Raw genomic sequence first — 70,820 nt, forward strand, 5'->3', positions numbered from 1 at the left:
AGGCCGTGGAAATTTGTGATTCAGGGCAAATGATTCTCCGACAGACGCTCGGCTCCGCGTCCCGCCCCGCCCGGCCGGCGCCCCCTCCCCTCGCGGCTCCCCTTCCCCCAAGTCCCGGGCAGTTGGAGAAAGCTTTCTAGGTTTCCACGCCGGAGAGCCCAAGGAGAAAACGCAGGCGGGCCTCTGAGTGTGAGAGCGCGTGTGTGTGTCAGTGCGCACGCGGGGTTTCTCCTCCTCGGGAAGTGTTATCAAACAATAATAACCACCCCGACCCCGAATTACAGCCTTTCCCCCAGAATTCTCGATCAGGAAAACCCAAATCGTTTTCAAGACAAAGAAGCATCAATCAGCGACAAGGACAGATTTAACGTATTAAATCTTTATTAAAGTGAAGTCATTCTTATTGAAATGATGTATTGGGTGTGCAAAAAGATGGGATTTTTTTTTTTTTTTTTAACGATGCTTAAGATGGAGATGGTGGAGGAGATTCATAGCCGCGTCTTGCCCTTATTGTTCTGGGCTGGAGTTGGATTACTGGGGCCCTGCCCTGGGTCCCGCGCCGGGAACCCCGCCTTGGACTACGGGAGAGAGACTGACCCCCTTCCTCCTACCGGTCCTCACTTTGATTTCCCGAAGAACAAGTGTCCCCGGTCCCCTCGGAAACTTCCCGGCTTGGTCCGCGCATTAGGGAAACTGAGGTCTCGCACGCAGTGTGGCTGCCCATAAGTGAGCGGAGTCAACGGCTCCGGAGGCCTAGAGAGGGGAAGGGACGCCCGGGGCGTCCCCTGGTTTTCGGGAACAAGACCCAGTCCTCGCGATGGCCTAAAGAAAGTCCTTGCGCCCCAGGTCTGCAGGGGACAGGGAGCGCGTGTTCGCTCTCCGAGGGCTCTCGGGCCGTCCCCACAGTCCTTCCCTCCTCCCGGCAGGACCGCAGGCAGGGGCTGACCGCCTTCCCGTCTGGAGTGGACTCGCAACTGAATTGGCCCTTTGGACCTCGGGTCCTGCCAGCGGCGAGGAAACCGTGACGAGAGGGAGTTCAGAGAAGAGTCCTTCCCCACCTCACACACCCACCCCCCGCGACGGGCTACCCAGAGTTTTCTGCATTGCATCTTAAATGGCTCAAATTCTTATCTCCCCAGGAGCGGGGAGGGGGCGGAGATCAAAACCTGTGAGCTGCAGCAGTGGCAAACACAACTTCAACAACATGGATTTGTGTCTCCACCTTCAGACACACAGACATCCACCCCGACTGAAAATGAACTGTTGGAATCAATTTCCTTGGAATACCCAACTTTTTTTTTTTTTTCTATCGTATTTCAGCAATGGGCAGAACGCTATAGCCCGTTGATTCAATTTAGTATTTGCATAACCAGGAGAGGAGAGGTGGCTTTGCAGACTCAATGAATAGGTCTCTTGTTTGTTGTGTGTTTGTGTGTGTGTGTGTGTGTGTGTTGTAGGGTTGGATTCTTAAATACATGTAGGGGAGGAGGCCAATAGGAGGGCATTTCTAGGACTGTGGAATTGCCCCACCAGTCAGAAACAGAGAAGTTGCTGCTAGGGTGGTGACAGACCATTGTTTCCTTGATCCTAGCACTCTCTTCTCATAGCCACCCATAGAATCTTCTACATTCGATTATTCACTAATTGGATCTTTTCTTTCATTTGTTCCAGGCAGTTCTGCTTTTAAAGATAAATTGCTCTGGTAAACTGTGAAATAATTCAGTGCCAAGGAAAGATGGCAATGCCGTTTTCCACTCTGCACCCAGGAAAGGAACAAGCAGATTTTCAGGGCAGTCTTCAGAAATAGAGCCAGTTTTAATAGGATCCCAACCAGTGCACTAATTAAATATTTCACAGCTCCCAAAGTTAATGTGCTAACATTGGGATTCTTTTTCCACCAAATCATACAAATTGGCCTCTGTAACACCATCCCACTCCCACCCACATGCACACTCCCTGCCACAAACTCCTACCGACCTGTTTTCTGAATGGCATTACAAAGAATTTTGTTAAGAAAAGTCAGACTAATTGCTGCCAGAAGACCCGTCTCTTAGAGAAGTCTGGTTTTCATAAGCCAGATTCAGTAAGGGTTGTGGTTAAATCTAAGCCTGGTAGAAAGTTCTTAAGGTTTTCTCAGCAAAGGAGGGAAATACAAAGAAACCCTAAGTTCAGCCAAAATATTCAGCAGGGAGAGAGGGAAAGATAGGGAGGGACTGAGGCTTCTCTGAACTCGTTTCCTTCTTGAAGGAACTCTTCTTCTTGTTTCCTTCTTGCTTCCTTTCCTTAGGACTTTCTCCATACTTACTAACACCCACTGAGATAGTTTCCCTAAGTAGCTCTAGCTTTGCACAGTCACAGACCAGTGACTTGATTCTCTTAAAGTGCCACGAACTTCTAAGGGCTGGGAGTCGTATTAGAGGGTATAGCAAGGAATTTTCCAGCCCCACAATTCTCTGAGGCACCTCCCTGCTCCATGCTTCCCCTCAGACCTCTTGATGGAGTTAGTAGCAAAAGGCCCCTTCAGAAACAAGCAGGTGGATTCTCCCCCTTCCAAGCCACGTCACCGAGGAACACATGGTTTCTCTAGAGCCTAAAGGGGCGGTGCCAGCACAGGCATCCCTGTTAGCGCTCTCCGTGGCTTTCCTGAGCCAACCCAGCAAGATGCTTCTCAGCGTTGTAACAGAGTTAGATAGCGGTGGTATCAGTGGTATTTGGAGAGATCAATATCTCTTTCAGTGTTTGAAAAAGAAAAAATCCCTCTAAGTAGGGTCTCCTTATGAAGGGGCTGGTTTAATTGTAGATTTACCTCATCAGAGCTTCCCTCTATTCTCTTGTTCCTGGAACTTCTATAGGCACAGTCCCAGGGATGGTTAGAAGCCCCCTGCAATTCATCATCTCCTCACAATGTCTCCCTCATCCCACCTCGTTTCAGGAGCCACCCGTTTATGTCTCATGATGCGGGAGGAGAAACCCACCCAGTTCCTAACCTCCGAACTTAATGGGAATCTCCAAGACCATTTTGACTTGGAGAAATATCCTCAGGGTTAGAACTCATCACTTCTGTGCTCCCTGATATTCCAGAAAACAGATTCCTTTCTTGGAACTCATTTTCCCTGGTCCTTCCATTCAACTGACCATGGAGGGTGTGACGAAAACTTGAGGGAATGTGTAACAACTATGTTTACTGAGCACGGTCTCCCCCACTAGAGGGTTCTTGCAATCCTTGCCATCCAGATCTTTAACTTCTTTCTCCTTCCCAAGATTCCTGCTTCCTTCTGAATTCCCCTCCTGTTCCCCCTCCCCCCCCCCCCCCCCACCTGACTGCAGGGATGAAAAGAGGGTTAGAGGAGGTCTTCGGGTTACTATGTCTTTCTTTTGTTCAATAATTACAAAAAGATCATAATATCAGCAAATGAATAAAAACTTAAAAATCACTCTCCTTTTCCCTCTGATGATCCTCGTGGTTTAAATTTTGAACGATTTTAACCCTTCTTTAGTGTTTCATAATCATAACAAATTAATTTCTAGTTCTCAAGATATGAAGCTACTTAGCTAAGAAATGTGTCTTATTTTCCAGTTTCCAGGATGAATTGGGACAGCCTTCCCCCAAAAGTCTTATCCCTTCTCATGCCACGCCGGCCTGAACATTTTTAGAGGACTTCAGGCATTACATTTCCAATCACCTATTTAAACTGCGGTCATGAAGGTCTGATTTAAACACCTGGACCTTGACATTCACAGCAAACTTGATTCAACCACTTGGTTAATGGAAGGGACTTCAAGGATTTCATCTGACTTTGAAGGTGGACCGTGGCTCCTGGGGTTGGCATTGTAGGGTCTATGTGAGCAGGGGAGAACTTCTCACTTTCATGCCTTTCAGACTCTTCCTTAGCTTGGACATGTGAGGAGTAAGGGGAGTCACCAAAAAGCCCCATGGTGTTTCATACCATAAAGACCAGCTGTGTTCCAAGACTGCAGAACAAGTGGTCATGTCCATTCACATTGCCTTTCTCCTCCTCGATCATCAGGAAATAAATTGTTGCAGAAGGAAAACTACCCAAGTCCCTGAAATCGGTCTCAATATGGGGTGATTTGGGATTTGAAGGAAACTGTTCATTATTCTGACGTTCTCATTTTATAAACAAGCAGCAAAGCTGTGTTCCTATAATAGAACTACAATCTCTTCTGTTTGTGTGTATTTGCATAATAATTGCTACACAAAATCAAACCTCGTGTTTTGTCTTTTGCATTTGGCTTCATTACTTTTTTCTACAGCGTCAAAAATATTAAGATCTGCTTCTAAGGTCTTGTCCAAAGTTCATCTTTTCAATCTCTTGTTCTCCCTTTCTTTTTTCTCCTAATCAGTGAAAGCTTTTTCTCCTGAAGCTGGGAATCCAGTCAAAATATTAAATCAGGAGTGTGTAAGACTTCCATATTTACCAAGAGGGTATTATCATAAGGCAGAGATCTTCGGATTCAACTTTCATTTATCCCTGTCACTGGTCACAAGAGAAAGAGATTGGATACTACAGGGGACTCAGCGCTGGGGATTTTTTGTGAGAGCTTTTAGAGAAAGAGACTACCAATAACATCCTTCAGACATGGTTCTTCCCTCTTCTCTGCCCATTTTCCTAAGCTTGCTTCTGCCTGTCTTTTTAACCCATTGGACTGCCCAAGTACTCCACAGAGGCACTTGATTTCTGTAATTTCAAAGAAAAAAATAACTGAGATGAAACATGTGTTCACTTTGAGGGTGACCTCTGACCTTTCCTTTCCAATACACCTGACACCAAGGGCTTTAGAAAAAGACCCGTTTGGATCTAGGATGCTGATATTGCTTTTTTGTTGTTCTCTTCTCTCTCTCTCTCTCTCTCTTTCTCTCTCCCCCCCCCCCGTGTGTGTGTGTGTGTGTGTGTGTGTGTGTGTGTGTGTGTGTGGTGTGTGTGTGTGTCCCTCTGCCTTCTCAGAGGCTGAACTCAATGAAAAGTTGTTGCAATAATCTCAGCTCCCTGCTCCGCCAGGGCCGAAGGAGGCGGGCGGAACACCGAGTATGTTTTGTTAAATGCTCCGGTCGTTCGCAGGGGCTGGGACTTGATAAAAGGAGACAGTTTTCTGAAAAGATTTGATTGAAATGGCGTGTGCCAGGGCTGATGGGAGCCAGCGAGGGACAAAGCGCCGCGAATCCATGGACACTCGAGCAATTATGCCTCCACGCTGAAGGTGGATTAGCGCGCTGGAAAGAAGCATATGTTTGGCCCGGGGCGACACTTCCCCCCGGCTGAGCTTAGAGAATGGGAGCGCGGAGAGCGGCTGGACCCGGAATATCAACTATCTGCGAAGCCCCCCCTTCCCAGCCCAGCCCAGGCGCCCCCGCCCCAAAAGTCAGAGCGCATTTTTACAAAGAGAGGAGGGGGGTTGGCGGGGGGAGGAGAAGGATGGGGGGAGGAGGAGGAGTGTTGGGAGAAGGGAGCGGGGAGGCTGGGAGGCAGGGGGGTAGGGAGAGGGAAAACCCAGAGGTGCAAATGGGCCTGGGATTGGCGAGGATCACCGCCCACGGCCTTCATCTCGGGTCATCCTAACGGGAGATCCATGTTGGGTGTGGAGACCCAGAGTGGGTCACATAAATGGTCCTCCACCGAATCTCCCACTGCTAGGGTAGTTCTTCCGTCTGGGATGCTCGCCCAAACGGGTACTGGAAGGTCAACCGAATCGTTGCAATAAAACCAGGTCTTAATGAGTTTGTAAAGATTCAAGTGGCTAATGGTCATTGCCTGCGGTGGGCAGGAGGCGCTGGGCGGGAGGCGCGGGTCCAGGCCGTGCCTTGGGTCTCGGTGAAGGGAACCCTCGGGGGAGACGTCGGACAGTTCGATATCTGGTGAAATGGGTTGAGAGTGAAAAGCTCGAGGAGGCCTGGTCGGAGAGTAAGGATGCGGGTGCCGGGAGTGGAAGCCCCACGCAGCTCTATCTGCTTGGAGACCCTGGCCAGGGATGCTGAAACTTCGCGCCGCCTTGGGGGTCAGGGAGCAAGAAAGTTTCCCCACTCCCGCCTCCAGTCATTAATTAAAGCGCCATTCCCGTGAAAAGGGCCCGGAAAACTCTGACCTGGAGCCTCCCAGCTCTCGCTCCCTGCACCGGCGAGCGCGCCGAGGGAAGGAGGCGAGTCCCAAACCTCGATCTCAGGCTTTTACTGCAGCTTAATTGGGTCTAACCCGGAGGGATGCCGCCGGCCGCCTCCCGGACCGCCCGCACCCACCCCCGCCGCCGTCCCACCCCAGGCTGGGCTCGAACCTCCCGACCCCCATCCCACCTTCACCGCCTCGCCTCCCACCTCCTACTCCAGACCATCAAAATCAAGCTGCAAGTTGCTTCCAATCCAAAGGGGCGCGCGGCGGGATGTTTTAGGGAAACTGAGCCAGGAAGGCTCCCGGGCCGGCGCCGAGGGGCTACTGACTGTGCTGTCCCCTCCCGGGCGGGGTCCTGGGACCCCGGAGCCCAGGATCAAGCGCTGGAGGCAGACTCCATGCTGCGGACAAAGGCGCAGCCCAGACCCGGGGGCTCCAGAAAAGACAGGGTGGTGGTGGTGGGGGGATCCTGAAATAGGATTTGGTAGCTGACAAGGCAAACGGAAATTTGATCCTAGCATTAACTCAGTGCCTCAGGAAAAATTCTTTCAAGCTATGTTAGTTAAATTTAGTTTGACCAAACACCTCAGATATAAATGTAAATAAATTTATCTACATATGTGTGTACATTTCCCGAAGATAGGCTGGATTTTAGAAGGGTGATGAGCGAGAACCACTCAAGAGAGAGATTGGAGAGGTGTGGGTCCAGAAGAAATCAAGGGCCCCGGGCCTTTCAACTTGCCAAAGTTGAGAGTTGTGATGGACACCCAACAGCGGGGCCATGAGTGGACAGGGGGTGGACCACGCGATTCCAACTTCAGTTTGAGGGGTTGTGCTTAAGATTGTTATTGAAATTTAGCAGATATAATCTTTGTTTCCACAGAAAAATCACGTGCAAAAAAAGCATAGCATGGAATTGGGCCACTCTGAGAAAAATCCCTGCCCTGCTGTTGAAAATATTCCCACTTCTAAATGGGTGTTAGTGTGGAGAATCAAACTAATGCTACCAAGCTTCCCCAAAGACATTAAACTTATTCTTGGGTTAGAAAGAGACAGACAGACAGAGACAGAGAGAAAAAGAAGAAAGGGGGGTGGAAAGAGAGGAAGGAAGGGAGGGAGGGAGGGAGAGAGGGAGGATGGAGAGAAATATATGTATCCATAAGTATCTACTGTGGAAAGGTCATCTTCCCCTGAGCTTCCTTCTTCTCTAACATAGATTTCTCTAGCAGTATGCTGCGTTGCTCTTTTGTTAAAAAATAAATCTCTCCGTGAAAGCAAAGTTGGTTCAACACTGCCCTTTTAGGCATCAAAGTTGAAAAAATACAGTTTTACACATGAATAACACTTAAAACTTAGAGGGCTCCCGGGTTCAGCCCCAAATCTCTTTTATTCCCTCCTTTCCTTTTCTCAGTCACGATCCTAAGGAGCAGAACATCTTTTAAACACAAGACCTTCCCATATACACGAATTACACAGTTTTCCATTCCAACATCCTTTTCTCTCCCCACTCTGATGGCCACCCTGCTGTCTTCCATGGGAAACAGCAATTACTTCTTTGGGGAAGGACTTACGTTCATTGTTTGATTGAGAATCTTTCTCATCTATGTCCGTAGGGGCAAAGATGAGTTTGGGCTACTGCTTTCATAGACAGAAATCATAGTTTTCTTCAATCATACAATTGCTCTCTGTTAATAAATACTCCACCTTGGACTAATTCATTCCTGCCTTCAGAAAAACAGTTGAGTAAACTCTGATCGTTAATGGAGCCTTTAGTTCTTAACTCATGGTTAACTTGGCAAATAATGTTATTAAAGACAAGCTTCTAGGAGAAACACATCACAGGGTCAAATTTTTCAGTTTCTCTCCCGTGGTGCGTCACAAGGAGGACAGTATCATCGTAGCAATAACAATGGAAAGCTGAGATGGCATACCTGTGCAGCAACCTAGTTTAATATGAAAAAGAATTGTTCGTTGAAATTCACAAGGAAAAATACCCCTAAGCATCCTAAGAGGTGTGAGAACTACTGTTACCTGGTGTGTTCTGTGGTTTCATTCTTCTGACATGGACGGTTGGGTGGTACTGGGAGTTGACTTGGGTTTGTCTGTGGCGTGTATGGGTTACTTCTTCTCTCCTCGCATTTTAGATGTCTTTTTACCACATAGCGCTAAGCCATAGGGAAACATAGATGTGTTTCTTCAAATGCCCAACTTGGATAATCAAACAAATTAAAGAACAAATTTCTGTACTCTTGCCTCAGGACCACTGCCATCTCTGCACCTGTAACTCAGAGAATGAAAGTGCTGGTTATTTATGTTGTACTTTCCGCCTCTTGGATCTCTTGTTTCTATAGCCCTTTTACCCAAGCAATGAGGATTCTTCCCCTCACTTCACCTCCCGCCCCACCCCCGACCCCCGACCCCAGAACTGAGTGGCTTAGGAGGAGATCTGTAGCTAGGATGAAGCAGCTGTTGGCTTCATGCCGTCCTCTAACTTGATTATTCTTTGGACACGTTAGGCAAGCATTAGTGATTGATAATGACGCTAATTAACCCCTTTCCTTTCCAAACAGTAAACTGCTGCCAGCAGGATGCTACAAACAATAAATATAAAACACTGCATACATCAATATCTGTTTAAAGCACAACTTCATTTGGGCACGTTTAACCGCACTGCTTTCAGTTAACAATTTGCTATTTATTCAAGCACTTCTCCAAAAGCCAGAGGGGGGAAGCAGAGGAAGAGAGAGGGTTAAGAAAAGGGGCCTGCAGCTTTAAGACCACAAAATGCTGTCATACCTGTCAGCTGCAGCAAAGTTAAGCTCTAATGGAAACCATGCGTAATTTTTTTTTTTTTTAATTTCAGGTCAATACTTTTTTAAAAACTTAATTAATCCAGTTCTGTTCTTAACCTATTTAAACTTAACACAAGGCTGATGACCACATATGAGATTTTTTTTCTTTGTGGGGAGAAAGCAGCTCTCCTGCCTGACCTGGAATTATTATGAATTTACTTTTGATTGAGAAAGGAATGGGGAGACATTGTTTTGTAAAGAGTGGTGAAATTTAGATTTTAAGCAGCATTTGGGGAAACCAGGGCAAATTTGATCTGATTGTGCAATCCAACATAACCTGAGTTGTAAAGAAATGTACATTAAATTTGAAATTTTGATAAATGAATATTCCTAGCAAGTGAATAAAATGTATTCAATTAACTAAAACCCTGTGCACTTCTGAACTGAAGTGGAATCGACTGTAATTGATTTATTTGAAACCAGAGGTTAAGGACTGAATTAGCTAAGTACAACTGGGTATTTCAAGCCACTGACTTCTCAAATGTCAAATCCCTTCTATTTTAAATATTATTTCAGCTGCGGGGCATTGCAGTCCTGATGGTAGTTCCATCAAGAACTCAAATTATATTAATATTCGATTTTGGGGAGGAATGGATTGGATTGTGATTTTTAAAGGGTGTTGGAGAATAGAAGGGGTAATGATGACTGCCAAACTGGAAGGAACATTGTGTTTCCATAAAAATTGGGCGTGGTAATTAGCACAGCCTAGCAAACATCCTCATAATTCAACTGTGTATCCTAACTTGAGTTAATCCAAAGAGAATCACTATTATTAGTATATAAGCACCTGACCTGTCAAGTAATCACCATGTGTTTTAGAAAATACACATTGGTCACAACAGAGAAAGCCAAAATCCGTATAGCCATAAAAGTCATTTTTAATAACACCCCCTCCAATTGCCCCACCCCTTAAAAATATGCATAGTTTCTTTAAATGTTTTGTTTAAAAAAAAAGAAAAAGAAAAAGAAAATGACAATATCATGATCCTCCGCATGTCCTACTACAGAATAAAAACAACGAATTCTGTGCATTTGGAAACTGTTGTTTATTGTGACCTTGTAATGTTCTAACACACTATTTCCCTTCTATCTTTCTCAGGATGCAAGGATTATACTGGGTTCAGGTCTTCCAACATAACAAGCATCTGTAAATCCAGATATGAATGAATGGTATTTAATACGATTGTTTTCGTTTTAAAATGAGTATTTATGTGTCATTGGAGAAAGAGAAGCAATGTATGGCTGTTTATGAATGCTATTGTGCCTGAGGTCAGGATCCTCACACAATCTGAGATGCAGCCAAGAAAAACAGCCTTGATAGACAATGCTTCACTTCACCTGCTACGATGCTGTGTGCATTTCATTTCTGTCAAGAGTATGTACAGTTAGGGTTCATTCGCCTCATTATTTTGTTACATCTACGTTACAGTTAACCAGTCTCTCTAGGAAATAATAAATAACCGCTTTAAAAAACAATTGCCGCATCGCGTTCTGAGAGTACACTTTCCATCTGAAATTTTTTTTAAAAACCCACCATTGTTATGAATTCTCTGGCTTCGGAAAATAGAATTTAGACTCCACCAACTCTCATTCGTCTGTCGAGATTGATTTTACACTGCCTTCCATAAGGAGATTAGAAAGCAAAAGGCTGCAAAATGGACACTGTCTAATGCTTTGCTTCTTTAGTCCTTCAGAATGTCAAACCGGAAGAACAAATGTTGACTCTCCTCCAGTATGTATACCTAGATACTTTTCCTATGACCTTTCCTGTGAACCTTCCAGTTTACCACCTCCACTTTCTTCTTTTAAACCATTAAAAGTCCTCCTCACTTCCAAAGCAAGGACTTTCCAAATCAGTTTACAAAAGCTCTGAATTCGCCATTTTTATGTACAGGAAGTCCTTCCTTCTGTGAGGGCTAAGCGCTGGGATGGGCCTGCAGGGGCAGGATACGAAGCCCTCCCCGCCCCACCTCACAGAAGGTTTTGTATTTCTAAAAGGTCCTAGGAGGAGCCCCCGTGGTGAGGGAAAGGGGTGGGTGGGCATTTAGGGGGCAGGCAGAAAAGATTCTGGGAATCAACAGAGTTTCCCAGTCCCCTCTGCTACCTCAAGAGCTACTAAGAACAGCACAGTAATGAATTCATCTCTAAATGAAATATTAAAATAAATGGGAGACGATGTGCCCTCTCTGTCCCTGCTCCATGTCCATTTCTGCCACTCTTCCCAGAAAACTAGAGCTAGTTTTCACTCACTTGCATGGCTTAGCCACTGAGAAGCCAGAGCAAGTAAGTGAATTTTGAAGTGGGTATTTCCTTTGTGTTAATGAACTAACAGTTCAAATTTCAGTTATCCTCCGAGACAGATCCCAAAGTAGCTATGGAGGGTGAGACAGAGGTTCTTCTGCCTGCTCTCCATCTTCCTTGTCATTCTTAATGTGTGGCTCTGAAGGTTTTATATTTTGGTTTTCAAAACACAAATGAAAACCTAAAGGATCAACATAAATAAAACTTTATTTTTAATAATAAAATTAATGTTTCTAGTAAGGAAAAGATAGTATGTCATTCCTTTAGCAGTACAAACAATCTTTTATCCAAAAGAATACATTGGGTTTTATTGTGTCATTTGTCTGAATACAGACTCAGTGGAATATCTAAATGATACCCTGCTCTGAACTCCAAGTTGAAAGTAAGTTTTTATTATACTTGAGGGAAACAATGGGTTCAGCTGCTTATTGCAAGGAGCAATTGCCAAGGGAGAGTTAAACTCAATTACTGTAACCATACTGAATAAAAAATACTGCCAAGAACAAAAATACGCCTGGGTAAAGACAGCCACTGAATAAAAAAAATCGACATAAAGCGTATCAAATATTTATTTATCTGGGCAACAAAGGACTATGATACATTGACAGGCATGGAAACTACTGCCAGCACAACTCAGTACAATACAGCTAGAACTGCTTCCAAAATGGCCAGTGAAAATACAGAATACCAGGTGGTCCCAAATGTTTGAAGTTCTTTGAACAAAAAGAGGAGGGGGGGAAATCCCTAACCCTTGGTTTAAAGACAATACTCATTTATTGCTCAAATGATGCTTTTAAGGGAGGACAGTGGAATAAAATAAACTTTTTTTTTTCTCCCCACAATACATAGAACGGTTATCAAACCACTCAAGTTAAAAATCTTTCCAGGGTCCAATAGCACTTTTTTCTTTCAGTTCAATGAAAAGCTAAATGTAATACTAATTATTTATAAAATTTTATTTTACTTTTTTTATTTGTTCAGCTGTTTCATTGTCATTTTTAACATGCTACAACAGGGCTAAATTCATGAATACCAGAGGAAAAAAAATCCCCCAAACCTTGGATTCCTAAATAAGTACCATGAACCACATGAAGAACTAATAGGGAAGATTCAAAACCCACTAAACAAGAGGTAAACGAGATCACCAGATAAATTAAAAAAAAAAAAAAAAAGGCTTAAAACAGACTCACCATATTTACAATTCCCATTAAATTACACATAAATAAATATATACAGAGACGTGAACACTGATTCCCTTATAGAACTGTGAATCGTGTTGCCAGAGAGAGTTCAAGTTGGTCGCTTTACCTTGAAGAGGGAAAACTTCTAGAACTGAAGACAAGACATGGAACTTCGAGTATCTGTGTTCAAGTTTATTCACAATACTGATAAAAATGTCATTAGCCTTTTTTGCCTTGTTTTTTCTTTTTCTTTTTTTTTAGTATGGCTACAATCTGAAGTATGTAAGAGAAGGTGGTGATTCCGTCCCATGAAGCTCATATAATTTTTTTTTAATTTTTACGTTCTTTTTTCTAAAAAAAAAAGTTTTAAATTTTTTTTGTTGTCGTTGTTGATTTGTTAGTTTTAAAAAAAAAAAAGGTTCACAAACTCCGACAGAACTTTTCTTTGCTGGCTTCACGGCCTGTTCTGTTCTCTTAGGCTCCACACGAGGGCAAAGGGGAGTTGGTGCTGATGGAGGAAGTCGGGGCCGGGGCCTGAGACTGCGGGGTCGCCCCGCTCACAGTGGAGCGCCGTCCCCGGGACCCCGAGACTCCGGACCGAAGGCGGTGGCGGCAGCGGCGGCAGCAGCAGCAGCAGTAGCAGCAGTGGGGGGTTGCTGATCCCGGAGCTGTCACCTGCCGGTGGTGATCGGTGGGGGGTGATGGAGATGGAGATGGAGATGGAGATGATGCAGATGGAAATGGAGATGAAGATGATGCAGATGGAGATGGAGATGATGCAGATGGAGATGATGGAGATGATGCAGATGGAGATGATGGAGATGGAGATGGAGTGGGTGGGCGCGCTGGGGCCGGGGAGGCGGCGCGGGCAGGGGGCGGGGCAGGAGGAGCGCCTCACTTTCTGTGTTTCTCCTCTTTGTCACTGCTTTTGGCGCTGCTGTCCGTGTGGCTGTTCGGGTTGTTGCTGAGGTACATTTTGTCCATGGCCTTGAGGGCCTCGGTGAGATAGTTCTGCAGGGCCGTGACCGCGGCGCACACCGCCGGGCTGCCGAAGCCGTGGGAGATGAGGTTGAAGTGGGTCAAGCAGCTCTGGATGCCGGGCTCCAGGATGGGGTTGGGCCTCGAGTTCCCCAGGGGAGATCGGTCCTGAGCCAGCAGGTCGGTGAACTCCTTGCATATCTGTCTGCAGCACAAGTGGAGCGGAGAGAGAGAGAGAGAGAGAGAGACATGAGGCTCGGCAGCTAGCAGCATCGGCAGCAGAGAAAACCTCGCTCCCTGCCGTTACCTCTCTCTGCCTGGATCACGCCGACACCTGACCTGACCCAAAGCCCCAGAGACAGACTGGGCGGGGAGGGGCGCATGTGGGGAGACCCAGCCACCTCTGAGTCCACCTGAACATCTCCTGCTCCTTAAACACGTCCACAAATGCCTCTCTCTTGTCTTTCTGTGTGTGTGTGTGTCTCTCTCACCTCTCAGCTGCACCAAACTTCTAACCCCCTCCTCTCTCGCTCACACCAAAAGCATCCTAGACGCAAGAAAACATTTTACACGTTAGGAGAGAAACAAAGGTGAGTCAGAGGGGCAAGGAGTCAGAAACGCAAGCATCTCTTCCACAGCCAATAGCATGCACCCATCAGCTGTTCTGCTCAAAATACTATAGAGCCCCCTCTTCCCTAATCTTCTAGAGACCTCGGCAGCAGTTTGGGGGGATGAACTCTCCACTCATTCACCTTCAGATCAGGGTGGATGTGGACAAGAAAGGCAAAACTTTTCTTGGGATTATTTTGCCTTTAAAAATAAAAGTCACCAAAAAAAAAAAAATGTTACTTGGGGATAATTCAGAGTGGTTTGCGGAAGAAGAAATAGACATTTCAATCACCCATTCCACCTCTTTTCCCACACACCAGAAAAAAATTGTCTAGGGAAATTGTGAATATGGGTGTGTTTAGGAAGCTAAGAGAAAAGTTGGAATACGGGCGATGTGGCCTGCACAGGGGAAGCTCAGTCTCTGAATCTGGGAAGCAAGGACTAGCTGGGCCTTCCTGAGGCAGCAGCAGCCTTTGGGTGGGGGGCTGTGAAGGCAGGATGGAGAATGGGGAGCACTGACAGACTACCTCCTCCAAGGCCAGCTGGTGTCCCCAGGCCAGAAACTGCCCTGCCTGAGGCCGCTGCCTCTGCCCTCTGGTTCCATGCCCTCCTGTGACATCGACTTTGATAATTAAGGGCTTCCAAACAAGCCTTTTAATTTCCAGAAAACATATCAAAACAGTCATTTTCTTTTCACACACCACCTGCAGAAGCCTATTCAGCCCAGGCACCGATGGGAATATAACTTGGGCCATTTGGAAACCTATTTGACATCTCGCCTGTAGGCTAGAACTTGTGGGATGTGTGTGGATGTGTGTGTGTGTGTGTGTACACAGCACTTTTGAGGAGGATGAGAAAGGAAGGCAAGAAATGGGAGAAGGAATTAGGGTTGAAACTAGGACAGCTTCTGGCTTGAACGTTTTGCAGGCCACTGCTTAATCCTTGCCCTTGGAGAACATATTGATAAGAGACAAAAACTGATACAGGCAAGTCTGTCACTCCTTTAAGAACTTGGTTCTGAGAATTTGAAAAAGAATAGATACATGTATGTGTATATCTGAATCACTTTGCTGTACACCTGAAACTATCACAACATTGTTAACCAACTATACTCCAATATAAAATAAAAAGTTAAAAAAAAAAAAAAAGAACCTGATTCTGGTCTTTCTGACCAGAAAGAGTCGCAAATCCACACTCAGCTTCCATCAAATCCCTACTATACCCCACCCCCATACACGTTAATTTTTTTTAAAAAATGAGAAGGTGGGGTGAAAGAGAGGGGAAAGAGGGAAATACGCGCTCACAATCTTCCTTGTATTGCCCCTTTAAAATCAATTATGGTTTATTAGATTGTGTTGTAACTTCAATATTTACAACAGAGCTGATTAACACAAAAGGAAAAGAGGCCAAAAGTGAGAGCAAAAACGATTTTGATTTTTGTTTCTCTTGACAGTGAGACACAGAGACCCCGAAGAGGTAATGTCTTACTTTGTAGCCAGGAGCATGTTTTTTCTTGTCACTTGCTCATTGGGATCGGAATGTTGTCGGTTGAGAAATTCAGCTACTGCTTTGGCAGGAAATTCAGTTTCGCACACATACCCAAAGTCCCTGGCGAGGTGGACGGCCTCTCCTGGCAAGAGGTGAGAGGAGGGAGGCGAGGGCAAGAGAATGAAAAAAGTTGGGATCAAAACTGCCTCCCAACTCCCTTATTTTCTTAACCCAGATGTTGTAGGAAACACAAACTACTTGTTTTCCCATTTCAGGCATTTTCTTTCCTTCTCTGTAGGATCTGGCGGCTGCACTTCCCAGGGAAAACGGCCACTTAGCCTAGAAGGCCGAGGCGATTGGAAAATGTAAAATCCCATCAACTCCCTTCCAGCCTCATCCCCCACCCCGATGACATTCCCCCACCTTCTTTTTTAAAATGTTTCTTGTATTCCAACCTCACACCTATCAACACATTCATAAATGATATTCATAATTACTCCTTGAGCTTTTCTGCAAGGGAACGACTAAGGGTTTACATTTTAACTTTATCGCATATAATTATCTGTTCATCCAAACCGATTAACCAAGAGGATTTGAGGGTCACTCCACTGAGTCTGCCTGTGTTGTTGATTTTCGAATCTTTGGTTTTAATTTCCTGAACCAGTTGGTTTTTACTGCAGGGCTTCCTGCCATTAGCTCCAGCTCCGGAAGAACGCATGCGCCAATTAGAGCATCAAAGCCCTCTCCGCTGAGCTTGTTTCCATAAAATGGAGCAGATCACAAACAATAACAGTTCTCCAGAAACTGCTTCCCTGCTACAGGACTCAACCCCAAAACCACGCACACTCTCACACTACCCCCAAAGCCGCTACTACCATTTTCTCTGCGTGTAATTGTTTCGGGGTCAGAACGGTGGGTTCCCAATGTACTGGTATTATTTTTAATATAATGCTACTGTAGCTGAGTTTCTGGCACTGAACAATTGCTTATGACTTAACAGTCACATTAGTATCATTTTTGACACCATTAACGAATGGTTCATAGGGTTTCTCCTCAATTTTATGTTTTTAAATATTTTTAAAATTATTTACAAAGCTAGAACTTGAATTCGATTATACTATGTCTCCTCAAATACAAGATATAAATAAGATTAAGTGCCTTCTTTAAATATAAATGGTAGTTTTGAAATCTGCGCCATAACTTAAGTGCCTCTTTTTTTCCTGTTGGCATAAGACATTTCCAACGGAACACAAAGGAAAATGCAAAAGAACTATACATTCATTCCAACACACCCAAACTTAAGCCAATTTAGTATCGGACAAACTTAAGAGGGATCTAGAGGAAGTAGGGATGTGACTGTTGTGACTGGATTCTGATGTATCTAGAACAGCGAGTGAGGACAGGGTGAGCTTTTGTTTTGAGGGGTTTAGAAGCGAGTGTGTGTGTGTGTGTGTGTGTGTGTGTGTAAAAAGCTGACATGAGACACTTTCTGCAATGCTTATATTTCTTTTTTCTTTTCCTATCCAAATAACTCAAAGTCTAAAATTGCTCACTTTTCTTCCTCTCCAGTAGAGAAGCACAATTAAATGAGAGATAAGGGAGCATGTGTTTGGAAAACAAAAACCTAAAAGGGCATATAACCCTGAGCTTTCAGGATGGTCTTAAATCAGGATGCAGGTCAAAGATTCCCAAATTAATTCAGGAAGTAATGGTCACGCATTTCTCAAACGCAGATGTCAGAATAGCTTAAGTGATTTACTGCTGAGCTCTATAAAGGAGACTGGAACTTGAAGAATATGCAGTTCTTAAGTTTTCACATTGTTTAGGTCAGAATTGGGCTAGGGAGGTGTAATTTTGTGGCAGAGGGGAAGAGGAAAGGAGGACAGGAATAAATGCAAATAGTTTTTTGACACGAAAGAATTCCGTTCACTTCTGGCTATGTTTTCTGGAAAAATGAAACTGCCCAACTGACAAAATACAACCAAACATCTGGCCACTGAATATTAGCCATTTTCTCAGAAGAAACTTCCCTTCTCTTTAGCAAGGGAACTCACTTACCCTCCACTAGTGATGTGAGCAGGGTGACATTGGCAGCTTTACGCCTCCCTGCTGGCAGATTTAATCCTATTTTGTCCAGTTTTTCTCTTAAAGATCTTCCTCCATTTTTAGACTTCGCCCTGTTTCACAAATACATGTGAGAAAGGGATTTAGAAAACATTTGGTTGCTCTGCATCACACTGTAGTCATTTTGACAACTTCCTAAAATGTACTTTTAAAAATTTAGGATCCTGGCCCCGAGATATGTAAGGAAGGGAAACCTAGGAAGGAATGGTACAGAAAGAACATAGGCAATAAATGCTTGCTAAACTCTAAAGCACCCCCTGTATTCAGTTATTACTGCAACTATTGTGGCAGGTTGGAAGGTTCTGATCTCCCAACTCTATAAAGAAGAACTACAAACAAATAAACACAGCTCTCTTCTCTAGGGTGTGAAGTATTTTTGAGTTCAACTGATGACTGTATATTTTCCCTGTTGTTACAATCGCACAAATCCCAATGGGGTCTTTAAATTGTCTTTGCAAGATCTGCTGTTAGGTTATTCAGAGTAACCAAAGTTATCATCACTCTTACGTTTCTTTCTCTGGCTTTAGCCCCAGTGGGAAGTTCATTTCACCAACTGTTTACATGCCATGTCACCAGCCTAACTGGAAAAGTCAAAAGTTGGTATCAGCCTTTAAAAATTTCCCTGATTTCAGAGACGATGGAGGTGGTTCTAAATAGATGTCTAAATAGACTCCCATAATCAGAAAGTGGTTAAGATAAATTGTTTAAATAAAACAGCAAATTAATTAATTTCAGATTTTATTCCCTACTCAAGTGCTCTTTAATTGTGTGGATTAGATTATACTCCCCTAGGTAAACAGTCTCCAATATTGGGGATGGGGGAAGGGGGAGAAAAAGGCAGAGGGCGGATTCAGATCTGTGTCAATGAAAGATTACAAAGGGACAGCAAATGACCGTGAAGGAGGAAGGAAAGAGTGGAATAGCTGATGTTAAACTCTGTAGCCTTTGTATGGCATATACCCATCACAGCAGAACTCTGGGTCTATAAACAGATATGTGAATAAATGTCAAAAGAATGAAGTTTTGGTCCACTTTCTCATTAAAAATTAAAAAGGAGAAAAAGTAGAAAATATTATCTGGGAAAGTTCAACTCAAGACCCACCACACACAACGCTGGGTGGAACCCTAGGAGCAAAAAAGCCCAGAGGAGGGACAAACCTGCCCTGAGGCAAGGTGCTTCACCTCGCCGACCCTTATAAAATCTCATCTACGAAATGCATCATTCCGACCTCGCGCGGGTGAGACGAGAATCCCTGGCCACATATGCAACATGCAATCGTCGGTAGCGACCACACATAATGCACGCAAACGTGCCTCGCACGTTGCCTGGCACACATAGGGACGCGGTACATCGGAACCATTAGTGCGAGAACCTCGGGCGGGGGGTCTGCGTCTGGTGACCCAGGGGCGTGGCGCGGAGCCTCTAGAGAAAACCATTGTCTTCTACTTAAACCCTATTCAAGGGACGGCGGGCTGCAATCGGAGACCCTACATGGAGGTAAGGCAAAGTGAGGCGCCTGAGAGGAAGTTCTCCTAGGCTTGCAAGGTGTGCGCGAGGAGGGAAAAGGCGGGAGCGCGGCGCCCCACGGCTGCAGCGGCCGGGACTGAGCCCGCGGCGGAGCGAACTGCGCGTGCGCGCGGGGAGGGGGTGGGAGGAGGCAGAGGTCCCACTGAGCGCGCTGCGCCGGCCGACCCGGGCGCGCCCCCGGAACGACGGAGCGCGCGGGAACGCGGCGGAGTGCGCAGGCGCCCGCCGCCTCACCCCGCCCCCAGTTCCCACCCACCGGGTCCTACGCTCTTTTCCCCGCCCCTTTCTTTTCCCGCGAAGGGAGGGCCCTGGCGCGAGGCCCGTCCGCGTTGCCGGCCCGGCGCAGGCGCAATGCTTGGCGGGCAGGGCCTTCCTCCGGCCTCACCTCCGCAGCACTCCGCCCAGCAGCGAAGCGTTGAGACACTCCGGCGGTGAGAGGCGCCGCTGTACTTCCGCCACCGTGACCTTGTACTTCGAGGTGGAGCTGAGGAGCGAGAGACGACCCGGAACTGAACAAAAGACTTCGTTGGGGTTCACGACGCCGCCGAAGAGGTTGTCCTTGTTGATGGGGATGGCGGAGACGGCGTTGCTGTTGGACTTGGACAGGGACACGGGGCCTGCGGAGACAGACGGGGAGGCCGCGTGTGGGCGCCGAGGATCCCTCCCGAGCCCTGCCCGACCCCGACCCTCGTCCCGGGCCGGCTCCCAGGCTTGCGCCGCAACCCGCGCTTTCCTTCCAGCCCTGAAAATTCCGTGCCTCCTTCCCCATCTCCTGCCCTAGTCCCTGCTCCATCCCGGTCCTGGGGATGGAGCCTGTGCCCCTCGGCGCGTCTCACCGGCGGCCGGGGGGCGGCCCAGCCCCGCCAGCCAGGCCTGGACCCTTGCCATTTAACCGCGGGGGTGCTGTCTAGAGATGGTGGTGAACTCGTGACCCTCTCGGCTCTCAGCATCCGAGGGAAGTGGCCCCCAGACGGGGTGCAGCGAAGGGGTGACGTTTGTAAACCGAGAGCAAGCTATGTAGGCTCGGGAGTTTTCGTGGGGTGAGGGGTTTAGCGTTGGGGAGAAACTGCTTCACAGACCTATAATTAAAATCAGCCGAGAGTTTAGATGGCTAAAGCGGCCTGTAAATGGGCATTTCATTCAAGGCACCAAGCCGGGAAGTGGTGGATTCTGTTGTCACACCCCATCCTTTTGATAAATAGGCCCTTTCCTATGTTTATCTGTGAAAAAGACTCGAGTTTTGGAAATCCATTCCAAGCCCCGTTTTGAACTGGGAGAAAGAAAGATAAACAGGCCTACCATGGAAAGCTAGCAATGTGTTCTTTTGATGAGCAAAGAGTTAATAGTCCTATGCTTAAGCGTCTTCTTTGGGAAGGGGGGAAGGGGAGGATATATTCTTGTTAGTTAAAATTATAAGCTCTTCATCGTTGGATCCACCATACTTAGAAAACAATTCAAGGCCAGCAGAAAGTGTACTAACATGTTACATTTCTAACACCAGTGTAATTCAGATGCATTCATAACCATTTAAATACAGTATTCATTTGCATCTTAAAATTCCACATGGAGACATACATAATAATACATGTATGCATCATAATACATGTATACAGTACTCCTCCCTCTTGAATGGGGATATTTTAGACGTATAGGGAGGTGGGGGGGGCTCTAGGTTTTGGATAGATCACTTGTGACATTAATAGCTCTGGGGAGGCTAATAGAGACAATAGGAGTTAAACGAACTCTTGAGAGATTACTAATAAAAGAGCCAATTATCATGTCGACTTGGAAAGAGCATCTCTTAAGATTTATCCCTTGCACATCTAATTTGACATGACAAAGACTTCACAGATGCAAAAATGAAACTTTAAACTCGCTAACAATATACTGATTGGGGTTAGAAATGGGAACAGTTTTATATAGCATCGTCCTCTGGTGGTGCCTAGAATCCTGAAATGTAACATTGCCACCATAACAAAAAAAAAAAAAAAGCTGCAGTGAATAGCATTTAATCCAGTAAACTTTATTTCTACTCACTAAACAACACAAATTACAAATCCATCCAAATCACTTGACACTTTTTAAAAACAATTCCTGCTGCAAACAATTATGCTAATAAACCTGACATCTTCAAAAAGCTAATTTTAACCAAAAGCCAAATTTTTGTTAACCTAATTCACAAAGTTTAAAAAACCCTTAAACAGCTAATGAGAAATTAAATTTAAGAACATGAAAGATTTTTTTCCCCCTCTGCTAAGGAGTGCTATGTCTTTTTATCATCTGCTCCTATATTAATATTAAATTACTTGCACTGTTTTTAGCATTATACACTTCTTAACACTCATGGCCACTCACGCAATGGATTAACTGAACTGTTAAAACCGTTCCAAAATTGAAATGCCACTTCCAAATCTGTTCAACTATTACACATTTCATGTGTTTGTCCAGATATCATTAAACTAAATTAAATGTTCAAGTCATGAATCAGAACAAAGCTAGCCTGTTGCCATTACTAACATACTGAAAGCCGATCATTTAAGCATTGCTATTCTATGCCTATCTATTCGCTAATTCTGAGCCTTTAGGAAATCCTACTTGGAAGAAAATAAACACAGCTCTGCAAGTTCTTTTAAATAGCACTGTGCCTGTAAGGACATGCTTGGAATGCAGAAGGAAATGGCTTACCTTTCTTAATTACAGTTTGATCTGGGATGTTAATACCCGGGTCTTCTACATGCTGCAACAAAAGGATACACATGGATGTAAGTGTATAATCAAAACAAAAGGAAATGAATATTTCGTGCAAGATAGGGGGAGGGGAAGGTGTAGACTCCAAAGTCCCCCCTCCCATCTAGTGACATTTATATATAAACATCTCATCTTGGCTTATTGGAATTGGGGGTTTTGCAGCTCAAGAGGTTTCACTGTACACCCACGGCCAATTTCTCGTTCCCCAGCAAATAATCCACATTTGAAGGAGCTGGGGGTGGGGAATAAAACTTTCTTTGGAAATTAAACCGAGTTTTGATCTTTCTCACAGTCAGTTCGACCTTTAAAAATACACCTAGCTTTAGTTTGGCGCCTCAGCGGCTTCAGACTTCAGCAATTCCAGTGTTCAGGCAGCAAAAGCCAGAGAAACACAATAGAAATGACAGTCAGGAGTAACAGGGGAGTATTGGAAACGTTTTAGGTGATGTGATAAAGAGCAAACGTGTATACACACCTTCACTTATGGATAAATGAAAGAAATTTTAAAAGGACTACTGTCTAAATTGGATATCAGATAGGGATATGAAAATGATAAAAAGAAAGACAAACAAAAATCCTTTGAGGTTTTCCTGTGTCCAGTAGCAGATTTGGATTTGTTAGTGTGGGTTTCTTTCTTCCTTTTTTTTTTTTCTACAGATGGATGGGTATACGTGTGTGCTAGAGTCAAAACGTGATTAGAAAGTAAAATGAAATCGTGTTTTCTAATGCAGAAACTGACAGGCAATATAATGTCTGCCTGTGTTTACAAATTAGCACCAGGGCTGCTGAGATAGAAGATTTCACAGTCGTTACCAAACACAGGCATTACCATTTAAAAAAACTATTACTTCCTTCTCTAGTCTTTGTCCAACAATAATACTGATTCGAACATTTCCATTCTGTCTTGGATTTATGCTCCTGTTAATTGTGCCTGATCGCAATGATTCCGGGTGGATGGTACTAAGTTGCTTTATTACAGGTTTTATTACACTCAATGCTCTCATTTGTAACTTGCCTAAAGTGCTTCTGGATTTAAGTATAATTAAATTGAGAAATGTTCAGAAATGACTACTGCTGCAGTTCTTGTGTTTTAACTATATGGGGAAATATGATCCCTTTATGCGTGCACCCTAAACCCATAAAGTAAATGTAGTGTGGCATAATACTTTTATTTGTGTTATTTCTAGACCTTGTCCATACAGGGAAGACTGTTAAGTTTAAAACCCCACTGAGATATTAATGATTAAATAATTTTCACCATCGATTTGATTTTCTTAAATATCTGGCAGTCGTTCTTATTAAAGGTTAACTGTTGCAGCAATGGGAAAATTGAAAACAACCCTTTTCCTGACCCAAATTCCTTTGAAAGAATTTTTTTTCTTAAAAGGTGGGGGAGGGAAGGGGAAGAGCAGCAACTGGGTTTCCTTGTTTTTATTTGATCTTTTGATTAATTTCTCCTATAGGCCAATCTCACCACGAAGAGTGACTATACCGGTGTCAAGAATTCACACCAGCCACTTTGGAATTTTTGCAAAGTAGAGCAATTCTAATTCACAGTAGTTCCAAAAGCTCGCAACGTTATTTGGCAATTCAAATATTTCCAAGGAGCAGACTAGGATAAGGATTCAGAGAACCTTTGGGAAGGGGAACTAAAATGATCACAACTTCCAGGTTGGTTTTTTAATGGCCCTTTTCTCAGCTATTGCTCCTCTCATTTTACTTTCCAAGAAATGCACAGTTTAGTATCAGTTTCTAAAAACATGTATGAAAACACACACACACACACAATGCTTACTAAACCCCACATTGGATCAACTGCCTACTTTCCTGCTTTCCATGCTACGCTGCTAAACATAACCAACAAATTTCAGTGATTAACTAGGCCAAATGAGAGATATAATAAATTTTCTATTTTCCTATGTAACTTAAATAATGTTTTAAATTCACCAAGCAAGCAGGTAAGTTCATCTGACCATTTTCTTTGCAATCTAATGCAGTAATCATTAAACTGTCAACGGACATATTGCTGCAATATTTGATGCAGTAATTTGAAATAGCATTTTAGCAAAAATCACATCCAGATACATTTCCTCTCCAAAGAAAAGCAGCATTAACAGAGCCTTTACAGCTTTAATAAAATTATTGGCTTGCTCTAATTCCATTTCAGGAAGGTTGTGAGGAAACCATAAATACGTAGAATTGAAGCAAGAGATGCTGGTTTAAATTTAATTTCAGAAAGTATTTTCAAATTATCAGTAGCCTGGTTTGCATTGTAAACAGTAAATGCGCTAATACCATGCTTATTTAGAAATCATTTCAAACTGCATTTATTGATAACTGAATTAGAACTCAAAGAATGCATTGCCCGATAGTCTCAAAACATTCATTTAATATGGGGGTGTAGCGGGTTCTGAGAGGCGTTGGGAACCCAGTTAATGATTTATGAGGTCAGCACTTAGCACCCCTAGGAAGAGAAAAAGGCTGCATTTAATGTCCTCCTGCTCGGACTTGCTCCTTACTATTCTTTAATCAGGGTAGGGTATACACATAACTTTCAGATATCACTAGCACTCATAAAATCCGGTAAAAATAATTTTCCTAGTGTATCTTTCACACTTTCTTTTAAATGGCCAGGGCGTTTCAATGAGCCCTTTTGGTTGACTCTAACATGTTTTTCAGGACAGGGAGAAATCCCCACGACAGACACAGCGGTGGAATTAGATCCTCTCCCCGTCCAAACAGTTTACTGTCGTCGAGAGGGGAAGGTACCGTCAACGGTGACATTCGTCTAATTTCTCAGTGGTAATATGCAGGCATTGTTTGAAGGAGCTCCAGGAGCCATTGTTCTAGGGGCAGAACCCTCAAGTACAATTCTTTTCCATTTTTTTAAGGCGGCTGTCTCGGTGGGTCCTTAAAGTGTCCACCCGAAAAAACAAAAGGAGATTTCGAGAAAGTAAACGCCAGGGAGGAAAGCCCGGGCCCCCGGGCTGCACGTTACGGGGGTTTTCTCGGGGGTGGGTGAGCAGGGTCTGCGTCTCCTCTCCCGCCGCCCGCGGGGCCTCTTACCGGAACGTCCTCGATGGCGTGAGGTAAGGAGTGGATCGGGAGGTCTCCGAGTCCTGAGCCGAGCCCATGGGGGCCGTGCAGGAGGTCTTCGTGCCGCCGGTAGTCCCTGCGGGGATCCAGGCCCGACAGCTGGTGGGGCAGCCCCCGGTGCGCGTGCAGGAGCCCAGACTCCTGGCTCTGCCTCTGGCCGGGCCAGCCCGGGTGCTGCGGCTGCGGCTGGGCGTGCAGTGGGTTCAGGCTGTAGGGGTCGTTGACGTGGGAGTAAGGGTCTTGCGACTGGGGGTAGATAGGCTGGTAGGGCGGGGGGAAGTAGGGGGGCTGGAAGTCGGCATTGGGGGTGTGGGACAGCGGCGGGGCGCTCGTGTAGGGAGATTGACCTACAGTGCCCAGCTGGGGCAACCGTGCCGTCCCGTTGCTGGTGCCGTCGTGACGGTCCTGGAAGAGAGCGAGGGCAAGGGCAGAGAACAAGAAATCAGGCGTCGAGTTACAGCTGCCACACTGAGTGCACGGCTCAGGGCTGCGTGGGAAACGGCCTGTCCCCGTCCGCAGGCCGCCGCGAGAAAGGAGCCCTAGGCGGTTCTTTTCAGCAAATACTCCGGGAGTGAAAAGGGCCCTGCCCCAAACGCAGGGACCTCGACTGTGCCCGTGAGGGGGCACAAGAGACTCTCCCTTAGGCGTTTCTTTCAAAGGGGGGAAAAGGCGAAAAAGGGCCTCCCGGAACACAGCCCGTTAAGCTGTGGAGTGAAGCCTCCCTTACGCAAAATTAAAATTCCTACTAAATATTAAACAGCAGAAGCGGCCTTTTCTCTGTCCCTGCATTTGAACCTGCCTGCCACTGCGTTATTGTTTACCCTGTTCCATTTAAGTGGAGGAAAACAGTCATACCCATTCAAAGGCTATTACCATTTCATGACTATTTAAATAGAAGCATATTTCGTAGAGGGCTGTAAGAAAAGCCCACGTTCAAGTTACCAGCTTAAAGAAGGTCTTAACTGCGGGATGGGGGTCTGTCTTATCGGCTTCCTCAGTTAGGAGCCTTTTTCTGGACAGGGTCGATTTGTGATAGAGACGGGGAGAGAGGGACGTCAAGCCAAGGTTTCAAATGGAAAGATCCATCCAGCCTTGTCTTGGGTTTCAAATGGAAAGATCCAGCCTTGTCTTGGGTTTAAAAGAGAGAGGTGCACCCCGGGGCGGAGGCCCCCGCCCCTTCCACCCCAGCCCCAAAGGGCAGAAGAAACGCCTGACTTGGGTTCCTCTATTGCAATTCGCTTGCAAAACGAGCGAACAGAGTTGATTGCAGGCAATGCGAGCCCTCGGAGGTTCAGCCCCGGACCCCGAGGGGAAGAAGGGGCACACCGGGCAGCATTTTTCCTGTAGCCGGATTAAGCATCAAATGTTGAGAACATCTCGGGAACACGTGAAGAGGCGAGGAAATAAAGACGAACGTGGCAAGAAACACGCCTTGGGAAGTAGCGGCGAGGTAGGGCTGCGCGCCGGGAGAGGTCGAGCGGGGGATGGGGGGTACCGCATTCGGCTGAAGGATGGAAGAGAGGGAGAGATACGAGGAGCGAGGGCAATGCAAACGGAAAGGGGGTGCCCTGAAGGAAAGCCGGGCTAGGAGGACGGGCCGCTCCGCAGCCCCAGGTTTTCCAGAGTAAAATTCCTAAGGAAACAGGGATGGGGGTGGGGATGGGACTCACCATAGCTGAAAAACTGTGAACTAACATCTGCGAAGAGTCTGGGGTAACGAGTCAGGGTGGAAAACAACAAGCAAGCCCGGAGAGCCCGGCTGCCCCGCTGCCCGAGCGCGCCCCACACAAAAGGCGCCGAGAGCCCCGCGCCACCCGGGACTCCGGTCACGGCGCCGCCGCTCCCCCGAGCGCTGGAGCCCCGCTCTGGTCCATCCGAACTTGAACCACCGATTCGAGCGGCGCCTTCAGCTGGTCGAACCCACGGTCTCTATCCTGCCGTGAGCGGGTAGGATTCAAAGTTCCTTAAAAAATGAAAAACCCCAAAAAGGCAAAAAGCAAGAAGTGTGTGTGTGTGTGTGTCTGTGTGTGTGCGCGCGCGCGCGTGTTCCTTAATCCGTGTCTCCCCCTCTTTTCTTAGCGGCGGCTTCGCTTGAGCTTCTAATAACCGCGCTGGGCAGCGTTCCTGGAGCCTGCTAATAGTAGATATTCATGACTATTAATATTACACGAATACTTAATAAGGGAAGAATGCCTGGAAATCGAGCGTGAAGCGGAGAGGCAACTCGCGCCGGAGCCGGCTCTCAATGCAGTCCATTGACGGGAGCCTCAGTGTAGCAAATCGGAGGAGGGGAGAGGGAGCGCGAGAGACAAAAAGCGGGCGAGAGAGGGAGCGGGCGAGCGCGCGGGGGGCCGCGGCGCGGCGGCTGGCGAATCACAGGGAAGGGGCAACATTTTAAAAGGTTGCAGGGCAAGCAAAAGTGAAAGAGAAAGAGGGAGAGAGGGAGACCGAGGGCGAGCGCGCAGAGAGGGAGAATGTGTCTGCGTGCGTGTGTGAGAAAGAAAGTGTGGGCGCGAGAGAGGAGCACGGAGTGGGGAGAGGGGAGGGCGGGAAGGAGGGAGAGCCGAGAGGAGGAAGGGAGGGGGGAGGGGGAAGGGACCGAGCCGGCGCGCACGGAGGGGGAGGCCGCGGGGGAGGGGGAGGGGAGAGGAAGCGAGCGAGGACAATCAGACCTAAAAGGCTGGGGCAGACCTCGGGATGCCGCGGGGGCCGCGCGTCGCGGCCGGGAGCTGCCGGGGACCGCGTCCGGGCGTTCGCCTGGCTCTCGGCGCCCGAGCTGCTTCCCGGGCGCCTCCGGCCGCGGGCTTCTCCGCTCCGCAGCCGGGCCTGGGGCTCGGGGTTCGGCCGCCCGCCCCCGCGCCGCTCCTCCATGGCCCGGCACCCCGCCCGGGCCCGGCCCTTGCCCGGGCCGCCGCTCGGGCTTCCCGCGGACTCCCGGGGCTGGACACTTCGCGGCGGCGGGCGCCCTGCCCTCGGCTCTCCGGGGCCGGGGCTCGCGGAGGGGGAGCCGGGACGCCGCCCGGGGCGCGCAGAGGCGCGAAGCGGCCCAGCCCGGGCGCCGCTGGCACCGGCTCCCGGCTCCCGGCGCAAACCCGTCTGACTGGCTGGGCCACTCCCGCCCGACGCCCCCCGCCCCCCCGGATGACACGGCTCGCTCTCCCCCAGCCGCCGCTGCCAGTCTGCCCGCCGGGGTGTCGGAACAAGCGGCACCTCGCCTCCTGCGTGTCCCTGCAGAGCCCGACATAATTAGACGGCCCCAAGCCGGCTCGGAAACCCGAAATCCCTGCTCCGGCGCTCGCCCACCGCAAAGTTGTTGAAACAGCCTTCGCTCTATTTATCCTCCTCTCCCTCCTCTCGCTTCTCATCTGTTTTTGTCTCACTCACACGCACATGCACACGCGGCCCCACAGGGTCCCTCTCCGGGGGTGCAAGTGCATCGCCTCCCACCTGGGTCCCACGGGCAGCTCGCGCCGCGCGGAGCTTCGGACCCCGCCCGCCGGGGGTTTCGGCCTCTGAGAAGGTGATTGCCCGAGCCCCGGGCCACAGCCCGGATGCGACAATCCACCCTAGGAGGCTTAGGGGCTCAGTGTCACCCCGACCAGCTCGCAAAGGACCCCCCAGCCCTGAAAACAAAGCGACTGGCCCGACATGGAGTCTCTGCGCCCCGCACCGCGCACGACACGAGTCCCCAGATAAGCACCCGTCCCCTTGGGATGTCACCTCGTGCCCCGGGGGAGGGGAAAAAGGAGGACCCGGGAAAAGGGAAAGATTTAAAATAGTCTACAGAAAGGAGAGGAGGAAGGGGACGGGTGACACATCGTTCACATAGCCCAGGTTCTGATTTCAAGTGAAGACCCCGCCGCTGCGCCCACACAGCTTGACATTCCCAGCTCCACATGCCAAAAAGAAAGAAAGAAAAGAGAGAAGAAAAAATAGCAAAAGCCGGGACTGCCACCTATTATTTACTTAGGTAATCTCTCCGGTCGTGGCCCCCTCCCCTCCCCCTCCCGTGACTCATCGGCTCTTTTTAGCGGGGAGTTGCAAGGGGATTGGAACAGCGGCCGCCAGGCCCTTTCCCAGCGCCTCCCGCCGGCCGGCCGGTAGTCCTGGGGCTTCCCCGGCTGCCCCAAGAAGCCGAGCTCCGGGAATCGTGGCTTTTAAAATGGGCTCCAGTGCTGCGCGCTCTACCGGCCGGGCGGGCTCCCCGCACCGGAGGCTGTGGCCGCCCCGCCAGGATTCCCACGGTCACGCAGCCGAGTGCCCGGCGGATGTGTAGGGAGCCGGCGGCCAGCCGGCTCCGCGCGGTGCCGCCTCCCATCCCCACCCCAGGGCTGCGCCCACCAAGTAGCTCAGAGAGAGAAACTGCCTAGAACTTCCTGAATAACATAGTGTACCTGGAGGAGCCCCGCAGCAGTTTGGGAGCTGAGTGTCCCCAAACTGAACCCGCTCACTGGGAGGCGCAGCCCAGCTGAGAGCGAAGTGTGCGGGGGGGGGGCCCTTCTCCAAATTGAAAAGGGCCTTTTTAGAAAAGTCGGGTGGGGGGACGGCAGGAAGGAAGGAAGGAAAGAATGAATACATAAAAGAAGGAATATTAAAGATCAGAGACAAAGTTAAAGAGGGGAAAGGGTTTTCTCTTTCCTTTCTTTTTTCCTGGTGACTTGGGCCCTCAGAATCTCGTTGGAGAGACACGCAGAGTGCACGGACGCGTGCCCAATTGCCAGCAATTGCTTCAAAAACCCAGCTTGTCTCTCTTCGCTCTACTCTTAGGCACAGTCAAAAGCGGTCAGGAGGAAAAGGGGGGAAGTGGGACAGGGGCTCCGAAGGAGGGAAATGAAAGAAGGGAACGTCCTCGTCCTCCCTCTGCAGCTTCTCCCCTGCGCTCCTCGGGCGAATCGGAGAGGCGGGCGCTGCGCTGGGGAAAGTTTGTCCCACCCGCACCTCGCAGCTGGCTTCGAGGAGAGGAGGAGGAGCGGGAAGTACGGCTCCGAGCCTGCGGCCGCGAGGACGACTGAGCTAGCGCCGCGCTTACCTCGCAGTCCTCGTACTTGATATTATCCGTCAGTTTCCAAAGCATTTTCATGGATCGGCGTGAATGGATTTGCCCCCTCTCCGCCTCGCACCCAAGTGGAGCTACTCTCTGGGTAAGCGCAAAGTGCCGGCTGCGGGCGGTGAGCGCCGGAGGAGGAGGAGGAGGAGGGCGAGGAGGAGGAGGAGGGCGAGGAGGAGGAGGAGGAGGGCGAGGAGGAGGAGGCGAGAAGGAAAAGAGCTCCCGTGCGCGCTCGGAGATCTCCCTCTAATGGTAGAAACTTTTCCCTTTTCCTGCTCTTTACCAACAGCCTAATCGCCTCATTAGCATATCAACAATAGTCCAATTGCTCGCCAGCACCACAATCTGCCGCCGGCCGCTCCGACCCAGGTATAAAGGCCTCTCCAAGCCGCAAACTTGCTCCTAGAGCGCGCTCCTGCCGGGAGCCCACGAAATCTCCCTTGAGCCCCGCCGCGCGCCCCTGCCCCGGCGCCCCCGCCCCCATGCCACACTTCTCCTCTCTCCTCTCCTCTCCTCTCCGTCTCCTCCTCGCCGGAGACGCCCCGGCAAAAGCCCGGCACTGCGCAGGGTCCGAGAGGCCGCGCCGGGGCCCGGCTTTCAGCACCTCTCCCTCATCCCTGCCTCCACCAGCGGCTCTGTCCTTTCGGCCCCGTCCAATCTTATTAGAAATTACTATCCCTTTCGCAATCAAATATAACCACCAAACGAAGACCGGCGAAGTCACATCAGGATTTTTGCCCAACAAGAGATCGCCTCCGCTCCCGGCAGCTGACACCTCCGGCCGCGGCGCCCTGGGAGTTTTACTGGCTTCGCGCTTCCCAGCCCACCCCACCCCCCAGGTTGGAGATTTTGCCAGACGGCTTCAGTCGCTCGGCTGGGCTTTGGGATCCTTTAATTGCCGCGTGTAAAATAAAAAGTGTACCCTGAAGAGGTTACTTGACAGCTCCAGGGGTTAAATGAGTTTCCTCTCATTTGTATGAAGCTAGGGCCGACTGATAATTCAACGTGGTATTTGGGCTAAGGGCTTGCTGGGTGCAGTGTGGACAGGAATACGGAACTCCTATGGAGACTCACAGTCGCTTCTGGAGTTGAGCCGAAATACCGACATGTGTGCGCCGTGTCATGCATGCATCAAAATAAATCGCTGGGAACCAACCCTTCGCTGTGCTAATCTGCTCCAGTTTTCCCAAGATTCCCCTTTTTAATTAAAGCAGGGAGAGTTCCTTCATGATTTGGTGCTGTTACTAACGCGGGCGCTTTCGCGGCTCAGTGCCCGGCTGGCGCGGAACCCGGAGGCCCGGGAGCCACCCCGTCGTCCAGGTCCGCCAGCCCCCGCTCTCCCGCTCCACACGGGGGCCTGCTCGCCCCACCGGGGCTCTGTATTTTTTTCTTCTGTGAAACAGAGTTTTTTTTTTTAAAGGAAAGAGAGACCAAAAAAAGACGTGATGCGATCCTTGGAAATACAGAGTAATTAATTTCTCTGGCCGAGCTTCCTCGTTTGTCCTATGTCAAAACCTCCTTTCTCCCTCTCGAATACGGCAAATCCCCCAACAACAGTAGGTCTCGCCTCAAAGTTGCTCTAGGAACGACCCCTGATGCCATCTGGGCCTGTTGCTTGCAAATCTCCCGGCCTCCCGGGTCTCACGGTGCGTCCTCGCCGCGAGGGTAAAGGCTGTCGCGAATGCGAGCGTTGCCTAACAGGTGGAAGGAAGGCGAGAGGAGGGGGACCCGCTCCCCACCCCAGCCGCCGAAGGGCAATTCTCCCTCCAGACAACCGCAGCCAATTCCCCAAGCCCGGCAGAGTAGGCCAGAAGCCCCCCCTCCAAAAAAGTTAGGGAGAAGACCAGAGCCGGAAGGCGGGTGGAGAGCCGGAGGGGCTCCCTCCGACGCCCCGGGCGCTCCCCTGCACGTCCGGCCCCCGCCGGCGCACGGCGGCACAGGCCCTTGGCTGGACCCAGCTCCGGGCTCGGCGCCGCGCTCCGCCCGCAAAATGGTCAACTTCCAGCGCGAGCGCCACGCACCCTGCGGGCTGGCCCGGGGCCGCCGCCCAACGTGGCGGCTGGAAGTCGGGGGATGGGCCGCCCGGGGGACCGACACCCTTCCAGCCGCGGCCGCAGCCCCAGAGCGCGATCTGTAGGCCAAAGCCTAGGCCCGGAAAGCAGGGGATCTTACACCCCCAGACGTCGCCACAGTGTGCTTGGGGGAAATCTAGGTTTCGCTTTCTTTCTATCTGTGGGCTGGGGAAGGCATTTCAGGGCCTTCATCTTCTCCACCTTCCCCCCTGGCTGACCCGAGCCCCGCAGATCTCCGGCTCCACACCCGCCGGGGCTGCTAAACTGTTGTTGTTTTCCCGCCGAGGGCGCCTTTGAGGTGCAGATTGGGGCCTGCGGGCTCCGCGCCGCCGCCCGCGTTAGGAGCGCCGAAGAAAAGGCCCGAGCGAGCGCCCCGGTCGCCCCTGGAGCCAGCGGAGCCGCGGTAGTGTGTGAGCGTCATTACCACGACAAGTCGCTTCATTGCATGTCAATGCTCCGGCCTCGCCGGGACCCCAGGACAGCAGCGCCAGGCCTGGGGGCAGGGGTCGGGGGTCCAGGTCTGATATGGGGGCGTGGAGAGGGCGTTGGGAGAAGAGTGAGTATCTGTGTGAGAGACAGAGACACTGAGAGAGACAAAGAGACAACGAGGGAAGGAGAAGGACTCCATTTTCACCAGCTGTTACCACCCAGTGGGCCCCAGGAGCCCAACAGGCCAAAGCCAGAGGAGCCGGCCTCTCCAGGCCCCAAATCCGCGTGCCCCACCCGAGATCCCGGCTTCCCACCGCTTGCCAAACAGTGGACCCACGGGAGCCAGGCCCAGGCTTCACTCCTGTCCCCTTCAGGCTGGAATCTTGCTGCTTCCGAACCTCAGTCGAACCCACTGGAGGCCCAGACCCTGGCCGAGCCTGCGCTGCGGGCGTTTTCTCACGCTGAGGAATTCTGCAGCCAAGTTCGCCCGGCTTGAGGGGAAAACCGAAAGACCTCCGTCAAGGAGTCCCCCAGTCTTCCCCTCCAGAGAAGAGAATGAAGAAGGGCCCTGAGATCCACAGGGGCAAGGGAGGGAAAGGTGTGGATGCCCCAGATTTGAGTTTGATGTGGGATTTGCACCCTTAAACCACAAAGTCTAACTCTGGAGATGAAATTGCATTTATTTAGGTTTAACTGGGAGGAGAGGTCTAAAAGAGCTCACGGCTGATGAAAAGAATAAGTGCAATGAAAGAAATAAATACTGCAAGATGACTTCCTTTCCCCAACTCCAGAGAATGTAGGGAAGACGGGACTTCTCTGAACTTTATTTCTGATGGCCGAAATCTGAAACAAGCCAAAGAACTCGCCCCGGAAAGAGCAGGGCCTCAGATTTTCTTTGAGAGGATCGGGGTTTGTTTCAAATCGGCCCGCGGGCTTTTAGGCACATAGACTCTCGCCCTAACCAGGCCTCCGCTTGGCTAGGGCGAAAAGAAGGCCCCGCGGTTCCCATTATGAAATCGGCGACACGGGAGAGGCTGCTATCCTCACCAACCTGGCCAGAGCCGCCCTGGTTCCCTTAGGGGAAACGTCTGGAAGGTAAAAGGAGAGAGCGCTGGATGCAGGCTCCCTCGGCCGGGGTCGGGCCCGGGGCTCAGGGGAGAGAAGGATCTGGAGCCTAGCTGGCCTTGAGGTGCCCGCGGCCTAGCAGGGCCGAGTTCGGGAGGCGTTGGTTTCGACCAGTTCTAGGCCTTCTGCCTCATCACTCGCCACTTACCGCCCCCGTCCAGGCACCCCAACCCGTAGCCCAAGCGGTGAAAAGTGGCTTCGGGAAGAAGACGGAGCGAGAAGCTCAACTTTGCGCAAACTCTTTTGAGTATTCCCCCAAAAGAACGTGCTCGCCGGCGCGACCCGTCCAGCCGGACCCCTTTCTATTCTCCACGCTCCCTTGTGGTCCCCCAAACGTGGAGACGCGAGGAGAGACAGGTGCACTGGAACCCCATCTCACGCGCCGCCCTGGGGTCTAGGGCGAGATCGGAGGCGTAGCGAGCAGGGAACCTTGCTGGCGGCGCACTGCACGCCAGCCTGCGCCCTGCCCCCGCCTGAATTAGTCATCTACCCCAGTTTCTACTGGCGGCGGGCGGGGGGGGGGGAGGTGGTGGCGTCCGTAGCGCAAAGCACCGGTGACCCCCGGGGCCACCTGTGGAGCGTGCGCCGGACTCTCCCCAGCACCGGGCAGGCCGGTGGCGCGCGTGGCCCCCGGCGCCGCGGCCGCCGCCTGCGCCCGTTTTCCTGCCCTCTTTCTCTCCTGGGAACGCTCCTGGGCGCTGCCAGGCGCGCCTCACCTACGACGCTGCAGCCCTGGGCCGCGGCTCTTCCTCTCCGCCTCCCCCCGCCCGGCCCCCTCCCCCGCTCCACCCCCGCCCACCTCAGCCCCGGCCAAGGCAAACCCCCGTACCTGCCAGTCCCCCATTTTGGCAAGTATGGACATCGCGGCTCGGCGCTCCTGGCGACGGGTCCCCGCCGGGCATGGGCTGTAGGGCTCGGCCGGGCCCGCTCCCTGGAATCGCTTAGGCAAATCCTCCTTTTTTACCTGCTCACCAACATCTCACCTGGTCATAAAGAGCTGGGTTGCTACCTGCCGACGCATGCGCGCTAGCCCAGGAATTCACTCCGCCAGCCCTAGTCCCAGCGCCTCGCAGAGCTGACCTGGGAAGTGATGGATTTATAGCCGCGGCAATCTCGCCATCAGCTCCAGCTTTTCCCAGCAGCCCCAACCCGCTTTCCCGGTCAATCCCTGGCCGGAGAACCCAGGCAGACTGCCTGCTGGAGTGTGCTGGGAGCGACGCGAGTGTGACTTGGTGTGTTTTCGCACTCAAGCGTTGGGGGCATCTACACACTCTTCCCTTGGCTCTCTTCCCCTTCGGAACTTTAGGGCTGGGAGAATCTCCAGCCCTGGGGGGGGGGTGCGGGGGGGAAGGGCAAGGCCCGGAGACTGGGTCAGAACCGATAGGTGCCGCGCACCTGGATGCACGCGGTGAAGCCAGATCCCCGGTCCAGGCCTCCCCGCCGGCCTGCGAGGTTCAACCTCGCGGATTCGAGTCTGCAACCCCCAGGGCTGCTTCAGCGTCGGATCTCAGATCAAAGTGTTTCTCAGTAGGTGAAGACGTTCACGATTCTGTTTCACTTCTGACTTTTAGGTTTCGTCTCCTCCCTCCGCAGAGAGTCAAACACGCGCGCACACACACTTGCACACGCATACACTTACACTTCTACTTAAGGTCCGCCCTCTCTTCTCACTTTCACGACTCCCCGCCCCGCCCCCATTCCTCTGTGGCTTCCCGGCTCTTTATGTTTTCCACTAAAACTTTTTAAAGGGAGAAAGGCGCGTCGGTGGTTCTGGGATGGTCAACTGAGGTTTGGGCTGGGGAGGGGGGGGGTGTTGCTTTCCCACTACAGATGAAATCACTTAAATGATTTCACCGCTGCTCTAATTAGAAGGGAGCTTTACGAGAAGCCACCGGATTTGGGGCTCCCGAGGAGCTCACCTCTGTAGGAACCACACCTGGCCGGGAGGGAGGCGAGGGTGAGGAGCTCAGCCTCGGACCCTGCTGGCCCTGCAACTGTGCCAGCCCCAGTCCGGCAGCCACCAGCCCAGGGCTTGGGCCAGGGACTCCTGGGACAGGCCCAGTTACTCTGCCAGGCTGCCGTCGCGGGCACTGCGAGAGGAACAAAGAACCGGTTTCAAATCGTCTTCTCTGACTCCTCAGGCAAATGTGTGCAAAAGGTCAGCTCCGCGCTGAGGAGTGGAGAAGACTTGTCCCCGCACCAAAGCTTCCCCTTTCTAATCCCGCGCAAGAGCTTCTATCCCTGGTGGCCAGCCCAGATGGCCTTGCACCCTCCCGGCCTTCTCAGAGGTGGTGTGGTGGTGTCTCTCGGAGTCCCCGTGTCGCCTAGGCATGTTAATCGTGCCTGGGCTGTGGGACTCTCGTCCCGGTGCCGATTCTCTGGTTGGTTGGAAACTTTCTTGGACCTGCCTTAGAACCTTGCTCAACAAGTGTGGGTTTTGTTGGCAGGTGTTTTGTTTTGTTTTGTTTTTTTCCTTGCGAATTTTAAATACCTTAAATTATGGCGTTTTTAACCCATTCCTGCCTATATTTAACTTCGCCGGCTTTTTCTAGCTGTCGAAATAGTTTGGTGGAAGCCGAATTCTCCAGAGCGCAGGACACACGCGTAGGACCCGCCTGTAGCTCTGCGAGACTCCGGCGGGAGGTGCTGTGCTGCCTTAGAAACGAGCGCGGTTTCAGGCCCCGGCGGCCGGGCTTCTCCCCCTTTCGGGTGCACGAGCCGGAGGGACCTGGGACCCGGCTGGCTGGGCCAGGCCCAGCCCGGGAAGGCCCGGAGGGCTGGTGCTAGGGCCGGGGCGGGGCGAGAAGAGTGCCAACTCCAACTTTGGTACTTTTTTGGAGGGGAGGGGAAGCAAAGTCGCTAGTGTGCTTAGGTGCGAAGCCAAGCCGCTGTGCAGGGTTGCATGGACGTGGAAGGACGACTTGGAAGTGAAGCAGCCCAGGCCTTGGGCGTGAGGGCCGCTGGTGTCCGCTCAGATGCCTGGGGCGGGGACCAGGGTGGCGGCAGGGGAGAGAAGCGGCGAGGGACGCGAGGAATCCGGCAGCGGCCGGGAGCGAGAATCTAGCTCTGGAGTACGACCACCTGGGGTCCAAACTCAGCTTAGTCGTTGACATTTACCAGATGAGTGATCTAGGGCAAGTGACTGAACTCGAATGAACGTCAGTTGGCTCCTTTGTAAAATGGGGAATTTGTTGTGAGACTTGGCCGGGAGAATGGACGCAAAGCGCTCAGCACGGCACGCGCGTGGTGCGCCGAGGCCGCGCAGCCTGCCCGGGGAGGTGCTGCCCCGCTTCCGTCCCCCCGCTCGGAGCACCCGAGACCGGTTCACGTCTAGCTAGTGTCAACGCCATCGCTGCTTCCCTTTTCGCACGGCAGCCGGACGCTGTGGCTCAGGGCGCCTCCTGCGACTGCCTCCTCGCAGCCCCGGTCTTCCCGAGTGTGCGCCCTCCCCCTTGCTCCACAGACACCTGCTTCGCCCCGCGGGGCCTTTCTCCACCTCGACCTCCTCCGTAGCTCCGAACCTCCTGATCCTGCCGCCTCCGGGAAGGAGCCCTGGGGGGCGAGGAGAGGGAGGGGACCCCCTCACAGCTTCATCCAGCGCCCAGGCTCCAGGCAGCCTCCCCCGTGTGCCAGCTGCGCCCAGGGCCAGGGCAGGCCCACGGCCAGGGCAGGCCCACGGCCACTAACTGCTCTGGGCGACTGTCGCAGTACCCAAGCAGTCTCCGGAACTTCGGCCTCAGGCCTCTTGCAAATCAGGGAAAACTTGGGCATTCGTCTCTCTCTCTCTCTCTCTCTCCTTTTTTTTACCGGGTTAGGAGAGGGAGATCTGCAGGAATGCCCTTCCCCCTCCCGGCGCTGCTACCACAGAGCAGGTTCCGCAGCGAACAGGTCCTGGGACTCTCTCAGCCCAATCGCAAAACTTTTTTTGTGCGCTGCTCAGTGCAGGCGCCCTGAGCTTCGGGAAGGAGTGGCATGACTTGGTGTCAGGTTGCAGAGAGCTCCCGGCTTCAGATAATGCTGAGCTCAGGTATTCTGAGGCCCCTGGTGTCCCGGGATAGCTGCCTGGAATCTACTTCTGTACCCGTAAACCCCCGCTCCCAGCTCCATCACCCCCAAAGTTGCACAGGGAACAATCTTTCCCTCAGGGCAAAAGCTCTGCTGGAGGGGCATTCCCTCCACCCCAGAACCTCCAGGAACCTTCCCATCTTTTCATTCAAGTGCCAAACCCCCAGGGCCCCACTTGAGGCTCCTTAAGGGGTTTGGAAACCTAGACCTGAGCAATGTGTTAACTCGGAAGTTCAGGCCTTCGGCGGCCGGCTTCGCCTTCCCCTTAGAGGAGTCGGGGTTACTGGGAAAGAATGAGTGACCACCCGCTGCGCCTAGCGCCTCTCCTCCAGGAGAGGCTCACCTTCCACGCCCGTTGGGCCTGAGAGAGCCTAAGTCAACTTGGGGTCTTTCCTGGGTCCCTCCGAGGGTAAACTGGCACCCAGGCTGAACAGGGAAGGAGAGGGCTGGACCACTCAGGGGAAAAGGTTGAGGGGAATTGAGCGGCGTCCCGCCGCGCCAAGACCTGAGACCTTCACCTTGAGCGATTCCTCCCTGCAGCTCACAAAAGCCCCCTCAAATCTCCAGTTGGGCTAGGGCAAAGGAATAAGGTTACCAGTAACCACAGAAGAAAGAAGCCAAACCTCTTACCATAGGTGCCAGGGAGAGGGCAGAAGGGCGGCCCCGCGAGCTGCCGTGCGCCCACCGCGGCCCCTCCAGGCACGCCCTTGCAGCTGGGGGTTCTTGGAGCAATGGGTACCGCAGGCCTGAAATGCGCAGCAAGCCCGGCGGCCCAGAGGCCGAAAGCCGAGACGGCCTGGAGGCCAGAGGATCGCGCGGTGCGCCCCCGCCCAGCGCGGCCCGGGTCCCTCCCGGACCCAGGCGACAGGTGCAGCCGCGGCCCCCACCGCCCGCTGCGCCAGGGCTGCCGCCGCGCACTGGTGCGGAACCACTATCGGAACGAGTTTGCGCTTCTGTTTACAAAGCAGTCCTGCCATCAAAAGAGGAACAAAATCACCACTTATCACACCCTGTCATAAAGTAATCTGCCCCGCAGCGAAACCCCAGCGAAGAAGCGCGCGAAGTGTGTGCCTGTGTGTGTGTGTGTGTGTGCGTGCGTGCGTGTGTTGTGTGTTCGCGCGGGGGAGGGGGGCGGAAAGCGGGGGCGGCAGCGCGCAAAGGAAAGGGGAGCCCTCCTAACTCTTTTCCAGGGAAAATCGCTTGGACACGCCGTGACCGTCCAGGCCAGGGACGCAGAGGGTAGTCCGCACACCGGCGCGGCGGTGTGACAGGGGAGCTCAGGCTGGGACGGCGCCCGGCAGAGCGCCGAATCGCCCTCTGGACTCTGTGGAATCCGCCCATCTGCAGCTCCTCCACTCCAATGTCTACTTTCCTGGTGTCTTCCAAGACGATCCAAAGCAACGGCCCCCAGCACCGCCATAGACGGGCACAGAGGGAAAAGAGGGCGTTCTGGGAAACTCCAGGGTCCCTTTTGATCTCTTTCTCCCACAGGGGCACTGCACGGCCCAAAGGATAGTCTCCCGGAGTTCCTAACTAGCGAGGGAGGATTCTGCTCCCCTTACCCCCCATGCGCCCCCCGTGCACTTGCTTCTGGATGGGGGGAGGGTTAAGTACCCGCCAAAAGGCCAGGAAAGGCAGAAGTCTTGGGAAGTTATAATCCCTGTGAGGACCCGGTCTCTTGGGTTATTATCTCCATCCCTGTCCTGGCTGGTCTAGAATGAGGTGAGAAACCCTCCAGGCAGCCAAACCCATTCACAGCGGGGTGCCTCTGCCTCTCGCGTGGCCCTTCTGAAAGGTGAAGAGAACACGCTTTCCCACCCTCATCCCCACCCTTCAGTCTTGGTATCGGTAACTCAATACAATATGGCCGGAGTTTGGGTTCACGCACGAGCGATCCTGGACGCCCAATACCACGCCCACTCACTCCCACTCTTCCAGCCAGAGGCCAGTGAGATTTCCCCAGAGCCAATATCAACAGGGCAGGTCAGCGTCTGGCCAGTTTGGATGCAGTGCCTATGATCCAGTCTGGATTTGGGATTCTCATTCTCCATAGGTCCAGACTGAAAAGTCTGTCATCACTAACCCTGAGAGACCTCTCTTGCTCCTGATGGAAGATCCTGAGCCCCGGTGTCTGAAGGGGCTTCCAAACAGTGCAGGCAGAATTATCAATGTTACATTATCATTGCATCCTTAAGGCCTTGGGGAGAATTGTTGCATCCTTTATAATTCCTGTATGGTTGATAAAAGCGGACGTTCAACATCGTGCTTATGTCAGTGGCAAAACATCTGTAAGGCAAAGGCTTTTCCTTTCCAAAGACTGGGAAGCTAGCTCCAAAGCCAGCAAAGTCACCAAGAGCAGGCTGGGAGAAGGTCCCTGTCCCCTCTCCCCCCACAAAAGTTGTCTGGGGCGATGGATGATTTAAGGCGGTAGTGTTCGAACTTTGCTGTATGTTAGAATCACCTGAAGAGTTTTAAAATCCTGGTGCCCAAGTGGCACCCAAATCAGTTGAATCAGAACTTCTGAGGGTAGGACCCAAGCATAAATATTTTTTTAAGTATTCCAGGTGATTGCACTGTGCAGTCAAATTTGAGAGCCAATGGCTTAGGCAGTGGCTCTCAAAGTGCCGTCCTGAGACCAGCAAGATCAGCGTCACCTAGGAACTTACTAGAAAGGCAAATTCTCACGCGTCACTTTAGCTCTACTGAAAACTCTGAGGGTGGGGGCCCAGCCAGGAGCACAGTAGCTTCCAGCGATGCTCGTGCACGCTCAAACTTGAGAACAACTGGCCTAGGGAAATGTGTGCCTCTATCTGAGGCAGAGTTCGGGGGTTGACTTTCCAATCTGCATCCATCCTTCATCTTCGGCCTTGTGAAGGACTTGAGACCCCACCTTTAGCTGTCCGGTCTTAGGGAAAACAGGGCGTGTCTCGGTCCCAGGTATGGTGAGGGGTAAATCTCTCAAGCAACTTGCATTAGAATTCACCAACTTGACAACAAGTTCAACATCGCCGCTAAACAAGAGCCTACGAGCCAGCGTTCCCCCGCCTCTCTCGGCTGGCGTCTGCTGTTTCCGCGGGGTACAGGTTTAGAACCACACCTGGGTTTTTCTTGGGGTCAGATGGGACTCGAGCTCTGGGCTTCCTCTTCTTCCCGAGTCTTCCCTCGTCCAGCCCTTCTCTCCCCGCTCCCAACTCCTCGAACCCTACTTGGCGTGTCAGTCTCGCTCGCTCAGACCACGTGCGAGTCCTGTGACTCTCAAGTCCGAAAACCGCGAATCCTGCAGTCGCCGCCGACTTCTTCCTGCGTCTGCGGAGGGACATCTCCGCCCTTCGCTCCCTCCTACCCCCAGCCTCGTCGGGTTAAGTTTGCCGAGCAGGTGCGCACTCCGTCGCAGCGCCCTTGGGCCTCCCCCGGCTGCCCCGAGGGCAAGTTCGCGGTAGTTGGACCCAAAGTGCGCCGAGCTGGCTGGGGGGCGGCTCCCGGGCGGTACTGGCTGCAGGCTCGCAGCCCGGCGAGCGCGCCCGGCCCTCGGGGCTTCACCGCAGCTGTCCCTCGGGCCATGACATCTAGAGGAGGGTGTGTGCCCGGGTGGGGCCCGGTCACCCTTCCGGCTACATACAAGTGGCTTTTCTTGGAAACACATCTGGGCAAACAGGTGGGCGGCGCGAGGGGACGCGCGGTGGCCGCTGGCGAGCCGCGCGCTCAGGATCGCAACGCCGCCGCCGCCGCCGCCCGGGTGAGCTCCCAGGTACGGGGACGAGGGGCGCCCGGCCGGCAGGACGGTCCCCGCGACGCGCGGCCCTCGGTCGGGAGGGCGCTCTGGCGCCAAACCCGGGCGGGCCGGGGGCGGGGAGCCGATGGGGCTCATCTCCACTCAGAATTTAGCAGCCGGTGGAGACAGAGAGTCTCCTCAGCTGATGCAAGTCTCCTGCAAGTCTGGGAACGGAGCCTCGAACTTTCTGCCGTGCAGAGCCGGGCAGCGGCGAGGGCTCAGTCCCGGTTCCCTTCGTGCAGGTCCTTCAAGTTCTCCCCATCGCCCGCTGCCCGGAGCGGTCCCGGGTCTTGGATCGACTCAGACGAGGCTCCGTTTACTTTCAGTTTGTCTTAGTTGCCTATTGGCGGAACAGGCTGAAATGCGTGCTCTGAGATTTTCTCCAGGACCTGTCAGTTTAATTTAGAAATACAGTACGAGGTAAGGCCTTCCTTTAAAAAGTGGCGACACTCGCTTTGCCTTTTCCCGAAGGAAGCTCCCGAAGATGCGCTCCACGGGACCCGCAGACACCAAACTCCACTGCTTTTTCACGCGACCACAGACTTTAAAAGAGCAAACGTCGGCTGCCATTAAAACCTGCCAGACTTCCGTGTCTTAATGTCTTGTGATTTCTTAATAATGCAGCCTCACTGCTTTTGCACATGATGCTGAAAGACTGGCACTGCATGAAAGTGCTCTGCTGTGAGCGTTTTGAGGCTGTGCAAGACTATTTATCAAGTATCTCAAAATAACAGGCCAGCCTCCTCTGGATTTCCAATTACATACTCAACAGTCAAAGGTGCAGGTATCTTTCTTCTTGAGTCTAACGAGGTGTTTGGTTTTGTTTTTTTGGTTTTTTTGAAATCATTATTTTTTCAAAATAAAACAATAGTTAACATGGCTCTGGAATCTTGGAGAGGCATTGTTCAAATGGCATTGTGTTTTTCTGTACTCCTTTCAACGTTGCAAGTTGCATTAGAAATTTAAGTTGACAATTTAAAACAAGGCCAGGTCAAATACATAAGTTTTTTTTTAAAAAATGGACGTGGTACATTTCATCTGTTTCCAAACTCAAAATGTATTCTTTCTGAATCTTACAACATAAATTGTATGAACAGCCTTTCTAATTAGATCATTTCAGTCCCAACATTGTGGATATGAGAATTATAGAATTTTTCTCTGAAAGGTGGTGCTGAGAAGAATGAAAAGGAAGTTTTTCCTTGAGAAGTGATTGAAAACAAACACCAGAACCTGACAATTTATACACACAGTTCTGTTTCTGACCTGACTCTTCCTTTTGAGAATTACTAGTTAAAATACCAAAGTTACAGGGTATTAAGTTAACTGTGGTCTTTGGTTTAAATATTTTATTTCTAATTTTGAATAACTGGTTTTCATTTGCCTCAGGAACTTCAAAAGGTGAAGTTGTCGAGACACCTAGTTGAACAAAGACTCAGATGATAATAGCATTTGACTGCTTTTAATTTCCAGTTATCTTAATTTTTTTTTAATTTAAAAACTACAGCTTGAATGATCCTCTTAAGTGTACTGAATAAAGGAGAAATACCTAAAGACTGTCCAAATACATATTTTTCTCTTTTCATTGTTAGAGCATTCTAGCAACCATTGTATAAAATCCATGTTAAGTAAAATATGTAAAAAATGCATATCCATTTTACATTATTGCATTCAAATATTTATACAAAAAAAAACCCCCAGGATATTGACAAGATTTTAAATACTTTTTTTTTTTTTTTTTTGCTTTTTCTTTTACTACTAGAAAGAGGAGCTCACAAAGCAAAACTTCTTCAAACAATAGGATTTCCTGGCCTTGGCAGTTCTGGTGTGTCCCAATGCCAGCACTTAGATAGAGAAAATCTGACTTGTGATATTCAAGGGCAGCCAGACTCAAACCTCCCAGAGAGAGAAAACTCAGTATCTTTCCACAGCTATATACTGAGAAAGAAACAATCAGAATCACAGAATTTTAGAGCCTTAGTGCTCTCATCATAATGATCTTCACCACAAATGTATGTCTTCTGAGCCCAGTACAGGTGTGTATACTAAAGCCAGCACCATTCAGCTTGGTAACGGCCAAAGGGGTCAGAAGAACTAGGTGTCCAGGCTGGAGCTCTTCTCTTCATCACATCTGTTCCCTACTGACTTACTCCATGACACTGTGTCCTGATTGTGCTCAGGATTAAAAGCCTGAATTAAGATACCTTTTTGACTAAATCTTTGTAAACTCAAGCATCCAGTCTGCTTTAAAGGGGTTGGGATTAAATATGACCTATGTGTCCATTGTTAAGTGCAGATGGGAAACAACCAGTGTTGATAGAAATGACCTCCAAAGCCTTGATTCTGGAAGATGTCCGAGAAATGGCTCTTGAGTCTAATGTTGACTTTTCATTGGTGACTCTTTCCCATGAATGAGTGCCACCTCCACTGAAATCATAAGAAAACCAGAAAATGTAAACTTCTGGTCTGAATATGCCTGCAGTTACCTGTTTGTTTAATGTCTCTTGAACATTATCTAGACACATGCCTGATATTTTATGGCACAAAATTCCAATATGATAATTTCACTTTGAATAATGTGTGATAGAAGGAGAGTGGGAATAATTCCTCAGAAATCACTATTTGGGAGTTACTGAGAGTAATAAGAAACAACTGATGATAAGAAAGAAAACGATAAATGAGTGGGGAAATAAAAAATAGAAGTAACCACAAAAAGAAAATGTTTATTCATCAGTAATCATAGCAATGAAAATGGGTTATTACAGTAGCTAAAGGAAATCTTCACCCGTGAGTTCTTCTATACTTGCTCCAGTCCGTGTGACACAAAATCTCATTAACTTCTATAAGGAAGGTGTGGCTCAATATTAATAAACATTCCGAAGACACGCTTTCTAGTGATAAACGGTGCTTTTCATAATCTCTTTGCAGGGGCACATTTGGAAGCAAAACTGAATCATGGTGACTACCACTTTCTCTGAAATCCCCAATACCACGTTGTAACATATGGATCGTAAGCAATGTCAATACCATCAAATAAACAAACCAACCCCCCCCCAAATATCCCATTTCCAAACATTTTCTCAATATATATATACAGCCTGCACAAGTTAGAAGTGTAATTTCTTTTCTAAACATTTGCTGCCCCCATGTGTCCCTTTAGAAAACTGAGTCTTAAACCTAAATCATGTTTATTTAGCCCCTCCTATGCAGTTTAGATAGACAGAACTACAATCAGAGAAACTCTCTAATTATTGTAAGAATGAGCACCAAAGGCAGGGCAGGAGAAAAGGTCTTACTTTTGCCACAGACTCCTGATGTAATCTCCAGTAATTGTGTAACTTCTCTGTGCCCCAGTCTCTTCTAATATTAAAATGGGTGGCAGGTTGGCAGGATGGGGGGAGTGTAAGAGCCAGATTTTCTCCAAGTTCCTCTCTAATCTAATATTTGGTCATTCTCATTGAGGATAATAAAACAGAAGTAGGAAAAACTAGCTATCCCGTTTCTGGCTAAGCAGTCACTTTGGAGGTATGCCCAAAACTCATGAATGAATTTCCTGTTTCATCACTGAAATGCATTACCTTGGTCCTCTGTCATCTTGACAAACCTGCTTCTCAATGTCTGAGTCGCTCTGAGCCCAAGAAACAGGAAGGAATTCATTTTCTCTTATGGTCAATGATTATGCTGTAGACTGATGTGACTTCAAAAATGAAAATCATCTTCAGTGTTTATAATATGTATCAGTGACAGGTGCTTCTAAAGCTCTGACTAGTTCTTAAATCTTGTCCGTAATGCCACGATCAACCTGGCAAAGCCATTCTCTCCTTACTTCCTTGTTAACAGAACCCCAGTTTTGTTCAGTTATCAGGCAACCGAAACACATCTCAAGAAGGGAGGCTGGTCCCTCCCTTACCCAAGGGGATGAATCTTGATTCATCTAAGAGTTAGACCATTCACTGCTTCTCACCCCTCACTATTTTATTCAGAAGTTTTTGTTTTATTATTACTATTTTTTAAATTATTATTGAGGTATAATTGACATACGATATTATATTAGTTTCAGGTGTACAACATAATGATTTGATATTTGTATATATTGTGAAATGATCATCATAATAAGTTTAGTTAACACCCATCACCATGCACAGTTACACATTTCTTTTCTTGTGATGAGAACTTTGAAGATCTTCTCTCTTAGCAACTTTCAAATATGCAGTTCAATGTTATTAGCTCTAGTCGCCATATTGTGCATTACATCCCCAGGACTTATTCATTTTATAACTAAAATTTTGTCCCTTCTGACCCCCTCCACCTGTTTTGCTCACCCCCATCTCCCGCTCTGGAAACCACCTATCTGTTCTCTGTATCTGTGAGCTCTTTGTTTGTTTGTTTGTTTGTTACTTTTTTAGATTCCACTTATAAGTGAGATCATACAGTAGTTGTCTTTCTTTGTCTGATTACACTCAACATAATGCCCTCAAGGTCCATCCACGTTGTTGCAAATGGCAGTATTTCCTTTTTTATGGATGAATAATATTGTATTTATAATAATACATGAATAAATAAATGAATAATATCCATTTATATATAAATCTCACATTTGCTTTATCCTTTCATCAACTGATGGACACTTAGGTCGTTTCCATATCTTGGCTATTATAAATAATGCTGTAATGAACATGAGGGTGCATATATCTTTTCAAGTTAGTGTTTTAGATTTCTTTGAATCAATACCCAGAAAAGGAATTACTGGATCATATAGTAGTTGTATTTTTAATTTTTTGAGGGACCCTCAGACTGTTTTCCGTAATGGCTGCACCGATTTATATTCCCACCAACAAGGCACAAAGGTTCCCTTTTCTCCACATCCTAACCAACATGTGTTATTTTTTCTCTTTTTGATAGTAGCCATTCTAACAGGTGTGGTCACCCCTCTGTTCATCAGAATCTTCTGGGGAGCTCTTTGAAAATACTGAGTCTCAGGCCCACCTCCAGAGATTCTCATTAATTGGTCTAGAGTTTGACAGTTTTTGAAAACTCTCCAAGTGATGCTAGTGTGCAGCCTGGGTTGAGAATCACTTATTTAAGCCAGCCACGATCGGTCTACGTCTTTCTCTGGTGATTGGTTTAGGAATGAGCACGTGATGCAATTTTCGGTCTTATAAGGAACAATCTGATTGGGGGTGGGGTGTTTGGGATAGTTTTCTTCACTCTTAGAAAGGAGTAGAAAATAAGGTTATGCCCTTAACTTCTCTTCTAGGTTTTGGGTGTCACCCTGGGGGATATAAGGGATGTGACATCTGGAGCTGCTGCAGCCACCTTGTAACCATGAAGGAAGCTACCACAAGTAAGGCATAGCAGAATGGAAAGAAGGAAAGAATTCTAAGTCTTTAATGTTTTTTTTTAAGCTGCCAAATTAACTGACTCTGTAGCATCCTACCTCAGAACTTATTTGAGCATGTGAGTAAAAGACATTTTGTTTAGTTGAACCCTAATCATCTTAACCGATACACTGATAGTTACGAAAAAAGTAGGCACACATATCTTAAATTGGGTTCTTCAAACCATGTCCTTGGAACCTGCGAGATCCCATGGGGTTTTGCTAGTATTCTACAGGGACATTTTGTAAGTAGGATTTTGTACAGATGTGTATATGTTTACAGGTAAAATGTGTGAGAATATAATTTCAGAATATTATTTCTTTCACTTTGCTCTTCAAACTAAAGCAGTTCGTTCATTTGTAAATATCAAACAAGGACTGGGGCAGAGATAACCAACAAGTGGGAAATTTCTTATTTGACCTGAGTAAAATTAAACCTAAAAAGGAAAAAGTTTTTTCTTACAATTCATACAAACTTAATTCTCAACCTGTCCTAATATGTACAATTGTTATATTTGTTTTACTACCAGTATCTTCTGTGTGATTATTAGTGATATAAACTTTATTACCACTTGCCTTGAACATATAAATCATTAAGGTTTTACTATCAAGTTTTTCGACTGTTTCTTAAGAACTGTTTAGCTTTAGTGGTCGAATGCTTGAAAACTGTACTGAAATCTGTTTTTCTTTTTTTTTTTTTTTTAAATTTATTTATTTATTTATTTTTGGCTATGCTGGGTCTTCGTTGCTGTGCACAGGCTTTCTCTAGTTGTGGCAAGTGGGGGCTACTCTTTGTTGCAGTGCACAGGCTTCTCATTGCGGTGGCTTCTCTTGTTGTGGAGCACAGGCTCTAGGCTCATGGGCTTCAGTGGTTGTGGCACACGGGCTCAGTACTTGTGGCTCGTGGTCTCTAGAGCACAGGCTTCAGTAGTTGTGGCACATGGGCTAGTTGTTCTATGGCATGTGGGATCTTCCCGGACCAGGGCTCGAACCCGTGTCTCCTGCACTGGCAGGCGGGTTCTTAACCACTGTGCCACCAGGGAAGCCCTGTTTTTCTTTCAAAGAGGTGCTTTTGAGGCCTTCTTTTGCACTTTAGCTTTTGTCATCATTTTCATCATTAGTGTACGCATTACCACTTGATGTACCGTGAAACCCTTTAACTCTTTTCCTTTGTATCTTATTCTTTGCACACATGAAACATTAATGCAATAGTTATGCATTTAATGCACAGGATTCTGCGTCGTACTCAGATTTATGAACTCTACTTTGAATATCATATATTAGTGCTAGAATATTAACATGCTAGCACACTATGTTTGATAAAACAACGTGTATCCCTAGTTGCTTGGAGGAACTTGAGTCTACCATTCTTGTTAGTACCACATGTGTCTTGCTATGTGAATTATATGCATGTGTACCCTCACTTATGTGGATATATACATATATAAGGGAGTTATTACTTTTGGTCTGATCACTATCTATTATAATATGAAACTTAAAAATTCAAACCCTGGACTTCCCTGGTGGCGCAGTGGTTAAGAATCTGCCTGCCAATGCAGGGGACACAGTTTCGAGCCCTGGTCTGGGAAGATTTCACATGCCGCGGAGCAACTGGGCCCGTGAGCCACAACTACTGAGCCTGCGCGTCTGGAGCCTGTGCTCCGCAACAAGAGAGGCCGCGATAGTGAGAGGCCCGCGCACCGTGATGAAGAGTGGCCCTCGCTTGCCGCAACTAGAGAAAGCCCTCGCACAGAAACGAAGACCCAACACAGCCAAAAATAAATTTAATTAATTAATTAATTAAAAAAAAAATTCAAACCCCAAAGGCAGGCAATGCAACACTTAAGGTTAACTTAGGTGGATTTCCAAACATTTTTTCCATTACCAGATGGCCTAATATCTAGCTGAGTAGAAAACAGATTTATGCTGTAGAAAATATTAATGTATCCTTACCTAAGTACTAATAGTTCTGTTATTCAACTTTTTCTGTGTACCAAGAAACCAATGAAATTTATAAACATTTTTACCAACTATAATCAGAAGTGTGGGGTGAGAGCCACAGATATGTGTCCTTAGAGCCACATGCAGAGGACAGGCATGAGGTAATCACCTTCAGAGTGACAGTGCAATTTGGTGGAGGATTAAGGTGCCAGGACTATGTGCGATCCACTTTTCCTTACGAGGGTTTTGTCGTTTCTACAATGATTCTCAGATGTCAGTCCCCATTCTCATGCTGTACCCATTCTTCCCCAAAGCCATACGATCCGTTTAAATACAATACATATATCCCTCTGAAAATCGCTACTGTCACAGGTAAGGCAATGCTCAATTTACAGTGTTTTGGAACGTTGGTGGGTTTTCTGAGTAGCATGGGATAAAGGAAAGAGATCGAGACTGGAATTGGAAGAATGGGATTCTAGTGTCAGTTTCGCCACAAGCTACCTGTAACGTCCTTGGGCAAGTTGCTTCATGTCTCCAAGTCACATTTCCCGACTTGTAAAGCAAGAGTGTGGCTTCGATTATCTGAGGCCCCTTCCAGCTCTAAAAGCCCCTGGAGTCAGATTCATGTATCTGTCAGATGAGTTCCAAAACAACACAGCCTGGAAACAATGCTTCTAAAAATGAAACGTACAACTAAGAAACCTCAAGTCACAGCACTAGAAGACATTGTCCAATGTATTTCGCCACCTTCAGATGGACTCTAGGTAAGTAAACAATTTGGTATGTGAGAGACTCAATCCTATTTAAGAGTCATCATTATTAAGCAAAACCTTTTCATCTCTTTGTATTTCACTCCATATCCTAACATAAAATCTGGGTAACTTCCACCTGACATGGAGATGATATGCCACTTAATCACATTATTGGCTTCACTGAAGACAGCTATATAAACACAGGCCAATAATATGCAGGGATATCATAAAAATTATGACTTTTCCTTAAGGGAACTGATTCATACAAGCCTATGAGTGGATTTTTTTTGAATTTTTGAATTTTATTTATTTATTTTTTTATACTATGAGTGGATTCTATACAATAATCTTTACAGGCAAGTCTGCTGTTGTATTTTTTTAAAAAGAGAATTAGTCTTACAATGCTATTCGTTGTCTACAAAATCCTCTAAGCATGTAAGAATATTGTATTTGGATATTTACATGCACAAAAGTCAGATAAACGATACATTTACTTTAGCCATGGATACCTGGGCCAGGAAGACCACAAGAAGCTGACCCATCCTTCCTTTTGTCTTTCCACACTGCAATGGTAAAAACCAATACATTTACAATTTATCCTATTTTCCAACGTCTCCAGAGGTTTGATTGTTTTTCTTTAGCTTATGGCAATGCTTAAGAATCCTCAATGTCGGGGCTTCCCTGGTGGCGCAGTGGTTGAGAATCTGCCTGCCAATGCAGGGGACACGGGTTCAAGCCCTGGTCTGGGAAGATCCCACATGCCGTGGAGCAACTAGGCCCGTGAGCCATAACTACTGAGCCTGCGCGTCTGGAGCCTGTGCTCCACAACAAGAGAGGCCGCGATAGTGAGAGGCCCGCGCACCGCGATGAAGAGTGGCCCCCGCTCGCCACAACTAGAGGAAGCCCTCGCGCAGAAACGAAGACCCAACACAGCCAAAAATAAATTAATTAATTAATTTAAAAAAGAATCAACGTCTGATCATTGTTTTCATTTCATCTAATCCTTCATGTAGTGGTTTACATCTAACTTTTCTTGTTTTTCTCTGCGTGAGACGTAGGCAGCTGCTGGGAATTCTTTGCACAATAACCTTGCTTGTTCTTAGTAACTATGTCTGGGTGAGGCAACATGGTATGGTTCTTTCAATTATTCGGCCTATACTCATTGAGTATCTTCCAATGTGCCACGCACTGTTCCAGATTTGGGGGCTAGAACAGTGAAAATAAAGGACAAAAATCTCTGCCTTTGTGGCGTTTATATTGTAGAGGAAGGAAACATACTATACAAGATAAGTAAAATATATAGTATGTCAGGTAATGGTGTGGGCTAAAAAGAAACCTAAATAAAGAAGGGGGTTAAGAAGTACTGGGAGACTTGTGATTTACAACTTAGATAGGGATGTCCCAAAGGATAAGGTGACTCCAAAGCCCCTCAGCTCAAGAAAATATTCCAGGCAGAGAAATCAACAAGTGCAAAGGCCCTGAGGCAGAAACAGGACTGGCTGATGTGGTTGGAGTACTTGAGCAAAGGAAAGAGGGAAAACAGATCAGCCCAGAGAGAAATTGAGAAATGGTAGGGGCAGGGGGGTAAAGGTGTACAGAGTGAAGGACCTCGTGAGCCATTATCAAGACTTTGGCTTTTCCTCTGAGGTAGAGGAGAGCCACTGGAGGCATTTGAGCCAAAGAATGACATGACCTGACTCACGTTTTAACAGGGATACCTTGGCTGCTGTGTCACGGTGGGCGCTCAAGTGTAGAGGCAAGAAAACCAGTTTGGAGGCTGCAGCAATTAGCAGGAGGCTGGTTGATATCACCTGGGACTTCTTACAGGTAAATAGGGAAGAGGCCCAGGACTTAAGCCCTCAGGTCCTCCAATGTTCAGCGTCAAGGAGATCCAGGGACACCAACAAAGCACAGCTGAGAAAGGAACAACCAAAGAAGTAGGAGGAAAACCATTGAGTATGGACTCTGGAAGCCACATTTCCAGAAGAGGGAGCGAACAGCTGAGTCAAACACGGCTGATAGGTTGAGCTCAGTGAAGACAGAAAGTAGACACGTGGCTGCAGCCACGTAGAGGTCACCGTGGTGGAACCAGCAGGGACATTGAGATCAGGGAGCCCTACAGTTTTAGCCAGATTCACCACATGAAAAGCCTGGATTCTGTTAAGCAATCTACATCTCCCTTTGACCTTCAGGGCTCTCCTTGGTAAAACAGGTATAATAATTCCTACCTCCAGGTGGTGAGAACTTAAAGAGATAATGTTAGGGAAGCCTGTATGAGTCAGCTCGGGCTGCCATACAAAATACCACAGGCTGGGCAGCTTAAATAACACAGATTTACTTTCTCACAGTTCTGGAGTCTAGAAGTCCAAGATCAAGGTGCCGTCAGGGTTGATTTCTGGTGAGAGATCTCTTCCTGGCTTATAGACTCTTGCTTTCTTGCTGTGTCCTCACATGGCCTTTCCTCCGTGTGCCCATGGAGAGAGAGACCTCTGGTGTCTCTTCCTTTCCTTACAGAAACACCAGTCCTAGTAGGTTAGCCGCCTCGCCCCTACCCCTCACCCCCCTGCCATGATTTAACCTTAATTATCTCCCTAAAGACCCTGTCTCCAAAGGAAGTCACCCTGAGGATAAGGACTTCAACATGTGAACGGGGTGGAGGGCACAATTTAGTCCATGACAAATCCCTTAGCCCTTGTTAGTGTTCAGAAATGTTAATTAAGTCCGCAATTACTATATGATTGTTGCTTATGTAATTACCTCTTGAAGGTTTTTTAGTTTTACAATTTAGAGCATATAAATACACATTCAATTCTTCTTCTAATTGAAGTATAGTTGATTTACAATATTATATTTGCTTCAGATGTACAACATAGTGATTCAGTATTTTTATAGGTTATACTCCATTTAAAGTTATTACAAAATAATGGCTGTGTTTCCCTGTGCTGTACAATATATCCTTGTTGCTTATTTATTTTATGCATAGTACTTTGTATCTCTTAATCCCCTAGCCCTATCTCCACCTTCCCTCACCCCACTGGTAACCACTCGTAGAACTAGTTTGTTCTCTATATCTGTGAGTCTGTTTCTGTTTTGTTATATGCATTTGTTTGTTTTATTTTTCAGATTCCACATATAAGTGATAACGTGGAGTAGTTGTCTTTGTGTGACTTATTTCACTAAACGTAACACTCTCTAGGTCCATCCACGTTGTTGCAAATGGAAGCATTTCATTCTTTTTTTATGGCTGAGTATACACATTCAGTTTGTGTTTAGAAAATTTAAAATATATCTAACTTGCTCAACATATTTTAATTAACATCTTGAAAAGGAACGTTCATTTTCAGGAAAAAGTTGTCCAATACTGCCATCTACTGGAATTTTGTTCAAAGCTCTTTTGTGCTATCTTTTGTCAATTCTTACAGGCTGCCATGCTTGTTTTTCTCTTTTTAGTGAGTGTAAAAGCGGATGATTTTGTTCTCAATTTAGCCTCACTAAAAGTATTCTAAGAAATGCACATCTGGGCTTCCCTGGTGGCGCAGTGGTTAAGAATCCGCCTACCAATGCAGGGGACACGGGTTCGAGCCCTGTTCCAGGAAGATCCCACATGCCGTGGAGCAACTAAGCCCGTGCGCCACAACTACTGAGCCTGCGAGCCACAACTGCTGAGCCCGTGAGCCACAACTACTGAAGCCCTCACGCCTAGAGCCCGTGCTCCGCAACAAGAGAAGCCACCGCAGTGAGAAGTCTGCGCACCGCAACGAAGAGTAGCCCCCGCTCGCCGTAACTAGAGAAAGCCCGCATGCAGCAATGAAGACCCAACACAGCCAAAAATAAATAAATAAAGTAAATTAAAAAAAAAAAAAAAAAAGAAATACACATCTGTTAGGAACTGTCTTTTGCTGCAAGAGTCAGTAACCTCGTAAGAGCGACTTAAGCTCTTTCTCTTGCCAATTAAAAAAAAAATCCAGAAAGAGGCAGGTCATGGCTTTTCAGGGGGCCCCATGAACTTCAGGACACAGCTTCCTTTATCTTGTTCTGTCATCGGAGTGGGCTGTTTCATAGTCCAGGAAGGCTGCTCAAGCTCCATTTTGTAGGAAGGAAGGAGACTTTTGAGACGTGTAACGTGCACTTGGGCTTCCATTCCAGCATCTACAACTTAGTTACAAAGCAAACATAATTAGGTAAAAGAAAGCCTAAGAGGGACTTCCCTGGTGGTCCAGTGGGTGAGACTCTGCGCTCCCAATGCAAGAGACCCAGGTTCGACCCCTGATCTGGGAACTAGATCCCACATCCATGCGAACCCCCACATACCACTACAAAGATCCTGCGTGCCACAGCTAAGGCCTGGTGCAGCCTAAATTAATTAATTAATTTTTTTTTTTTAAAGAAAGAAAGCCTGAGAAATGCGGTTTTCTGGCTGGACAACAATGAGCCCCCAGTAAATTTGGGGTGCTGTTACAAGAGGAGTGTGACAGTGGCCGTCGGGATGGGCAGCTTGCAGCTCTGCCACAGTATGCTTATATTTATGTGGCGAGGAGGGGGCATAAGTAATATGTATATGTGTTTGTTTGGAAAATCTTGGCACATCTAGAAATACACAAGTGCCTAGTAGCAATATTGTCTTTGCAAAGAGCTGGATGACCCACGGAAAAGTGAGGGACAGAGGCCATTTTTGCAATTTACCATTTTGTATCTTTTGAACTTCATAGTATGTCTGTGTATTTTCTATGGAAAATTTTTAATGCAAAAGTTATTAGCTAACACTGCTATAGTCATCGTATTACAATACAGTATATAAAATCTCAAACCAACACACTGGAAGCCTGAAACTGACACAATGTTATATGTCAATAATATTTCAAAAAACAAAAAGCAAACATTTGAATTTGAGATGATACACCTTAACCTGCTTTGTTAGCTAGAAGTTCCTAGAGGAAATAAAATAGAGAGGAGAGGTGAAGTCCCTTTAGTGGAAGAAAAGACCTGGAGAAATGTGAGCTGTGTTTTCATTATGACCACTGGGAAGCAGGGAGTTGGAGTTCTGGTTTCAAGCTGACCCACAGGCCCTTCCCATGACTGTGAGCCTCCAGCACATGCTTCTCAGCAAAGATAAGATTTGAGAAGAGTTTGCAAGAATGAAGAAAAAAGAAAATTTCTGCGAGAGAACATGAAATATTTATCCTTCAGCATTGGTAACTTTTCCTTTATTATGTGCCTGCCCTCTGACACAGATACCAATATATTCACAAATGAAAAATACACATTCAAATATTGGAGTCAGACAACCTGGACAAAATGCTCAAATCAGCTGAGCACATCAGAACGCTTACATTTTCTTTCCTCCAAAAGGAAGATTTAGGGAGCTTCAGGGGTTTGTCCTGTGTATCAGATCAGTAAGAGGAAGGTCTTCAACCAAGGGTGACCCCGTGGATGAGTGGGTCACATGAGGGAGTGACAGCTAGCCTAGGGACTGTGCCTGGACTGGCCCCCAACCTGCTTGCTGATGCCTGAAATTCCTTACCAGGAGATAAACCCTCTCATTCCGCAATTTAGAGATAAACCTTAAAATCTGAGGGTAAGACCGTGAAAACGGGGCTGAAATGGCGCATGTAGAATACCAGAGAGGCTGACGGGAGGTAGTCAGCAACCTACTGTCGCCACTGAGAGAGAAAGGGAGCTGGGAGTGTAGACGGCGCAACGTAGAGCATTCTCACAGCGCCAGGCCCTGAGATACAAAGATACTCTCTTTTAAGGAGAAAACTTCTGTGGCCCAGGGCCAAGAGGCGTACAAGAGGAAAGGTGGCCATGCTAAGGAGAAATAGAACTGCATTCCATTCCCAGAGGAGTATCCGTTCCCCCTGGGGAACAAGTTTAAGAATGTATGCCCCCATCACTTGGCGGGAGAACGTGTCTATGCCACGTTTGTATCACCACCAAAATCTTTACATTAACGCTGGGGAGCATCTAGAAGAAAAACTGTGTGTTATCCCCCAGAGGATGAAGTAAACAAGCATTACATTCCCCCAAATGCATTACTTCACAAAAACTTGAAGGCCTAATATTTTGGTAGGTTTCTATATAAGTAACATGAAGACTGTCATACAGTTAAAGCTCTTTAATTGTTCAGCATCTTGAGCACTTAAGGTTGTGTTCTTTCCTGGTTTTGCAATAGCTTAGGCTTGCTTCTTTAATAACAGGAGAGAATTCTACTGTATAAGAGATCTTGGGGAACTAGGATGACATCCTTTACTAAGGTGAGAGCTGTACCCATGGATAGAAAATCAAGGCGAGATATTCCACCTCCCCAGAAGTCTCAGTTTTTTCTTTATTTTAAGTGATTTCTGGTCCAAATTTGACATTTCACAAGTCAAATTACACTGTTAGGCACTCCTTCTGTCTTTCTTTCTCTCTTTCCCTCCCTCCCTTCTTTTCTTTCTTTCTTTCTCTCCTTCTTGACAAATAAAGGAACTTGTTAAGTTTAAAAATTATTTATTAGCATTGACCTTATGTCAGGCACTTGTGATACATCAGGAAACAAGACAGACTCAGCCCTTTCTTCTCTAACCTCACACTCAATCAAGGCCTTGTATTTTCCCCCCAACTTTTTACTAATAGTGAACTCAAATAATCAGAAAAGGTGGAAAAAATGGAACAAAAACATCCAAATACCCCTCGTCTGGATTTAAAAATGTTATTATTTTACCACTTTTGCTTATCTCTAAATAGATAGATGGATAGACAGATAGATAGATAAAGATAGATACATAGATGATAGATGATATGAGAGAGAGAAGGTAGGTACACATTTTTCCCTAAGCTGTTTGAAAGTAAACTGAAGACACCATGATACATCATCCCAATACACTTCAGAATGCATCTCCTGAAATAAATATATAAAGGTTAGATTTTGAGAAGAGAAAAAGTGATTTTTTTTTTTTTTTTTTTTTTTAGCTAGACTGGGTCATTGAGAGACACTGACTGTATTCTGGGCATAGAATTACAAGGGGAAGAGAGGTTGGAGTTCAGGAAGCCATGGAGCCTGCAGTTTTGACCTGGACTTGGATTTTATAACTGGCCCAAGAAAATGGCACTCATATTCCTAAAGCCCAGGAGTACCATTTAGCTTATTTCTGGGGGAAGCATGTTCAGGCTTGAGAGTGTCTTGTCAAGCCAGATTTGGGGAGTAAAATAAATACGTCTAACTAGCTGTAGCTCTGTAGCTTATATTCCCTGCCTGTCCCCGCCCACGGCCCTTTAAATTCTGACATTGAATCAAGAATAATTTTGCACAGTTGGCTGAGCATGTGCTGTATTTTTCACCCATTTGAGTATCTAATGTACTATATTGGGACACTGTCACAATACAAAAAACCTTCTTTGCTCCTTTCCCTCTCCTCGCCTCCGTATCTTTGGTTCACAAGAGGGATTAGCAATATACTTATGACCACTCTGTTTGATGTAGGTTCTTGCCAGAGCATTGATTAGATACAAATTATAATTCCTCAGTTCAATACACTGCTTTTCAGTGCAGTTTGACTGTAATTATAATATCTACTTGATGAAATATTGCCAATATTTCTGTTTAGTACAGAAATATTTTGGGCTGTACGGTATTATGATTTCAAAATCGGTTCTAGATTTAGTCCAACATTTTTTAGAATGCATGTTTCTGTATAAAAAGAGATTCAGAAGAAATAATATTTTGAGATAAAAAATATCTTCTTGTTACTCTAATACAGATTTTAGTTACATTTATATTCCTTAATGTTCAGTGTATATATCCACCACATTAGAAACTCAAGGAACAAATAAAGTTGTTATATTTACTGCCACAATAAGCAATATGAAACATTAAAAATAATATGTATTCATAAAAAAGAGCAAAGATGCTATGGCAATATAAAATTAAGAAGGACATTCTAACTGGGCTGTATGGGAAGAGCCTGACTGATTTCTTTCAAGCAATGCATTTTCATCAAAACTCATACATATTCAGCAAAACAAATAGCATGTCAATGAATTCAATGAACTGCCATGAAACTAAAACATCCATTTCCTCACATCTGTTTATGGGAATTATGTAAAATACTTAATACAATGTGTTTTCACTGCAATCCTATTTTTGTTTCCCGTCCAGTGAATTTTCATCTAAACCAATATGTTTACCTGAGACCCACATGCGTGTGTTTATTGGAACCGAAATACAGTTACAGATTCAGGCAACATGTCGCAGGCCAAACCAATGCATTTTGATGCAACTCAGCCAATTTTCCACGACATGTATTCTGATTCCCTAGGGATATAAAGTCTCCTATAATTGTAAATGCACGTGACTGTGAGGGAAGGCAGGAGAAACTGATGTCCTGGATTGTCAGGAAATACAAGAACTGTGGCTTTCTTAAAACCTTGTTACCCAAAGTGTGCTCTGGGGACCAGCAGCCCTGACGTCCCAGGAAGCTTGTGATAAAGGCAGAATCTCAGGCCCCACTGCAACCTATTGATTCAGAATCTGGATCTTAACAAGATCCGCAGGTATTTTGTTTGAATGGTAAAATCTGAGAAGCACTGTTTTAAAACAAACTAACTCTTAAATGTCCATAGTTATCTCTGGGGTGATACTCAAAGTTTTCTGAGGCAAACACTTCTTCCAGCGGATGGACAGCTTTATGAAACAGAGGTTGAAACCAGCTTACTTTATATGCACCCCCTTTTTCTTTTCTTTTTCTTGCACACGTGATACATGCATACATTTTCTTTGTCAAAAATCAGGCAATCCATAAATCTACAGAGCACTTTCTTCTTTTACCAGAGTTAACCTCCATCACTACTTTCACTTCTACTTTTAGTTTCTCTTCTATGAATTGACGTACCTCTATGCGTTTAAGTACGTTTTATAAACACAAATGGGATAAGTATGTTATATATTACACATGTCTTTTCCTTTATCTGCATGTTTCTAATATCCATCCCTGTCCATGTATTCTGGACAACCTCAATACTATGGAGAGTATAGATACACGATCATAGTATAGATACAGGATCCATAGTATAGATACGTGATCATTTGTACAGCCAGTTCTTTATTTATGGCCATTTAGGTTGTTTCCATTTTTGTTTCTATTACAAACAGTGCCACATGAACATCCCTGAACATCTATTTTTGTGGTGATGTTGGAGAATTTCTTTAGATTAAAATCCTAGAAATTGAATTTTAGGGGCAAGAAAAACAAATAGAAAGAGCCTAAAATCCTATGGTAATATATTGGTTCTTAGTAGTAATCACATGTATGCAAATTAAACAATAGAACCCTTCACCCTTTCCAGGCTGGCAAAAATTTAAAAGACTGATACAGTTTTGGTAAGAGCACAAGTTGGTGAAGACTCTGAGGAAGGAAGTTTAGCAATATCCAATCAAAAGTTTCGATGTTGATGAAGTCATGGGCAGTCTGCATCCAGGGCTGGTGCGCTGGGCTTCAGATGGGAGGACTTGCAGCCTCAGGAGGCCCAAATGCTCTGTCTTATTTCTCTTAAGCAAACCTCTTTCATGCCGTGCATGGGTCCCCTCCCTTCCTGCAGGTCAGCCCCAGGCGGGATCAGAAGAATTCACTTTGGTGCAGCTGACCCCGTGGAACCCACACTTGCTCATCCAGGGTCCCCTCAACACCAGGGCTGGCCTATCCCATTTCTCTTGCCCGTTGGAGTAGCTTTATTCTGGTCATTCTGTTGCCCTTCCCAGAACTTAGGTCTTAATTGGGGCTTTCCTGGGCCCTCTTGCCAGAGATCCTGAAGTTGACTCTTAAGAAACAGAGGTTGAGTGCCTGGGCCCTCCCCTCCCAAAAGGCCCTGGTCTCCCTTTGTGCATGGCCCATCTCCCCTCCAGGACCTGGTCCCATATGCCAAGCACAGAGACAGCTTTTGTTCTTCTGTTCTCGAGGACAGTATGTGCCTACACTGCCTATATTTGTGTAAGTGACAGAGAAGATCATTCAAGCAACCTTTCACCAGGCAAAAGAGATCAGTTAAAAAAAAAAAAAAATACTGCACCTTACTGCGCCGAAATTCATGAGACATGACAGCAGGACACCCTCACACCATGGGCGAATCCTGGGCGTGGGTGTCCTCAGTGGCAAGGCCAGCCACATTTCAAGGCATATTTTCTCTCAAAACCAAGGTTAAGCACGAGTCAAGTGATGCAATGCCTCCCACGTTCCTTGCATCACATCTCTGGGAACGTATAGACTTTGCTGTTATGTTCCTCTTCCTACCTTTTTACAACGAGGCATTTGCTCTGAGGGGCAGAGTGGGCGTGGAAGGGGCTCTCCTGAATTGGGAGCAGCCCTGGATCAGTTTCCCTGCTGCAGGTGGTTTTGGTGCCCTTTCAGGCCCTTACAAGGAGTGACAGCACTGGCTGGGTCCTTGGGGGATGGAGAGTCAACAGTGGACATGGCCTCCTTCCAGGAAGATGACTGAGTGAAGCCAGGCATGAGAGCAGTTTCAGAAAGTTGCTTCACCTGTAATTTTCACCATTTGCAGAGGCTTGTCCATGTCATTCATGGCACGTTATTATGAAATAGACTCACGTGCCTCAGAAATGCCCTCATAACCTGCTCGGCTAATGCTGTCAGTGATCTCTGGGCTCGTTTGCAACTGGGGATTCTAAACAGAGTCCAAAATTCTAGGCCAAGGCGAGCATTGGGAGGAGAAAAGATGCCAATTCTAGCATAAGAGGTTAAGATAAAATGTCTCTGCTGGGAGTGCTGAAAGGACAGAGAGAGTAGGTCACAGGCAGGGGTTAGGCGTGAAGAGTGGAGATCAAGACCTAGCTCATCAGCCTCTTTCCTTCAGGATTTTGGTCTAGGTGACATCAGATGCAAACGAATCCTCAAAGCCAAAGAACAGTCACGATCCAGTGGGTTGTTTGCCGCTTGCTGTTCATTTTCTGCCTTTTCCTTGGTGGTGACTTGTATCCTGTCTTTGCTGCTTGCTGCCTTTTCTCTAACCTTTGCAGAGTAAGGAATTTAAAAGTAAAAATGTCAGGAATTCCCTGGCGGTCCAGTGGTTAAGACTCTGTACTCTCACTGCCGAGGGCCCTGGTTCGATCCCTGGTTGGGGAACTAAAATCCCACAAGCCACGCAGTGTAGCCAAAAAAAAAACTGTCTATGACTTTCATATACAACTGCCCTTGTGTTAGAAAGACTTCCAAGAACATTGAGTTTTGGTACTGTCAAATCTGAATTGCTGTATACTTTAATTTATTTTTTTTAAAGTTCTTCTCCTGGGGCTTCCCTGGTGGTTGAGAATCTGCCTGCTAGTGCAGGGGACACGGGTTCGAGCCCTGGTCTGGGAAGATCCCACATGTCGCGGAGCAACTAGTCCCATGAGCCACAACTACTGAGCCTGTGCGTCTGGAGCCTGTGCTCCGCAACAAGAGAGGCCGCGATAGTGAGAGGCCCGCGCACCGCGATGAAGAGTGGCCCCCGCTTGCCACGACTAGGGAAAGCCCTCGCACAGAAACGAAGACCCAACACAGCCAAAAGTAAATTAATTAATTAAAAAAAAAAAAAAGTTCTTCTCCCCATTTTCCTTATGTTGCAGGCAGCGAACTAGGTACTATCAAGATGACTATGACTGACAGTTCTTAACTCTTTTTGTGGAATGAAGTAACTTTAGAACTCTGGTTGGGTCTTGGGTGCCACTGGGGGTATGATCCCCAAGGAGCCCATGTTTTCCCCACTCACCTGAAGAGAGTTTAAAAGCCTTATGTTATCATTTGTCTTGGGAAAGGAACAGATGTCTGGGCCAGAGTAAGCTCCAGGAAACCTGTTTTCACCTCCTTCCACCTCCTTCCTTTGGCCCTCCCAGCAAAGATATCCCAGCAATGGAACTAGCTTTCATAAACTAGGACATCTGGTCACCTGCGTGCATGAGCTCCTTAGGTATATTCACGTCCACATCCATTGCCAAGGGTAAGGTTGGTCAGAGTTGCTATTGATTTTTAATTATATGATGCTCTTAGTTTTTTTCATCAGTTGAGTTTATAGTGTGTTGTTTGGTTAACCCTACAGTGTGTAGCAAGACATCTTTGCATATTTTTGATTTATCCTTTCCAGTAACTAGACTAGAAGACAAGTCGTATACATCGCTGCTTAAATAGGAATAATCCATGCCCCGTTGTTGAAACAAGTATATATTAATTTTTCCAAATTGTGATAAGACAAAGACGCTTCGTGGCTTATGTGCTACTTATACACGTGTTATTAATTTTCAACATGATATCAAACTGAGTACAATAAAGTTATTTTCAAGTTTATTGGGCATTGTTTTAAACTCTAACATAAACCAAATTTGTAGGTTCACTGTGTTCTTCCGTAAATCTTTGTCATCCAAAGTACTTTTCCACCAAAAGATGGGGTGGTTAGCCGAGTTGAGGTGAAAAGTATTTTGACCGGTAAAGTGAATTGAGGTACAAAGATTTGAGAGCCATTGCGTATAGAGCACCCCTGTTGGGTAAGCTTTCAGGCCGGACCACCTCTTAGGCAACTGAGGTGTAGATTGGAGGGGTCTGTCCAGGAGATGAGGCCGTAATAGCAGGGTCACCCAATAGCATGTAGAATTGCCTAGAGCTGTGAATATGGCAGACACTCAGAGCTTAAAAGACACATCTTCAGGACAATAATTCTACTTGTCCAACAAACAGGCATTTCTTGGGTATTGCTTATAATATTTATATATCGTGTTTATAAATAAAATGATATATGTGAACTAGGTTTCTTCTAATGTAATTAATAAGCAGTGCACTGTATTCTGCTCCAAATCTTTGTTATTCTAGATATGACTGAGGTACCCCCTACCGTCAAGAAGCTCATAATCTACTGGGGGAGTAGGCTTATAACCATCCAACTCTAATAAGGACATATTAGCAAGAACAATCATAAAAAGGAAATAGAGATGCAAGTCAAGAGCAGGAACTCTGGAGCTAGACCACCTGCATCCAAATCTTGGTTCTGACGCTTTCCAGCATTCAGCTACTTACTTGCTGTGTGACCTTGGGCAAGACACCTAACCACTCTGTGCTCATTTTCTCATCTATAGAACAAGGATTTTATCAGGATTAATATTTGTAAAGCACTTAAGAAAACACTTGCGTTTATTTGTTGTAAGATACAGTTTCCTAAAAAAAGTTCAGGTTAAAAGAGTATATGGGACAAAGACCAGCAGGAGATGGTCAGATTTCCATGTGAATTTACCCCTCACCTTTGATGTGAGCCTGGGGCATGTACTATTCTTGTGGTGTAGACCAACCATGTGCAGAAACCATGTGGGATATTATAGCTACTCCATACTCTGTGTCAGGGGGCAAATTTCTACTTTAATAGAGGCAGGTTAGAGAAGCTAAAAAAGCCTGGATCTTGGAGTCCAATTCCTGGCCTAGCGGTTGTTTAAGATGAACTTAACTAAACTTGCTGAGCCTCATGCCTTATTAATGAACAGAAATAATTTTATCCTTACTTTAAGCATTGTGAGGAGAAAGCCATGAAATAAAGTGTTCAAAGGCAGTAGCTCTTATTAATATTATCAGGTGTTATAACAAGCAGGCTATGAGGTGTTTTGCAAATGTATCCTAAGCCTAAACTAGAACCAGTTAATTCTCTTTGCCTCGTGTTTGTTCTCTGGAGCGTTTACTACTAGCTAGCACGTTCCATATTCATCATTTGTTAGTTTATCATCTGTCTCCCTCACTGGAATGCAGGCTCCTTGAAGGTAGCAGTATTGCACAAAGTAGGCTCTTGATATATATTTGTTCAATTAAATAATGGGTACTAAAAGCTCTCAGGTATTGAGTGCCTACTATGGGCCAAGTCTTTCACCAGGTGTTTTACATATACATTTATATTGTGTCTTTTAATATTTATATTAACCCTAAATGATTATTATTATCGCCATCTTGCAAAAGCAAGAACTGAGAGCGAAATCAAGAAATTTGCCCCAAATCACACTGCTAGCAAGTAACAGATCAACATTCAATCCCAAGTCTCAATTTACATTTCAATTCCCAAGTCTCAATTACATTCAATCCTAAATCTCAAATGATTCACTTACTGTATTAGTTGCCTAGGGCTGCTGTAACAAATGACCACAAACTTGGTGGCTTAACACAACAATTTATTCTCTTGAAGTTCTGGAGACCAGAAGTCTGAAATCAGTGTCACTGGGCCGAAATCAAGGTGTCAGCATGGTCCCTTGAGGCTCTGGGGGAGAATCTATCCCTTGCGTCCTCCACTGTCTGGTGGATGCCCTCATTCTTTGGCCTATGGCTCCATCACTCCAATCTCTGCCTCTGAGGTCAGTTTGCCTCTTCCTCTTCTGTCTTGTAAAATTTCCATCTTGTAAAGACATTGTAATTGTATTTTAGGGTCTATCTGTTTAATTCAGGATAATCTCTCCATCTCAAAATCCTTAGTTACATCTGCAAAGTCCTTTTTTGCTATATGAGTACACATTCACAGGTTCCAGTGGTTGGGACATAGATATCTTTTGAGGGGCTATTAGGAAGCCAACCATTTGCATATGGTTAAGAAAAGAATTCGTGGACTTCCCTGGTGGTCCAGTGGTTGAGACTCCACGCTTCCAGTGCAGGGGGCGCAGGTTCGATCCCTGATTGGGGAACTAGGGATCCCACATGCTGCGCGGTGCAGCCAAAAAAATGTAAAACAAAAAAAAATTTTTTTTTAATTAAGAAAAGAATTTGTGCTGAGGTCCCCAGGCCCAAGACAAGGACTGCTACCCAGGACAGTAATGCCAATTACAGCATTCAGGCAACATCTGGGTTTTGGGGTAACACCTGTAGCAAAGAGCCCAAGGGGTGAGGAGAGTATTTACAAGATGCAATCATTTTTTCCCCCTGAGTCTGGGGAATGTCGGCTGGGCCCAGGACAGGAAAAACTGGCTGGGTCAGATGCCAGGAAGGTAAAAAGATAAATGCTCATTTGCCAGATAGTCAGTGATTTATGTCTGTAGATTCCCTGAAAAGAGAAGGAAGAGAGGGAATAGAAGGGAAGTATATTTCATTAATATTAAAAGAGCCTGAGTATTTACTTTAAACAAGTGGTCAAACTTAGTATCACCAATAGCAGGAAAACATATTATGTGCTTTCGGATGTGATGCAATAAGGAGATACTTGACATTATCTATGCAGTACTCTTAACAAAGAAAAAAAGTTAAATCATGTAGAAACCATCAGACAAATCCAGAATGTGGGATATTTTACAAAACAACTGTCCTGGACTTTTCAAAATATTTCCATACAAGAAAAAAATCTGAGGGGATTGTTGTAGGTTGAAAGACACTAAAGAGACATAACAGCCAAATGTAACCCTTGATCCTTAGATACTGGATTTTAAAAAAATAACTAGTAAAGGCATTTTTTGAATTATTAGGGAAATATGAATACAGACCATCTTATATGATAGTAAATTAATATTAATTCTCTTAGATGTGATAATGTCCTTTTACAGCAGAAAATCTTTTTAATCTTGGAAGATGCATGCTGAAGTATTCAGGGATGAACTATCCTGGCATTTGCAAGTGATATTTGATAAATTTAAGTCAAGGGTATGTGGGTGTTGATTGTACTCTTTCTCCAACTTTTCTGTAGGCTTTGAAAACTTTTCCAAATCACAAAAAAAAAAATTAAAAAAAAATAATTTGATGGTTACCTGGTGAATTGGTGATGCTCATTGCCAACAGTCACAGAAGATAAAAAAACAAAACAAAACAAAAAAACCTTGCAATTGTTGCACTCTGTCTTTGGATTCCTGTGTTTTCAGTAACAACCAGGAAACTGAAACAGTGAAGGAGACCCCTGAGCCCAGATGCTCCGCCGTGGTACTGTACCATTCTTCAAAACTGTAGCCGTGATGTTGACTTATATAGATAGGTTATTTGTAGTTTTCTATTATTGGTGATTCTGTTCTCCTCTATGGAAATGGATAATAAAGCACTAATCGTTGATTTAGCTTTTTTGAGCATTTGATTTTGAGCATTTATTCATTCTGAGCACTTATTCATTCAATAAATTTGCATTGAGCTCCTTCAAATGGCCTGCTGTAGAAACGGGGAATTCAGCGGACAAGATACTGTACCTGCCATCATGGAGATAACATTCTAAATAGGAACATTAAAAACACTTTAAAAATCTAGAAAGAGTGATTCTACTTACTTGTTTCTCTTCTGTTTACTCTCATCACACCTCCCAGGGGACAAGCTGACCGTATTAATAGCAGCGCAGAGGGCTGACCTCAAGGTGACCCCACGGTTCCCACTGTTCCTTCCCTCCTGGTGTCCACACCCTAGTTTAGTCCCTTCTCACTAACGGAGTGCTCAATAAATGCCCCCTTAGTTTTGGAACTTAAAGGTCATAAGAATGGATGAGATGGCGGATGGAATAAGTGTAGATAGAAGAGAGAACTCCAAAATGTGAGCCCTTGGGTACTCCAGCATCTAAAGATCAGGGATACAAGGAGGAACCAGCAAAGGAGACAGAGAAGGAGCCTTCAGAAAGGTAGGCAAAAAGCCAGGTAAATACGATGTCCTGGAAACCAAGTAAGGTAAGATTTTTAAGGGGGGGGAGGGGAGAGAGAGAGAGAGATCAACCATTTCAAATGCCACCGAGAGTTGCTAGAAATAACAATTGAAATGAACAATGTGGAGGTCACTGGTTACCTTGATAAGAAACTTGTCAGTAGTGCTGTGGGTGAGAATTTCTTTGCAATGGGTTCATTGAGAGAATGGGCAGACACAAGTAGGAAGCATGCCTCTACACATCACTTTCAAAGGCTTCTTCTGTAAAAGCAGGAAGACAGCTGAGGTAGTATGTAGGAGGTGAGGGGTAAGTGGAGTTAACAGGGGATTGCTTTTAAGATGATAGAAATAATAGCGTGTTTCTTAGTATAATACAATAAAGATAAATATAATGCAGTGAAGAGGAACACATTTATGACACAGGAGGTGGTAGAGTGGAGAATTGCTGGTGTCATATCCTGGAGCGGGAGAAGGCTGGATGGGGTCCTTGGCCTTAGGAATACGGTCAATTCATCCACATCAACAGGAGAGAAGGCAGAGCATATGGGAACTGATGCAGGTGTGTTGGAGTGATGGTGGGCACTTGTAGCAGTTCTGTTCTAATTGCTTTACTTTTGTCAGAGAATCGGGAATAGGTTACCAGCTGAGAGTGACAGCTGATAGAAGGAGGAGTTGATAGAGGCTTGAGGTGAGAGAAGAAGCTATGAGATCGTCATTGGGAGAGAGTGGGAATGTGCAGGGGGTAATGCAGGAAGTAAAACGATGATGGGATCAATAGGATAAAGTCCCGTTGGGGTCAAAGGATTGTTGGAGTTGGAGATGGGAAAGGCAGAAGGCTGGGAAGACAGTGGTGGCAGGAGAGTGAGTTGTGAACACTGAGGTGATGTCAGGGTTGTCATTATTGGCCACGACAAAGTCAAGGGTATGGTCATGGGAGCGAACAGCTGATGTGGGGTGGACCATAAGCTCATTGGAGGAGAGGCCATGGAACTGAGAGGCCAGGGTGTTGGAAGGATCACCTAAGTGGATGTCGAAACCACCGAGAATTAGGACAGCAGTGGTGTTGCATAGAGTGGCTGCGTGCCTCTACAAGGAATGAGGGTGTGACCCCAAGGTCAGTAGGTGACTGTCAACAAAGAGGAATCATGGATGGAATAACCTGATGACAGCGTGAGATTTATAGCTGGATGTATGTATGAGAAGAGAAGGAAAACGGCTTGGAAGTTTCCTCCACCCCTAAGCTCAGTGGCACAAAAGTTATAGGAGAGAAAATAGCCATGTGAGAAGCTCAGGGAAAGTGGGATTCTCTTGGAGGGAGCCAGGTCTCAGTTAGAGAAGGAAGGTGAAGGGGTCGGTCCCAGATGAGCCTGAATGAAGGCAGCTCCCAGAATCCCAGCCAAATGACAGCCCGCGGGGCATTGTTCTTACACAACATTTCAGCTGATTTAGCGAACACCATCATTTAACTAACATTGAGGGTAATTTTTTTTTTTTTGCAAGCTCCTTTTTTGTGTTGGTAATAGATATAGAAAAGGCAAATTGCTCTTATCAGAGAATTAATGTGAAAGCAGGTGGTAACTGGAAAGCTCTACAAACTGAGGTTTTATTATTATTTGACAAAGACCCAGCCCTCTACCCCAGGCAAAACTGCCCCACTTGATGGCTTTCGATGGTGATTCCAGAATTTCTTATCCCTGCACGAGGTCTCCATTATCAGCAAGTCTTTCTCTGTTTAATTCTCTTCATAGCACTTATCACCACCTAGCACATGTGTTATTTGTTTACTACCTTTTTTATTTCATGGTGAGAACAGGACTTGGTTTTTGTTCATACCTTTATCTCAGTAGAGCCTAGATAAGCATATAGCTCAATATATATTGAATGAATGAATGAGAAAAATGCAATGGCCTCTGCACAATAACAGATCACCAGTTGTGGTTTCAAGTAGGGGAAAGAGCACAGGTTTTGGAGCAAAAATCCTGAAGCATAAAGCCTAGTTCCATAGTCTCTGAGCCTCAGTTTCCTCAACTATAAAATAGAAATGATAATAAAACCTCTCACAATTGTTTTGGAAATTAATGAATCATCACATGTATGCTAAACATATTATAGGTTGTGTTCCCAGCTCATAACAGCCCTGTAATTGAGTTCAGTTGCTTGGACCAGGGGTAGACACTTGATCCAAATAAGGCCAGTCAGAAGTTCTCTCCTGGAAACTAGATGTCGGAATTATGAGATTCCAATTCTATCTGGAGCCGTGCTATCTCTTGAATGGAGGGAGTGTAAACTCAAGAATTCTAGAGCGACTATATTTTTACCAGCTGAGGAAAGAGAGAGTTCATTCAAAGAAAGAAGAGAATGAATAGTTACACGGAGCTTCCACATGTGGCCTCCTGACTACTTTTTAGTCCCTTGTTCCAGTACTTTTCACAGCTGAGTTTTGGCTTTGAGCTTCCATAAGGCGTATTTGCAGTCTTATCACAAAATTCCTTTATTGCTCAAGCTGGTTCAAGAGGATTTATTACTTGCAAACAAAGACTTGTAACAAGAAAATGTAGTCACTCTGGCACTTAGTACTTGATTAAGAAATAGTAGCTGCCGTTTTTAACTCTTGAAATGGTTTAATTTTTTAGTTAATTGACCAGAATTGAAAACCAGATGTCAGATGGGTGAAGAAAAAAGTCGGAAGAGGTACCATCTAGAGAGCAAACCTGGGCAGAGCTTTGAATTGGGAGGCCAGAGCTGCCTGAGGGCCCTGCTGGCTTTGGAGGGGTGTGTGCGGACCTGAGTTTGAAAGGTGGAGAGAGATTTACCTGTTCCACGGCTCCACCTGGCGGGAACCAGCCTTGCAGGATCGAGGTACAAAACCAAGGAAAAAAGACGTGATACAGAAAAGCTGCAGCCAATACTTACGTTACTAGTATTTAAAGGGGAAAATATTTGGGGACTAACTCTGATATTCTTTTTCAAAATAAGTGGGGGGTTTTGTTTTTGTTTCTTTGGTTGGTCAACAGTCTTTAAAACAAGAAAAGTCCTGCCAACTCAAAAGTAGCTTTTAACATAGTGGTAGGGACTTCCCTGGTGGCACAGTGGTTAAGAATAAGCCTGCCAGTGCAGGGGACTCGGGTTCAAGTCCTGGTCCAGGAAGATCCCACATGCCGCGGAGCAACTAAGCCCGTGTGCCACAACTACGGAGCCTGAGCTCTAGAGCCCGCGAGCCACAACTGCTGAGCCCACGTGCCACAACTACTGAAGCCCGCGCGCCTAGAGCCCGTGCTCCGCAACAAGAGAAGCCACTGCAATGAGAAGCCCACGCACCGCAACGAAGACCCAACGCAGCCAGAAATAAATAAATAACGTAGTGGTAAATTATACTACATTGTAACTATTACTCACCTTCTGAAAGCATTGATTTAATTTTTTCTACTCATTCTTACAGCAAGTTTTTCTGCGTAAACTTTCTTTCGGACACTTTCTGAGCCTCCTCTTCTCTGGTCACGGATGCAAAATATTTGTGTCGGTTCATCAGCATTGCGCATGTGTCCAGTAATCCTTTTGCCCACATTCTGCAACCCAACCCAACACACAAACACACAAAGACAAACACAAACACCCCTTTGCCCATCCTTTACCTATTGCTTCTCGGCCCCAAGCCCACCTTGCCTTTGCTCTGCCATGCTGGAACTGGGAACTTCACAAGCTCTGGTTCTCCTTTGCCAGCTGGTTTTGGCTTCTATTCTGCCCGTCGGAGGCAATGGGGGGAGATGGGCAGGCAGGCTAGGAGGGGAGAAAGGCTTTTGTTGTGTCTGGGCGCCATCCCAGCAACGGCACTTCGCCCCCGGGTAGTGGCAGCTGTTTCCAGCCTCCCTTCTCCTTCGGCATTCCCCCCCAAGAGCCAGCCTCGCTGCTCCCTCTACAACATACCCCCCGCACCCAGGCAGTGCCCCTTCTCAGAGCTGAGTCCCTGCTTTGTAGGGCCCCGTATTAGTTTCTTGGGGGCCTGCTGTAACAGATTACCACAAATTGGGTGGCTTAAAATAACAGAAATTCATTCTCTAATATTTTGGAAGCTAGAAGTTTAAAATCAAGGTGTCGTCAGGGCCATACTCCCTCTGAAAGGTCTAGGGGAGACTCCTTCCTTGCCTCTTCCTAGTTCTGGTGTTGCCTGCAACTCTTGGCATTCCTTGGCTTGTAGCTGCATCATACCAACTTCTGCTTCTGTCTTCACCTGACCTTCTTATATGGACACCGGTCATTGGGTTTAGGGCCCACTCAAATTCAGTTTCAAACCTGATTACGTTTGCAAAGATCCTATTTCCAAATAAGGTGACAGTCACAGATTCCAGGTGAATGTGAATTTTGGGAGAGACACTATTTAATCTACACAGGCTCTTCCACCAAGTTTCTAGGTTCTGATGACACCAAACTCTTCTATTTGTTCCCCCAGCCCTTGGTGGGGGAAAGTTATATCAGTTTGGTTTATTTTTTTGGTTTGGTTTTTTTGTTTGTTTTGGGGATTTGGGGTTTGGGGTTTTTTTGTTTGCTGTTGTTGTTGTTTTGCTGTTTCAGCCCTTCAATACCTGTAATACCAATTCCCTTTTTTGAATTCTCTCCGTTGAAATACACTATGTTG

At 47.1% G+C, this 70,820-nt stretch overlaps 1 protein-coding gene and 1 long non-coding RNA gene across 8 annotated transcripts; one reads left to right on the top strand and one right to left on the bottom strand.

Annotated features, from left to right (window-relative positions):
• Positions 1-11,826: 11,826 nt before the first annotated feature.
• Positions 11,827-34,754, bottom strand: TFAP2A (transcription factor AP-2 alpha). Of its 5 annotated transcripts, XM_059937902.1 has the most exons (8): positions 34,530-34,754; positions 25,375-25,432; positions 24,998-25,235; positions 21,869-21,920; positions 19,569-19,800; positions 17,590-17,708; positions 15,532-15,673; positions 11,827-13,639 (listed from the first exon to the last, which is right to left on the bottom strand). In XM_059937902.1, exons 1-8 carry the CDS (start codon positions 34,600-34,602, stop codon positions 13,351-13,353), a joined length of 1,203 nt encoding a protein of 400 aa, XP_059793885.1. In that variant the 5' UTR covers positions 34,603-34,754; the 3' UTR covers positions 11,827-13,350. The 5 variants fall into 5 exon arrangements, with proteins under 5 accessions (XP_059793885.1, XP_059793883.1, XP_059793882.1 ...); XM_059937900.1 differs by having other exon boundaries at positions 24,998-25,432; XM_059937899.1 differs by lacking the exon at positions 34,530-34,754 and adding an exon at positions 30,057-30,369 and having other exon boundaries at positions 24,998-25,432.
• LOC132374322 (uncharacterized) lies at positions 26,282-31,140 on the top strand. Of its 3 annotated transcripts, none has more exons than XR_009505641.1 (3): positions 26,282-26,477; positions 29,894-30,168; positions 30,364-31,140. It is a non-coding gene; the product is annotated as an uncharacterized LOC132374322 (long non-coding RNA). The 3 variants fall into 3 exon arrangements; XR_009505640.1 differs by lacking the exon at positions 26,282-26,477 and adding an exon at positions 28,021-28,997; XR_009505642.1 differs by lacking the exon at positions 26,282-26,477 and adding an exon at positions 29,479-29,506.
• Positions 34,755-70,820: the final 36,066 nt, after the last annotated feature.

This window comes from Balaenoptera ricei, chromosome 11 (assembly GCF_028023285.1).
Source record: "Balaenoptera ricei isolate mBalRic1 chromosome 11, mBalRic1.hap2, whole genome shotgun sequence".
NCBI lineage: Eukaryota > Metazoa > Chordata > Mammalia > Artiodactyla > Balaenopteridae > Balaenoptera > Balaenoptera ricei.

What these genes read in the sequence shown, in the direction of transcription:
- TFAP2A (XM_059937898.1), bottom strand. Translation starts at nt 27,898, where the DNA reads ATGGAGGAGCGGCGCGGGGGCGGGCGGCCGAACCCCGAGCCCCAGGCC. An exon ending in CTGGGCGGAGTGCTGCGGAG is followed by an intron (nt 17,709 to 19,568) that starts GTGAGGCCGGAG and finishes TTTGTGAAACAG; the next exon opens with GGCGAAGTCTAAAAATGGAG. An exon ending in GCTCACATCACTAGTGGAGG is followed by an intron (nt 15,674 to 17,589) that starts GTAAGTGAGTTC and finishes ACCTCTTGCCAG; the next exon opens with GAGAGGCCGTCCACCTCGCC.